The 72,089-nt window shown below is 39.4% G+C and overlaps 3 protein-coding genes across 4 annotated transcripts in view; 1 reads left to right on the top strand and 2 right to left on the bottom strand.

The window, feature by feature from the left end:
• si:dkey-234i14.2 (heterogeneous nuclear ribonucleoprotein C) overlaps positions 1 to 32,012 on the bottom strand; it is a 39,572-nt gene extending 7,560 nt beyond the window's left edge. The window contains exons 1-3 of one of the 2 annotated variants that reach the window (XM_063476653.1): positions 31,815 to 32,012; positions 27,292 to 27,367; positions 4,540 to 4,590 (exon numbers count right to left, since the gene is read on the bottom strand). In XM_063476653.1, coding sequence (XP_063332723.1) covers positions 4,540 to 4,590; positions 27,292 to 27,367; positions 31,815 to 31,836 — 149 coding nt within the window. In that variant the 5' untranslated portion in view covers positions 31,837 to 32,012. The remainder of the gene's footprint in view (positions 1 to 4,539; positions 4,591 to 27,291; positions 27,368 to 31,814) is intronic. The other variant, XM_063476661.1, reaches the window with a different exon arrangement.
• An 18,510-nt stretch (positions 32,013 to 50,522) lies between these two features.
• LOC134629358 (C-type lectin domain family 18 member A-like) lies at positions 50,523 to 61,651 on the bottom strand. Its single transcript, XM_063476639.1, has 12 exons — positions 61,547 to 61,651; positions 60,601 to 60,692; positions 56,613 to 56,846; positions 56,403 to 56,500; positions 56,194 to 56,315; positions 55,953 to 56,060; positions 55,740 to 55,832; positions 53,331 to 53,437; positions 53,110 to 53,239; positions 52,846 to 52,942; positions 52,317 to 52,408; positions 50,523 to 50,665 (listed from the first exon to the last, which is right to left on the bottom strand). The coding sequence occupies exons 1-12, from the start codon at positions 61,584 to 61,586 to the stop codon at positions 50,628 to 50,630; spliced, it is 1,251 nt and encodes a 416-aa protein (XP_063332709.1). The 5' UTR covers positions 61,587 to 61,651; the 3' UTR covers positions 50,523 to 50,627.
• A 2,321-nt stretch (positions 61,652 to 63,972) lies between these two features.
• Positions 63,973 to 70,102, top strand: LOC134645579 (fibulin-7-like). Its single transcript, XM_063499108.1, has 8 exons — positions 63,973 to 64,125; positions 65,963 to 66,122; positions 66,204 to 66,374; positions 66,982 to 67,107; positions 68,573 to 68,761; positions 68,863 to 69,000; positions 69,278 to 69,413; positions 69,507 to 70,102. The coding sequence occupies exons 1-8, from the start codon at positions 64,057 to 64,059 to the stop codon at positions 69,868 to 69,870; spliced, it is 1,353 nt and encodes a 450-aa protein (XP_063355178.1). The 5' UTR covers positions 63,973 to 64,056; the 3' UTR covers positions 69,871 to 70,102.
• Positions 70,103 to 72,089: the final 1,987 nt, after the last annotated feature.

The raw sequence follows: 72,089 nt of genomic DNA, 5'->3' as shown, positions 1-72,089 counted from the left end.
ATCCGGCAGAAGGTTCTGCACCATCCGGGCAAGGACAGAGAGACTCAAGAGGAGCTTCTATCCCCAAGCCATCCGGGCCCTAAACTGATTGGCCACTCTACCATACAGGTCTGATGGTGGAGTGCTACAGAAATGGTTCTCCTTCTTCTCCTCTCTCCACAGAGCAATGCTCGAACTCTGTCAGAGTGTCCATCAGGTTTTTGGTCACCTGCCTCACGAAGGACCTTCCACAATCACTCATACTGGTCGGGAAGCCAAATCTAGGAAGAGCCCTGGTGTTTTAAACTTCTTCCATTTACAGATGACCGGATGACAGGACCTTCAGTGCTGGAGAAATGTTACTGTACCATTCTCCAGATCTGTGACTTGATACAATCCTGTCTCGAAGGTCTGCAGAGAATACCTTGGTCTTACTGGGTTGGTTTGAGGTCTGACATGCACTGTCAACTATGGGACTTTATACATATAAATGTGTGCCTTTCCAAATCATGTCCAGTCAACTGAATTTACCACAGGTGGACTCCAATCAAGTTGTAGAAAAATCTGATAGCTCAAAACAGGATGTACCTGAGCTCATTTTTGAGTGTTATGGCAAATGACGAATACACGCACATGCTGTATGTTTGTTTCTTTTTAAAATAAATGTGCAAGAATTCCAATCACTTTGTTATTATGTTCAATATTTTTCAAATCAGGCATAACGAGACAGGAGAAGCGAAATGAGGGACTGTCAAAAATAAAACAGGAAGTAGCACGCAAACCAAGATTCAGACAAGGACACACAGGCTTGACACGAAGATGGGGATAAACAAACATGGAAACACATGACAGACTGGGGGAGACAAAGGAGGAAACACAGGGAGAAGAACATGGAGACAGCACAGAGATATGACAGGGATGAGAGAGAGAGAGAGAGAGAGAGAGAGAGAGAGAGAGAGAGAGGGCAAGAAACATGACAGACAGGAGGGGAAGCCAAACAACAAAACAGAAATACCAGACCAAAGAAGCGGGAACATAAACTGATAACCCTAAATTAACTTAAAACTAAACTAGAGACCTCTAATAATATAGCAGGAAAATTACCAGGGATTACCAAACGCTACCATTTCTAGTCACACGAACTAAACAAGAAAACCCAGCTTAATAAAATCCAGAAAAAAGGTTCACTTCTCAAAATCAAAAAATGAATTTAACATGATGCAAAAGGTCACAAAACAGAGAACACTGGCTCAACGATCCGGTACCATGACACTACTATAATAGTGTCAGTGACTTAAAAAAATAATGTGTTAGATATTTCAGGATAAAAGACAGTCTGAAAACAAATGAAAATATTTCTGCAAAGCCTGCGAGTGAAGTGTTCCTCTGTTGTATATAACAAGCCAACAACAGGAAGAGAAGCTGTCATCTGCAAGGACTTTGATTTTGGATGGCAATTTAGATTTACCGATTGAGCCGTTAGCTAGTCAGTCAGACACAGTCTGGCTTCCTGAAGAGTTTTCTATATTGTTTCCTGATCTGTCATATTATGTGAAGCCTGTCTACTTGATATAGTGATTTCTGAACAGACTGTGTTCTTAGCACATCCACAATACACACTCAGACACATATGCATCATAATGTCACATAAGTATGAAGTGTATTAGGCCACCGTAAGTGTGTGAGATTAGAGGCTTTGAGCATTGTCCGTGCGGGGAGACATAGAAACCAAAGACTTAAGGGAGTTTAAAGTCTTTTAGAGTTCTGTGCAGGGGCAGATAGACAATGTGTTGTTACACCAGCTTTGAAGTGTCATCTCAGAGAATAGAAGCTTAGACAATGAGAGACGGTAGAGGAGTGAGGATTACAGAAAAGTGTGTGAGTGTGTGTGAGAGTGTTTGTCTCCATGGATTAGACCCCACATGGAAAGCAGCTTTGTCAGCCTGAGCTGTTATCTGTGTTGAAAGACACTTTACTGTTGTGTTTGCTCAAGAGGACAGCGGGCAAAAACAGTCATTTCTCCCTTTCCCACATATTGACGTACACAAACAACAAACACAGATGCAAACATGCGCGCACGTGTACACACGCATAGCTCCCACTCACTCAAACCCAGAGGAATACACGCACATGCACTCAAACACGCACAGCTGTCAAAAGCGCAAGCCAACAGTGTGGGGAATAATCACGCACTGTGTTAAAAACAAATTGAAAATCAGCAGTGAGTGTTCCCCCCTGAACAAAGACAAAAAAATGCGACGCGAGAAAAACCACATGAAAATATGAAACAATGAAAAAAAAATGACAGGTAACACTGAACTCAGCAATAATACTCAACTAGGTGCGAGAGAAGCTACAGGATGAGGTGTTATTCTCCTGTGCATGTGTGTGTTTCAGCAAGTTGACTGCCTTCTTTTATTCAGATATGCTTAGCGGAGCAATTATAAGTGAAGCCTGAGGGGAGGCAGGTTGGTCCCAGAGCAGTTTCAGTGCTGCTACCCTAAATGAAGCTCAGCTAACTACACCATCTACCTAAAAGCTGCGCTACAAATGCACGCTGTGCAAAAGACAGATTTTGGTGTTTATGAGATGCCACTTAATTTAAGAGTATGGCTGTTGTCAACCTTTTTCAGAAACTAGTATGAAGTGCAAATTTAAAAGAGAAAACTTAAATAAAACCTGTCACATTTCCACAAAAAGAGCTGTCATGTTTGACACTTTTTTCTACAACCAATTTAAAGTGAAGCGTTATGGCACTTTTAGTTTTTCAGTCATCTCCCAGTACAAGTTGTTTCTTAAGACCTCATTTTAGTTGAAAGTGAAGGTGTGAGGGAAATCAAATCAGTTATTAGTTTTCCTGCTTAATAAAGCTTGGAGATTTGAAATCAGCAACTTGAAAGCAGAAAATAAATAAGAGGAGAACAAAAAAATATTTTAATAATGGGCACAAGGGGCCACTAAAAGACTTTTTTGAGTATAAAAAGGATATCAATATTATGCTAGAAATGTCACAGTCACTTCATCTTGGTGACTGTTTTCGAGGAATGGTTTTCATTCCTGTAAAAGAGATCTAAAACTTAAAAAAAATGAGCTCAGCAGTTCTGTTAAACTGGTTTTGGCCAAACACTTTACAAAGACACAACAGACAAGAAGTTTCTAATCTCACTGGGATATTCAAGAAAAGATTAAGATACAATATACAGTACTGAGTAAAAGTATTAAAGCATGTGGTATTTCTTATTACATGTTATTATATTATATTATATTTTTCTTCCTAGGAGAGGAATTTTCTTGCATTTTTCAGTGGGCTGAGTATTTTTGTTACTAACAGCCTGTTGCAAAAACACATAATTTGTTTCACTTTCCTCAGGTAAATATATGAAATATTCCAAAGATAACACAGTTTGATGTCATTAAACAGTTTTTTGCAACAAGGTCTAAAGCAGATGAACAGTATCTGGGGTCGTGTTCTTAAGAAATAAAAAAATACGCAAAGACCTGGCACAAGAGAGATGCATCTAGTCCTTCAGTGAATCCATCTACTGTTTGCTGAAGCTTCATCAGAAATGGCCTCAATAGATAGGTTGCTGTCAAGAAGCCATTCATCACTCAATATTCAAATCATTATCAATATGTATGTGAGAAAAGGTCAGTGACTGTCTACAGCCATCTGTTAAACACGGTGGAGGCTTCATCACGGTTTGGGGTTGCATTTCAGTCAGTGGTGTTGGGCAGTGTTGGGGGTATCATCAGATTTTGAGCCAACAAGCGATACCATCTGTAAAGCAAATTACTTCATATTACTGCCAACTGGATAGAAAAACAGACAGCAGAACACTATCAGTGATGGATTGGCCTCCCCAGAGCCCAGACCTCAACATTATTGAATCAGATCATCCAAAGAAGACCTTTGAATGCCCTTCAAAGAAGCCTGGAGAACTATTCATGAACACTACTTAAAGAAATTAAACTAAAGTTTGACTTAGAGCGTTCAGGCTGTGTTGAAGAATACTGAAACATACAAACATTGCAGTTTATGTTTGCATGTTAGAATAAATCACAGAACATATTTTCCCATTTTCCAAGAAAAATATAAACAAAGGAGGGGTGACTTTTGCACAGTACTGTATATAATGCATAGTGCCTCTTAAATTCAGCAAGACTTCTTTATCTTTGTGCAAATGTGTCTTCATGGACACCCTTGATGCACATCAAAACCCACCGTTTTAGTGTCTGTAAATAGTGTGTAAAGATATAGTTTGTGTCATGTTTGGATGTGTGTGTGTGTGTGTGTGTGTGTGTGTGTGTGTGTGTGTGTGTGTGTGTGTGTGTGTGTGTGTGTGTGTGTGTGTGTGTGGCTAGTGAGGTTGTGTAGTAAATGGGTACACTGTAAGCAAAGACAGAATGACTGACAGCTGTGTGGGAGACAGCAACAGGGAGCAGACACTACCAGCGGCTGTCAGGATGACGAATCCACTTTAGCCTCTGCCTTTAGCCACCTGTGACACACAGACAAGCAATAAGGTGTATAGGCTGCCATGCATAGCTTTCTGGCAGTACCTGTCATAGTAGTCCTCGTGATAGCTGTCATACTCCAGGTCGAACTCAGATCTGCAGGAGAGGTGGAGAAAAAGTCAGAGGAGAGATGAGGTGAATGGTCAAGAATTTGTCAAAACTACATGATGGGCTTTTACCAAAGCTATCACATTTTTCACATAACTGACAGCATGCTTGGTTGGTGTGTCAGTCTGTAAATGTAAGTCTTAACAGAGTTATACAGTACAAACACTTCATCTGGAAAGAATACAATGTTCATGATCTCCAGCCAGCCAGAAAAAAAAACATCAAATTTGCTCTGCTGCATCATCCAAGCTGGATAATCCATAGAAATTGGATCGTGCTCCAACTGTACCACCCACTGAACACCTCTATGTGTAAGCTTGGTGAGGTAAGCAGTGATGCATATGTGTCAGAATGAGAGAGAGAGAGAGAGAGAGAGAGAGAGAGAGAGAGAGAGGAGAGAGAGAATCAGAGGCAGGTGAGTGATGTGACTGGAGTGAATGGTCCGTACCTGCGGAAAAGAGCAGAGGAAGTGGAGGGGAGAAAAGTGACACTAAGCCACTGCAATTTCACATTCTAGTGTGTCAGACCTCAGCATTCCTCCCTAATCCCTTCACAGAGTCACTAATAATCCTTCCATGTTGCTCATCCTCCCTCTGTCTCATTGTGTCTCTCGCTGACTCACTCTGCTATGTCTGTCTGTCATTTGTTTATTTATTTGTCATGTTTTCTCTCTGTTTAAAATGACCTCAGTCTCTCTATTTGTCTCTTAGTCAGCCTTATGGTTCAATTCAATTCAATTCAATTCAAATCAAATCAATTCAATTTATTTAGCGCCAAATCACAAAAGTTGAAAGGTAAATGCCCTACAAGAATATTATTAGTATTATTAACTAATTTATTTTATTTTATTTTGCTCTGCAAGATTTATTCCCAATATTACATACCGTCAATCTATAAATATAGTATTAGCAACTAATGTCATGGCCCTAGAGTTTTTAATTTTTGACTTCATGATCCATTTTTGTTTGGAGATGAGATTTGTGTTTGATTTCTATTCTTTGTTTCTTTCGAAACAAAAAATAACTCCTATATATTTAACCAATTATATAAGACTTGCATTTTAAGTTGTCCTTGCATTGGATTTCTGTGAGTTATGTTTCTCTTTAATATTTACCGTTCTATTCATACAGTTTTCAAGTATTATTTTTCATGAGTTGTATGGGTTCATAATTATGTCCATTTATATTTTATTTTTTTTAAACTCCTGTTTTTAGTTAGAGGTAACTTTGAAGTTTGTATTTAGTTAGTTCCCTTTTGTGTTTCCAATCTGTTCCTTTAGTCTTGTCTCTGTGTTTGTCTTATCTCTTTGAATGTTCTCCTGCCTTCTTCTGTTTTCCGAGTCAAGTTAATCTTGTTTTCCTGCTTATCTGACTCATTTACTTCCTGTTTTATTTTGGTAGTAGTTTGATCTTCTGTATCTTGTCTAATTTTGTTTCTTCTGCTTGTCGTCTTAATTGTTTTCTTGATTGCTTGATTGAGCTGTGTGTGGGTTTCTACCGCTTTTCTCTATCCTCATTATCTGTTGTATACATTGTTTCAGTCTTCCCTTGTCCTTTGTTGTGTCATCTGTGTAATTGTGTATTCCTTAGATCTGTAAAACCAGAATTCCCTGGTTTCATACGTTGTGTTCTTTGGATCTTGGACTTTCAAATTCTCTAAACTAATCAGCATAAAAAGCTAACCTTATGTTCTACACCTGTGTCTTGCATCCTGCCCTTGGTTGTGCAATATAAATCTACAATACATGCAGCTGAATATGACTAACTAATTACTAATAACTAATTACTCCACTGTGATGACTACAGTGTGTACGGTAGATTTATCAGAGCCCTTTTGCTAGAAATAACATACTGTTGCAGCCAAAATCTACACTGTATGAAAACCAAGGCTATGATGCTGCTAGCCAGAAACCCAAAACAATGAGCTGAGAGAGAATAAACCAAGTGTAAAAAGTTCTTTAGAGCTTAGCTGATTTATATTTCCGCATGGGTTTGACACCAAGATGGGTTTCTCTTATGTAGCAGGAGTTTTGTGGTCCATTGTTAATATAAGAATACTCTTTATTGAAATGGGTGCAAGAAAACGTGGTGCATATGAAGATGGGGTATGAAATTGTATTAATTCATTCATTTGTGCTGTTGACTTTTGCCATTTATGTATACCTTCGATTCGTATATCACATTTTTTTAGGAGACGTCAACATATTTTTGGACTCTACCAAAACCAAAGTCCCTGCCATCTGCCTATCTGTCGCTCACGGGGGGCTGTGGTTCTCTTGTTATGCAGCTCATCTCAAAGAGAGGTGTTTTTGTGTGTAAGGAGAAACATCAGGGGACTAAAGTGAGTGCCACACAGTCAGAATTACATACAAAGCAAGACAAACATAATAACGTCTCAGCCTTAGTACTGTGTGTTTGTGTTGATCTGAAGTGTAGGCTTATTTTGGAGTGAACCATAATCACATCTCCTCCAGTATCACTCTCACGGACTCTTTTCTGTCTCATACCAGCTGGTTTTCTGAGCTCAGGAGACAGGAAACCACAAAATAATTCATAACATGTACTCATGCCTGAGCTGTACCCTTGCCAAAAATGCAAAGCGCAATTTCAATCCAATTTAAAGATGGCCTTCTGTTAGCCTATTTGAAATGAACAAGGTCTACAAGTTGTTTTAGTTCATTTTCTTAGGTAATATGTAATTCTCTGACATTTGAAGGTATAAAATTAAGAAAGCAATTCCAGTGAATTTGCCTTTTATCCTTGTACCAGTTAAGGACACACTGAGGACAGAGAAGGACAAAGGAAAGCAGCAACTCCACAGCTTCTTACCCGAACAGGGCTTTCTGTTCTCCAAGTGATTCAACTAGACGAGAGAAAATAACAGCTATTCACCATAATCCCCACTGAGGGGGAACTAAGCTGCTGTTCACGTTCTGTTCGTTTCTTTTGCTGTGAGATTCTCTGGTTTACCTTTGGCTGTTTGCAAGGCTATATGGCAAAGTATTTTTTATTTGTTAAATCATGTAAATTGCAAATATTGAAGGCTTAATTCAAAATGATTTCTTTGTTTTTGTTGATTAAAGCTTTTATAGTGTTTCAATTCCACTTGGTCACTTTATTTTGATCAATAAAAATTATCCTTATGTTGGGTGTTAGCTTTTGTATTGAATTACTGCTATTGTATGTACAAAATTCACAGTAACAACCTTACAATGTAAACAGTACGAGTCATATAGAGTGATTAGCTGTCACCTAACCCATAAATGTTGGATAACAAACTCTTTATTTATCTTGTAATAGTGTTTGGCCCATTAAAATCTCACCATACTGCAGTAATGATACACCTAGGTATTTTTTATGTGATTTAGCGAAGATGAATCTGTGACAGGTAAGCACAGCCCATTTAACCTGTAATTACATGCAAAGTGATCAGCCAAGCGCCTCTGCCAGGAGAGAGAGAGGCAGATGGACAGCAGGGTCACTAAAGGCTAATTAATTCTTTTTCATAATTTCTCAAGTGCCAAAGCAATCCATTAGACATGGCTGGCTATAAATCATTTTAGCCTCAACAAGCCTGCCTGGCTGCACGCACGCGTGCGTGTACGTGTGTGTGCGCGTGTGTGAATGTGGAGATCAGGCATCTGTAATCTGTTTCTGTAAACAAAGCATCCCAGGGATTTCCGCCAACATAAACTCCCACCAAAGGCAAAACACCGTCAGAACTTAATAGATTCAGTGGAAATTGTATGTGAGTATATTTTTGTGTATATTGTTTGTGTGTACTGTGTTTAATTACTAGTTATGTAGTTCAATTAATTTAGAACCAAATTAGGCAATTTTTACATTTTACTGACAATGAATTCTTGACAGTGGTGAGTGACAGTGACAGTGAAAAGAAAAACTACAACAACTTTGTTTAAGCCTTAAAAATAAGTCAAACTTCTATTTTACACGAAATTTTATGCTTCATATTAACAGTTTTGATCACGATCTAGGTGTTAAAACATGTCTATATGTTTAGAATGAATAAAAAATGCATATTTGAATGCTTAACTTCATTTTGCTTCAGACTAATGTGTTTTCCATTTTGTTTGTTTAATACAGTTTAATGTCCCCCCCCCCCCCCCCCCCAAAAAAAAAGCCTTTGTACTTACTTGCATGTATACTAATTAATTAATGACTGCACTGGATTCCCCATCAGAACCTCCTTAATTTTCCATGATGCAGATTCAGGAGACATCTCTCATATTGACATCATTTAATTGCAAAGCTCCTGTTTTACCACATGCTAAAGGCTCTCTGTTGGAGAGAGATCTGGTGACTGTGGAGGCCATTTTACTACAGTGAATGCATTCTCATGCTCAAGAAACAAGACAAAATGAGCTTTGAGACACGGTGCCACGTTCTGCTGATTAGCAATTTGCAGTCATAAAGGGCTGGACATGTTCAGCAACAATACTCAGGTAGACTGTGGGATTTAAATGATGCTCAGCTGGTACTAAGGGGCTCAAACACCCCCAACACAATTACATGACCACCATTAGTGCGAGTTGTTGATACAAAAGTGGATGAATCAAAGCTTTTAAAGTCATGAAGACTCATTAAATCAGACAACATTTTTCAAGTTTTGATGCACCGTTGTTATTAAAGCCTCAGTTTTCTTTTCTTAGTGGACAGAAGTATCATCCCACGTGGTCCTCTGTTGTTCTGGCCCACCTGCTAAAATAGTTCGTATTGACTTCATCGTACGCTTTTCTCCCTATAGAAATCATTATCAGAGTAACTCTGGCCATTTATTCTGGACCAGTCTGGTTATTCAAGATCATTAGTTTTTGAAATACTCAAACCATCCTGTCTTTTCCATTTACAAACTTCTTACTTGTAATCTATATTAGTATGTGATGGAGAAATAAGACATCCTGATTAGAGATACACAAACTGACCAGCCAGGGACTGGAATTGGTTGATTCCAACATTTTGACCTTAGATCGGTCAATCAGCCTCGTGCATGTCTGACTAGAAGCAAGTCCATTTTATGCATGCACATCACGCACACAGTGGCACAGGCAAACAGTCACACTCATAGTGACACACTAACATGTTGTTAGCATGGAAGGTCTTCACTGTCAATGAAGACACAAAGTTCGCCAAAGCAAACCACAGGAGGAGCACCACAAAAATGTCCATAGCAACAAACCTTTATCACACTTAAATCATTACCCAGCTGAACATGGACAGTGAAAGAAGCCACAAGTTGGCTAAATGTAATACCATCCCAAGCTCAGAATCAGCCATAAGCCAGCAGCCATCATAAGAGCCTCAGTACGAGCAAAGGTCAATGTCCTGTTATCTGGTGAAGTTATTAAATTATACTAGAAAATTATGTACACGACTTTTGTTTTGTTATATAAATCTACTGCATCATCTTTTGTTTGGTATAGTAAAATATGTCAGGTAAAGGTGGGTGTACAGCAACTCCTTTTCAGTTAATTGTTTCTACCTCTTTATTTTTACTTGTTTCAGTGAGAGACCAAGCAACTTACTGCAGTTTGAAAGAAACTGTCAAGTATAATTGTTCATTTTGCCATGAAAACAATATTTTGTAATGGAGAAAAGACGACTTTCCTTGCATGTGTTCAGTTATAGTTAGAAAGAAAACTGGAATCAATTTAGAAAAAAATCTCTAATTCTGGTGTGTCGAAAAGTTTAAATAATGATGAAAAAACTTCTTTCAAGTGAGGATTTAAATGAATGGAAGACAAGACACTTTTTATTAGCCTGTCTCTGATGCTTGTAGGTGTCGTTTCCCCCTAATGGCTCAGCACTGACTCCCAGAGCTCCATATCATTTCTGATGGAAAGGCAAAGGTCAAGCGAGGTTATTATTGTACACTGGGTATGTCAATGTGTAGCGCAGTGAAACATGACAAAAACGTAGCTCAAGGAACCCGAGGATAGACTGCTAAACTGTAGAGTGGTAAACATCCCAGACAAGCTCACGTTAATGTAAATAACAATTCTTAAGAATACTTTTTTGCAGTGTAATTGCAATTTTTTTGTTAGTACAGGACTCCAGTTAACATTACAATTACAAAACATGTAGAATATGGAAAAACTAAGTCTTATTTATTTGTCTTGTTGACATTTTGCAAAATAAGAATTGCTAGTTCAGTAGTCACCATGCCCCCCTACTCAGTTACAGTGAAAAATATGGAAAACAAAACACAGCTGAATAATCAAGAGGGAACACATTGCACAGCCCACACCAACTCAAGACTGGAAACAGCAAGCAGTGAAGAAGAAATGAGATTACTCTGTGTAAAAACTATCACATAGGAGTTTTCATTATGCCCTGCCACAAAAAAAACGGGGAGGGGGGGGGGGGGGGGGGGGGGAGAGACGGACTACAATCATGCTCATGGACTGACAATGAGAGGAGACACAAAGAGAGGAAGAAAAGAAAGAGAAACCATGATATATTAAGGGTGAGCGTGATGAAGATAAGAGCAGAGAAGCTTTGACGGGGGAGGAGGGGAAGATGAAGGGAGTGCTGGCAGCTTGTTCACCCTATCAGGCACTCTCTAAGGATGGACTCTGAGCTAATCTACTCCCTCTTTCGCTTTCATTTAATCACTGTCACTTGTATTCTCTCCATTCCACTCACATTTTTAATTTATTTCCCTAAGTCCTTTTTATTTTGCAAAATGCATCTAAGATACTTCAATATAATGGCTTGCTTTCAACATACAGAGCCACATCTACTTATACTGTATATATCCATGAACTATAGAGCAATTTTATTTGATTTCTGATGGATTTATATAATGTGGTCAGTTTAAGCCTGTGCGGAGATGACAATCATTACCAATTATTCTGCATAAACTACAAACATCTGTCTGTTTGATAGATGCAGCATGCACAGTTAATTATGCTTCCAACTGTTATCAGTGTTGTGGCTTTTGCACTTGGGAAAAAAATGAATAACTGCCAAGAAAATTGCCATTGGTGCATCTCTATAAAATAGCACTCAAGCTCTTTTTATTACTGAGCAACATTGTTGTCACATTTGCTGAAAGTAGTTTGGCAGTGTCTTGATGAAATAGGCAAGGCAGCTACAAAACCTGCATATAGCGTCAGCATTAATTAAAGTACAACTGGATGGTTCCTCTCCTTGTTAGCCTGGGGAATATCATTTAAAAATTATCTGAAATTTTGCGTTGTCAGACTGCAGGACAGTTTTTCAATTTGCCTCATCTATCATCTTTGTACATCTTAAATGTGCTTGAGACTAGAATTAATGCCTTGCTGCATGATGGCCTCACACAGCCATTAAATACTAGTTTTTGTTTTGTGTTCTAACATTTTACTAAGCATAAATTTCCAGAGAACCTATTTCAACATGCAGCAATCACACACCTTGCTGGTTCAATCAATGACATGCATTCGACAGTAGCTAATCAATAGCACATCACTGTGCAATCTACTTATGGACATCCCTTACTGCTTGGCCCACTGGTCTGCATTACTTGAATATACTGCCCATACTCCAGGATGGTGTTATACAGCTACAACCCAATGGTAACTCATTGAGCTCATAAATTTTTATCATGCATGCATCAAGGTTAAATTATGGCCTGAGTGTATTTCATTCAGTTTTAGAAGTACAGGTAAACAGGCAAGGGTTATGTGTCAGATTGCACTCATCCTTCTTGCCCTTATTTTTAATAGCCCTGTATGGTTAGCAGTTCCTTAGGTTTGATTGGCAGCATCACCATCAAAAGGAGGTGTCAGAAGAGTAGTAAATTAATAGATAGGAGCTGGGGAGTGCTGCTGCATCAATAAGGCATTGGAAAGGAAGCAGGAGCAGAGGTGGAGCATAACAGGCAGTTCATATAGACGACTGGCACGCATCGCTGAAGAGGAGACTCAATGAAGAGTGTCGTACAGGAGAAAGGTGCTTTCCCTATTTGGTCTTCCAGCCCAAATGTCCATCAGAAGTAATCTCTTATGTCCTCTTATAAGAGTAATCATCAGCGGTAAATTAACACTCACATCACAGAACGGAGCAATGCCACCTTTCCAGAGCACTTAAACCAGAGTGGATAGAATGAAGGATACAGAGACAGTGAGAAAGGGTGAGTGGAGCATTTGTTAAAGACAGGAGGATGCGGACATTGGGCAGAATGAGTCAGATTCTCCCACAGCTGTCAGGGTGTGGACATTCCTGGCTGATACAATGGGCTTGTAGGATCAACCATGGCAGGGGTAGGGCCTGGTATGGTTATTGTTTGATCGGTCATCCAGCTACAGAATATGAGCTGGAAGTTATTCTCATCCATTTTGGGACTTTAGACATATTACCAGTGAACAGCGATGGAAAGCTGACGATCAGACTCTTACATTTTGTGTTTTCCCACAAAGGAAAATGCATATATACATACACAACTGCAGATAGGTTTTGATCGCACAGTTGAAGACACTGAAATTAAAATGTCTGAAAGCTATAAAACACTAAAGAGTGGATACAGTAGACTGAAACAAGAGAACTAGCAGGCCTGTGAATATGCCTAAAGAAAAAACAAAAAACATAATCTGCCTTTTAAATCAGATGGTTTTACAGAGCAGGTGTTTATTGTGATTAGATGCCCAAACAGCTTTTATACTAATTGCTCATTTAGCATTCAGTAGTAGGACAGCACATGAATAAATAATACTGTACATGTTTTGTTCTTACAGACACTTCATATTCATATTCACTCTGATCAGGTGCTAGATTTGGCTGGCCTCTGTTTGACACAGAAATACAAAACAAGTTTAAGAACAAAAGATCAGAGACAAAAGCTTCATTTTTTTAAATGAGGGGAAGACACGCAGCGTACCCTGTGACTGGGATATTCTACAGTGGCTGTAGCGCGAGCGCGTATGCACCTTATGTGGGTATGCACTTCATAAATATGTGCATATGCAGATAAATGTGGCTTTAGTTCCACGTGTATGAGAGCTAGAAACAGTCTCTCCTCAGCAGTGTCGACAGCGTGGCCTGATCCTCCTGGAGGCAGGGTGTTTGGAGAGGAATAAGTCCAATTCTTCTGCATGACTTAAGACCATCTGCACACAGCTCAACATACAACAAAATAAGAGAATGAAGCTTCTGCTTTAAAAAAACAACAACAACAACAAAAAATAACTCTGAAAGGAGCTTTTGGATAACAGCTCATAAAGGAGTGTGAAGGAAATGGGGACAGGTCCTTGTTAACATGTCATCTGACTGTAAGTAATGTGGTGCATGTACCTCTTTGAAGACTTATATGTGTGGCTTCTCTCCAGGAGGGCCAACTGCTTTAGTATGGTGTTATTTATCAAAAGCTCAGGGTCTCACTGGGAGCAGTAATTGGAAATTTCAGAGATCAGGCTATTTAGTGCTAATTAGCAGCATTACACGGGAAGGTGACAAGTGACATGCACGGCACCCCTCCAATCAGCCATTACCCACAGGGGTGAAAGGAACAGAAATATCAAGACACTTCCACTAACAAGGTCCCCCATCAGAACCGACTTAAAGTGCTAACTTAAAAGGTTAACCAAAGCTGCCTGGAGTAATTAATCCTTCCAGCCCTTTCAACTCTGTCAAGCCCCTGCATCGTTTCGATGTTCTGAACTATGCTGCTGTCCTGATATTACTGAAGAATTAAAAGCTAAAAGTCAGTTTGGCTCAACTGCATAAAGGGCAAAGCAGCATGGTTACACCGAGCTAAAATTAACGTCTTTGCTCTCTATCAAAAGAAAAGCAATAAAGACAAGGCGCTGTCATAAAAATGCAACAAAAATACAACGGCTTTCAGCGTGTGTGAGCAGCTGTGTCTAGTCAGACTTTTCACATTTAGCCATGGAGAAAACGCAGTCAGCTTCCACATCACCTAGCAAGAGAGGACATGAACATTTAGAGGATATCTAGGACAAACAATAAGCTGCCATTCAGAAAGCCCCTCACGAGAGCCGTCTGTGGTTTTAACTGTGATCGACAGGACTGACATTTGCTGAGTCAACTTCAGACTGCAGTCCACGAACCTCACTGGACAAAATTTTAACCTCAGCTAACATGAGCAGTGCTCTGTCAACAACCTCCCTGTATCTGTCTGACTCTTGCTAACACAAAAACTGAAAGCGGCAGATGAATCAAGTGGCACATGTGTCTAAAAGGAGGGAGACAAGTGTAATACTTCAAGACATTGTGTTTGCACAGCTCAGAGGCAAACTACGCAGTATGGTGCTGTGGAAACCAAGTCGTTAGCAGAATTTTAAGGAAATCTAAGAGTAATGCAGCAGAACTAAATGGTTAAACAGATGCCGTCGAAAGTTTTTAACTAATGCACAACTAATGATTACTGCATGCTGTGTGATTTATGTGGCTTTGCATTTGTGAAAAACAATTACACATAAATTAAAAAAAATAAGGGAAATAACAAATTTATGTGACATAAGAGATTTTCTATAGCATTTTCTTTCATGTTAGCTTTCCCTTTAATATCTATTTTGCAGAAAATGTTGCAAAATAATGAACAGGACTGACTTATGGAAGAAATGGATTTGCCTTCCGATTTATTTTCTGTACTGTGCAGTCATCAAGTAATTTTAATAGCATATTGTTATTATCATGCAAATTAACATATGCACAGTCAAGAATTTTTAAACAGGGTATTCCAATAAATTTTAATATACTCAGACAGAACACGAGGTAATTTTAAAGGTGAAAATTCATGTTAAGTCTGTTCAGAAACGTGTGGTAGCCCACTGGTCTCAAAAATCCCAAAGAAGTGCCAAAAACTAGAGTTCATGAAATGACTATTTTTTAAAAACATTTTTCATTTCTGTAACTAATCCCCCACCCCATAACAAAAAGGCTTCAGAAGTCCAAATCAATAAACCACAAAGTGAAATCATGATAACTATGCCCATTTCTTATATACAGTCTATGATCTAGTCTTTTGAATCTTGCAACTGGAGCTTATGGTGAATCTGAGATGAACAAAAACACATGTAGTTGTACTGTTGTACTTAATACATACATGGCACACAGTGTAGTACTTTTGAGTTTTAGTGTTTCATCTGTCTACAGATAACCATGATGTTAGGTGTGTGTTATGAATAAAGGAATGTATTTAGTTGACCAATGACCCTTTTAAACTCTTTTGATGAAAACATCGATGTGGGGGAAGGTGTACGAGACTGACATTTGAGGGACTTTCATCTGCAGGTGAGATTGCAAGAATAAATGGAGTGTAAAGTTGCAAGGAGGAAACTTTGAAGTGTGTGCATGTGCATGAATTTGTTCCTCATGGGGCCCCAAGGTCAAAAAAAAGGTTTTGTCTGTTTTTGGTTCTCATGAAAAAAAGGATGTTATTTGGGAATTTTGGCAAAGAACAGGAAGCAACAAGATGTCCACTTAAAGATGTGATTAAGCTGGCTTTTCGGTTTCCACCTCTTACGGCATTTTACAGACTGAAAATAAATTATTTTGTGCAAAATCCTGCAACAAACTGACAAACAGTTTCGTATGCATTACGTACATTTCCATTGTTGTTCATCTGCAATCATGAGGGTCAGTGGGGTTACTAAAATACCGTAGTGCTCTTTGTACAAACTCACACTTGTTTATATACTCACACACACTCACTATTCACCTCCTCTGTTCACCCCGCTAACCCCCATTACCTCTCTGTGCTGACAGTGAGCTTTTCAGGTCCAGGCGACAGAAAAGGCGCTCCTGCCTCCCAAACGCTGACATGCTCAAACACACCCCTCCCATCATCACCCTTTCCACTGTACTCCCTGAGCCACTCACTGTTTGTATTGCTCACCTTTCCCTATCTGTGTGCCATTCTGCAGCTCTCATCAGAATAAACTTTGAGTAAGTTTTCTGTGTCTTCTGGTCCCTGGTAGCTACAGTCCTGCGATCCAAGAAGTAATTGGAAGTGAGACACAGCAATACAAGGGCTGTGAAACGTACACTGATCAGCCACAACATTAAAACTACTGACACTTATGTTCTCATTACAATGTAATATTCTGCTTGGTAATCTTGGATTCTGTTGTTTATGTCGATGGTACCCTGGCATGTACCACCTAACTAGCAATCTTTATAGATAAAAGAACCCCACCCAGTCGGTACACCACACTCTGACAGCAGCAGCCTCTCACACCCTGCCCCACCACAAAAAACTGCTCAGGAATGGGTCAATACTACCAAGAGCCCAAGCACTGACCCAGGAATGAAGGAATATCTGCAGGATGTGCAGAAGCCCACATGAGGGTTAATGAGCGGGACCTACAAAATATTAGGCAAATGGTTTTAATATTGATGTTGACATGTGAATACTGGTCACCGGACACGCACAGTTGAGTATAAAAACATTACCAATTCTGTGCTCTTAAGAAGCTGGACATGCTCCTGTGCTCCCGGACTGGATTTTCTAAGTGTTCCCAGTGATATTGACGAAAGTCACCTTTGAACAATTGTTTATATCGTTTTACTTTTTTACCAAGCCTGGAGAGGCAGCTTGCTCCCCTAAGCTGACTGACCGTCTAAATGCAATCCAGTATTGATCGTCCTTCCTCGGGCCATTCACACAGCCTTGCTGAGGACACATTAAATGTGTTATAAGTCATTAAGAGCTCCAGGTCTCAAATCTCACATGTCTAGGTTAAAATATATTGACACAGTGTGCGCTGACAAACTTTGTATTTTGTGAGGCAGCCTGTAGGTGTGTGTGCTGACACCTGGATCGCACGGGTGTGAGAGCTTGTGTGAGTGTGATGGTATATAAGCCCGTGTGAATGCACAGTATACCCTTTCTGTACTGTGCTGAACATTGGGGAGCATGTGTCAGTGTATGGGTGTGTTGGGTACATGCAGAGACATTGAATCTGTGCGTGATTGTGCTTGTGGTTTGCGTGTGTATAGGGAGCCGACTCGTCCTCTCGCTGCCCCGGGGGCTCAGAGCCCATTTCCTGTTGTGCAGTGTGATAAGTTTCCCTGTCAGATCCTCCCAGCACCACTATATTTCTGATAAGCTCCACTGCTAGTTTTCCCGACCTCTGGCACAGAGATCAATTTGAGATTGATTCAGAATGCCCTGCTGGGCCGAACTGGAAGATCAATTTGAGATGGATTGTTCATGCCAGGGGGCCAATGACACGCAGTGCAGTGCTCACTTGCTTTCTCTCCTTTGCTTTCTTCACCCCTCGCTCTCCCTGAATGCTGTTATTTCTTCCTCTCTCTGCATTTTTCTCTCTTACGTACCCGTCTCACAATTGTTTCACACTTGTCTTGTTACGGTATTACACCCTGCCTGTCTTTCAAGTTTCTGCATCAATCTTTATTCATGCCTCCTTTTTTCCACCTGCTTGCCTTACATTCTCCTCCCAGTGTGGAGAATGCTGTGGGGATAGAGATGACTTCATTAGCAAAGGGGCCAGCCCCGGTAGAGTGATAAGCCTGTAGGACAGGAAAGATAACTCATCTGGCCTGGTAATGCTCACAGCCACACAGTATATGGATATAAACCAACACAAACACACACGCACAGAAAGAGATAGATTTTTCTTCCTGGGGAATATGGCCCTTCCTGCCATTATGCCCTGAGCCACTGGTGTCACCACTGCTGGCTCATGACCTTATTTCCAAAGAACATTGTGTCTGCAGCCAGCCTGCCGCTCCGTTGCTCCTTCCTTCGAACCGCTCTCTCCATCCACCTATCTTCTATCATCTCTGTTGTTCTCTACTGTCTCAAAGGCTTTGTCAGTGGCCCTGAAACCAGCAGATGCACTTTCCTTCTGTCTCCATGGAAAGCGACCTTTTCCCCAACAGTACATCCACCTCTGACTGCACTGACCTTTACCCACAGTCCAGCCCTAGTCATCTCTCAGGAATGCACTGAAAACGGCACATCACACAGGTGCATTCATGCGGAGAGGAAGCTGACAAAGGACAGAGAGAAAAGCTGGACACAAAAATGAAAATGGCAGTTATGTTGTAAAATTGATGTTCTTGTGGAAAGGGGAGGGAACAGTAGGCTTTGATGAATAGTTAGTGGGCTGTTTTTGGCCGAGGTACAAGTGAAGGCTGCCACCATGGTCTCTCACTCACTCTCTCAGACAGTCAGACTCTCCTCCCTTGTCACTTTGTCGTACACACTAAAAGAAACGTGGTTGTGATGAGAATAAAAAGCTTCACAGAGAAGTTCACGCTACTTTTACTTGTCCTGGTTAGTCGCTGCTGGACACATGTCAGATTTTATGAAAAAATGCAACAAGTGCTTTGTTCAAAATCTGCTAATGTCTAAAGTGTCTAATCTGGGTTTATTTCTGTCAGTATTTTGTGTAATCTTTTCAATATAACAGATTTCCACTTTTTCACATGAGCGTAAATGAGTTGCACACAAGTCTTCAACACTTTAAATAATGCAGTGTTCAGGATTTGACACAATTAATACTCAAATCTTCTCGATCTGGGAATGAGCCATGATATTAAACATGGAGACACACTCAGCGAGCCTCGCACTCGACTGGCCTCATCGTCTGGCAGAACAACAACAACGCTGCTCACAAAGAAAACACGGATGCATTAGTCACACAGACAAAGAACTTCCTCCACACTTGATTTAACTTAATTTTTTTCCAAGGTGCAGACATAAGCAGAATATTTGTCCTATTTGTAAGGATAAATTAAATAGCGAGAAATCCATCACTGTAAACTGGAATACACAGCAAAGTACTTTTTAAACAAATGGACAACCCAAACCAAAGCAATAGGTGAGCTATTTTCTTTGTTAGATACTTTTTGAATGCAGATGAAAAACATCAAATATCATATCCCTTGCTCAGTTACTTTTTGCAAAGTTAGCAAGGACAGGGCAACTACTTTGAGTTTATGAAAGGAAATAAATGTTATTTTACCCCTACCATACATAAGTCACACAATCTCAGATATGAGCTCACACTAGTCTTGAGCATAGATCAGGAACAATGATATCATGTCAATTCTAAACCCAAAGCCCACGCTGGGAAGAACACAGGAGGCGGTGTAATCAGGTTTTGCATCTATTTTACATATTTATTTCTCTTTATATGTTACAAGTGACAGAAGTCTGTTTTTTGTATTTCTAATAAATGTGAGGCCTTTTTTAAATTTCTCATTCTGTGCAAACTGCACTCCTCTCTCTATAAATAATGTTTACAAATGTCATTTTTAAAAATGATTACAATGTGTTGTGCGCACATTTGGCTCTGGGTAGGGATCATAACAGCTGGTAGTCAGCTGCGTTGTGACAATTGAGAGACACAGAACTGTATCCAGCAGAAAGAGGTCATTCTTAAAATCGGCGAACATTGACAGTGCCTCAGTTTGCCCTTTGCTTTTGCACTGCTGGTGGATTTACAGATGTCAGCCAACCGAGCCTAAGGCAAGACCCTCATATACAAACCGTCAAAACAAGTGCCGCATGGAAACAAATGAGAAGGAGGAGGATATTTTTTTTTAAGATTCAAATGTAGGTTTATGGATTATTCCCAACACTGCCGTCTTGAATGACAGCTTAAGCTTTATGTCATCTGTCATTTTTAAAAGTTTTTTTCATGGTCTTTCATGCTGTAAAACTAATAGTGCACGCCATGCACAGTCAAGACAAGTATGTTTAATTGAAAGCTGTAATAGGACGTGGCTGTGTAGTGTGTTAACTGTGATGTGTATATATCCTACCGAATGTTTGGAATTTAATATTCATCTTTGTCTGTTTTCTTTAAAATAACTTGGTTTAAAGCTGTCTGCTCATTCTTCTTTCCCCATCATCGGAGGTGACAAAAGTACAGACATTCAGTATTTAAGTAGAAGTACAGATACTTCTGTTAAAAAATACTCAATTAGAAGTACTTATATTTACTTCAAATTGAGTACAGCTTATTTAAAAGGCTTTGAAATGTACTCAAAGCAAGAAAGTAAAAAGTAGCTCTTTTGAGGACATTTTTACAAGCTATTTTTGTGCGATGCCAACTGAACCTCGTACTATAATAATTTCACAAAATTATAATAGCACATGAGAAGACAAACTTTATTTTAGTCCAAATTTAAATTCTAATGAATGTACCCAGCTTGAATCAGTTATGTAGAACATGAGGCTAGAAGAAAAGGAGAATTAAAAATATATATATTTTCTGTTGCCTGTGAAATGAGCACAGTCAGGGTTAAAGGGGGAATCAGTTGGTGGAGGAACCTTAAGATCGACTGCAGTGGTTCCACGTAGGGAAAAGAATCACATCCCAGAATAACTTCTATTGTAAGATCCATTCGATTTTAGATGTAGAGGCTGTGATCAGCTGAGCTGAGGTTTACTGCTCTTTGTGGATCTACACAACTGAATTCAACGCGATGTCAGCAGATGTTTCATGAGTGGTCTTTGCTGATTTCCATCCTCTACACTGACAGTACAGTGTTTACACTGTATTTATACTTCGTTCAGTGAATGAATCTAAGCATCATCAGCTTAAATTCAAATTCATCTCTGCCACACTTAATCTAGCCTAACTCTGACCATGAACACCAAAGCCGCTGTGCACCAGTCACACACTGTTCTTTGCTTTCAATCCATCACAGTACATTAAACTGCACAGTACTTTCATGCAACCTTTAAATACCACACAGTTAGTATAACTTAGTTTGTTTTCCAGGATGTTTCACAACATAACTTCACATCAAATACAGATCCAAAATCTGGTTTAACAAATGAGGAGTTATATCAGATACAACTTATATCTCTTTGTAAGTGATAACCTTAGTGATTGATCTACCATTAGGATTGCTTTTCATGTGTTACTGTTGAGGGGGTGCTGTTAAAGGGTGCAGAGACTTGAAATAATAACTCCCCTCAAATGTCTTAAACCAAAGGTAACACGTCTGTTTTGAAAATGTACGTAGTAGGAAATATAGATATTTGCGTTAAAATGTAGGATGTAACAGTAAAAAGAAAAATAAGCACTCAAGTAAAGATACCTGAAAATTGTGTATAGTCACAAAGTATTTGTACTTGGTTACTCCCCAGCTCTCCCCATCTGTGACAACACATTCCCATTCACAGTGCCTAGCTTGGAGAGTACACTCAAAAGCCACTTTGATACATCTGTTCAAATGCTCCGTAACTCAAAAATCTAATCAGCCAATTACATGGCAGCAACTCAATGCATTTAGGCATGTAAACATGGTCAAGACAGCATGCTGAAGTTCAAATTGAGCATCATAATGGGGATTAAAGGTGATTTAGGTGACTTTGAAAATGGCAGTTGACGCAAAAAAGGGCTGGTCTGAGCATTTCAGAAATAGCTGATCTACTGGGATTTTCCTACACAGCCGTCTCTAAAGAGAACATATATTATTTTATGACACAATTTGGGCCCTTTATTTTGTAGACAGAATAAGAAAGGCTGAGATGGTTTTTACATGTGCAAAAGAGAAACAGTGAAAGGATTTTGAATATGGAGCTGCCAGGCAACAGGAAAAAAAAGGGTCCACAGAGAAGATTCATGGATGTAGTAAAGAAGGACATCCAGAGGGTTGGTGTGACAGAAGAGGAAGCTAGGGTTAAAGTGAGATGGAGGCAGATGATCTACTTACGTGACCACTAAAGCTATTATACTCTGTTGCGTACACGGACAGGGACCCAAAATTAAGTCACAGGTACCTAGCGGTCCCTAGTGGACTTGTGGATGTGGAAAGCATAAAACCTGTTTAAAGGGACCAGCCAAAGGAAGAAGAAGAAAACTTTGGGCTCCTTTGTACCAAATGAATATTGCTTAAATGTACCATCTTCTAATGGCTGCTTCCAGCACGATAGCACACCATGTCACAAAGCTCAGGTCATCTCAAACTGGTTTCTTGAACATCACAATGAGTTCACTGTACTCATAGCCTACAGTCACCTCAATCCAACAGAGCACCTCTGGGATGCGGTGGACTGGGAGATTTACATCACTGATGTCCGTTGATGTCGACATATCTGCAGCAACTGTGTGATGCTATCATGTCAATATGAAACAAAAACTTGAATTTATGCATTGATAAATTAGCCAAAAGTGTACCTAATGAGGTGGCTGGTGATTTTATAGTGTTACCATAACCAATAAAAAAAAGACCAACATTGAATTAAGTCAAAAATATGACCTAAAATATTTCCTGTTACTCTCTTATCCATCGCCGTGCTGTCAAATTAGCTTTTAAGTTCTGGTTCACTGCGTATAACATAGGACTTCATCATCTATTGCTTCTGGCCACTTCAGAGTTCATATTTGCCCCTTTTGCCCCCTTCAGCGTCTTTGAGCTGATCTAACAGATGGGTCGCACTGTTTCCATCCTAACACCGACTCCTCTATGAGTAGCCCTTCTCATAATTAAAACAGATGAAAGAATATTTAAAGAATGAAGTGCAAAAAGAAATCAGACGAAAATACCAGCGACCAGATGCTCAGCACATTGCCACTCGGTTTCAAGGCTACCCTCCTACCCCCCTCCTCTGTGCATCTCTCCTTCCCCTTACCACTGAGAAGCCAAATGGAGCAGCTAGTAAAATGAATACTGTAGTAACCTTAAGATAGACTGGACATACTTCGGGGAGAAAAAAAATTCCAACTACAGCCACAAAAGTCTTATCACACATAACAAGGGGAGAAGAAAATATTAGTTAACATGACTATGCCTGTGTGTTATTGTTCCATCTTAATTATGACAGCAAGTGCTTTGAGAGACAAAGGCCAAAAAAGACTAAAGCCTCCCTCCATCACCCAACCCAGTCTTCTAACCGAAGCCATGGGTTAACTATACATTGACCACACACACACACATTCAAACACACACACGCTCCTCTGAGACCCCTCGTATGGCACCTGAGCCTTCCTATATGGGCCACACAGTACAGTGCAGTGAGCTTTTGTAGTAATGCACTGGAGCACACAAGGGCCACGGCTACAGCATCAACAGCATCTGGGTTGTGGAACATTTGCCACTCGCTACAACCCATCACTGCTTCCACAGCTGTGGCTCACCAATAGAGAGGACCTGTGACAGTCAGAAAGCATGAACGATAAATGATGACAACACCCATATGTTGCCAGGGTCGCTCTAGAGGAAATAGCCTGGGGGTAGATATAGTGCATGAGAGAATGGCAGCGGGAAGAGACAGAAGAAGAAAAAAAAACAGTGCTTGATATCATGAGGCAAGAAATGACTTGCAGTGCATTAAGACATAAAATGAAAAGCTTTATTGGGTTTTACTATCAATAGAGTTTAAAATTTTTATTTTGAGCTTCATAATCCAGCTGTCAAGCCATAATAACAGTTTAGAAAGAGTGGTAGACTACATGGTTTTGGATGAGTAGATTACACTGCTTTAGCATCTTAGACATGACTTAGAAAGTTTGTTTGCAAAGTAATCTAGGCCACAGGCGAGCGTTTGTTGGCCAGCGCTGTGAGAATAGTAGGAGGGAGTAGTCAGGGCACGCTGCTGCTAGCAGCACAAAGCAAGATTACTGGAGCCTGGACAGAGAGATTTTTTGGTAGCTGCCTCACAACATTTTCATGTGTAACTGTAGCTGTATTGCTCACATTTTCTTTAGAAATCAAAATATATATGGTATGCAGAGGAATTGTAAACACTGCCTTCCAGTAAAGCCAAAAGAAAGCATTTTATTCCTTTTTATTTTGCAATTTACTGTCATGCATTTGATTTTGCCATCAGTGTAATGGTTGGTAATTTTGGTGTGTCTTGATAACTGTTGATGAATTACCTTTTAAAATGTATGGAGAAAATTGTCCATATGCACAAATCCTCATTGCATAAACTTTGTTGAATCTCCCTCTAGTGCCACTACGAGTTTGTGATTTGTCAGTTTTATTAAATTGTGTCCCTTTCAGGATGAACTGTAATAATGTAATCCTCTGACTTTCCCAGCGTGTCTCAACTCAGGTACTTCTGTTAGCAGGCTGCACTCATGCAGTGCATTTTGTGAACATCAGCAATTTGATGTGTCTCTGACCATAATGCTAAATTCATTTCCAGGGAAGAGAACAGTTGTGTTTAATAAAACCAAGATGACACAACACATGTGATGTTTGGTTTGAGTTGCAGGGCAACTTCCTTACATTCTGGTCACTCAGAGGCTGAGGATGTTGGACATTTAACCATCAACAAACCAGTTGCTCACCAAAACTACTTGTAACTAGTTGCCAAATACAAATAGAAAAATAAATAAATAAATGCAGTAACTGGCAGCCACTGATTTTTCCTACTCTCAAGGACACTGCTGTCCTATTTTTCCTTTAGTGTGACTGAGCCACTACACGCAATTAATCTTCTTCACGCTGGGTGAAAATTGTTTGGTGGTTTGTGCTATGTGGCTAGAAAAATGACCACATGACCACTAAGGGTGAGAAAAATGCAGTTTTTCACCCTCATGTTTTGGTGACAGTTAGTTAGTACACCATCATGCATTCATGTACCCTTAAATGTGAACAGACTCAAAATAGCAAGTTTGAGTTTCAGACATTACTGATTTTCAAATATGCATGGCAATACACAACAAAATATAATAGTTTATCTGACTAATTCTACTGTCAAAATGATTATTCTCCCTCATTTTCACCAGGTGGTGCTACAGCAAGATGGTGTTGGTCAAAAAAGCGTCAGATCTGTGAAGTGGAAAGACATGCAAAGCCAATGACTACGACAGAAAACCTACAGAACACCTTAAAAAACTATGCACGATCATTTGAGAGTCAAAGCTAAATGGGGCCTGGACATTATTCGAGGAAAAGCTGAATAGTTTGTGGTAAATATTGAAGAGGATTTTAGTTGAAATGCCCACTCCTGGTGTAAGTCTGTGAAGTATCGGATGTTCGAGTGATGATCAAAAATCTGCAAAAATAATTACATCCACAAGTCTGTGCTGTAAGTGATAAATGTCAGTATAGTAATCTAAAGTGGTTATCAAAACAATACCTGCTTATCATTAGAACAGCATTGTCCATAAATACGCTGACGTGAAGATTAACATCAGGCTTAGAGCACCACTGCACATGCGTCACAGAGCAACCCGCATGACTGTAATCATGTTTTTTGCATGTGTTAACAGGCTGGATGTGTCCCGTGCTTAGTTTAGCCTGCTGGATGTGTCTATAAGCCTCAAACGACCGCAGAAATCCAACGTCCTCTGCTTTAAGTCCATGTCATTTCTGCAAAATATCACGGAGGCTATATGAGGCTACATTGGGGTTGATACCGCAGGTGTTTTCCACTGGGTGTTAGTCATCGTGAGTATGTGTGTTGTATGACTAACCTCATTAATGCATGCAGTGCTGTTGAATAACTGCATGGTGGAATGGGTGAATAATGTTTGGGGGTTCAAGGTTTAGGCAGGGCTGGTTAGAGGGATTGGAGCAGGGAGCACAGGCAGAGAGCTGGATTAACTGTTTTCAAGGACATGCTTGCTACATAATACATAATGACCCATATTGCACTATTTTTACATTTATAGACCACTCTAATATATGATGAAACCAACAGAAGGACATGAATACAGCAGCCTTGAATTGAAAATCATCAGTGTGTATTGTGGAACTGGAAACACATGTGGAGGCCCTGTTGCACAGAAAATAGAATATTAATGAGATTTTCTGATTGAAACCGAGACAAACAAGTTGGCCTCAATATCATTACATGTGTTAATATTCATTTTCTATTCTTGTTCGCATTCCTAACCTAGTTTGCAGTATTTTTTTTTATCCTAGAGTGGACATCCGGCAACATATTTTAAAAATTCATGTTTTTCTCATCCTAGCTTCTTAAATGTTAAAAAAAAACAAAACACTTTTGTATGCTTTCAGAAACTATCATTTAATTTGGGAATTTGGTGATTTTTTCTAAATTTCTTGGACTTTTCTATTTTGTTCCCCTTTGTTTTTAATTCATTTTGAAGGACATACGTGGATTTACAGAGTACATACAATGAGCCATTAGCCAGTGAGTGCTACAAAATGAGGATCGACTCAAACGTAACAAAAAGACGGTACTCTCTGTGGTTTGTGCTAATAAAAGGAGCTTTGGCCTACAGAGCCGCAGCCAGAGAAAAATCTGCAGTTCAAAGAGAGAGTTCGAGTTGAGTAATGAAGGCATGAACGAATTCAAACAAGCCCACACACTGTCATCTCTTCTACTACCCCTCCAACTCCCTTCCCCAGCCATCTGAGCACAGAGTTTACGTTAGTGTAGCTGCACACCGCAGTATTGAACTGTCAGCAATAAACAGTAATCAGCTCCAATCATATGTGTGCACTACATCAACAGATGGATTCAAACATTGACTGATGGAGACAGCACCTCTGGCCAAAATCAATAGCAGCTTACATACACTGGTATGAAGCTAATAACGAATAATGCTGCATTGATTGGAAAGCTGAGGTGCAACCATTGAGTTACAGATAAAGGGCTGCAGCAAATAATAGAGCGCATGATTATCTCTGAGTGTGTGGGGGATAGGAGAGTGTTCCTGTGTGTGTGTGTGTGTGTGTGTGTGTGTGTGTGTGTGTGTGTGTGTGTGTGTGTGTGTGTGTGTGAGCTTTGTGGGTGTGGGGAGGTGGGCGGTGTCATACTCACCCATAAGTGGTGTTGCTGGCCCTCTTACTGGCTGCCCTAGAGCGGCTTGACTTCAACTCTCCACTCATGCTCATGTCTGCATGAAAGAGCAACCAATTAACTTTGTACTGATACAGTAAAGAGCGACATACTGCAACACAACAAAGAGAGAGTACCAAACACACACACACACACACACACACACACACAGGAACCTCCAGATGACTAAATGACATACACATGGTCAGGTTTATCCTACACTTGGGTCTTCTTTATTCTGGCAACATTTACATAATCTACAGCAGCTTGACATGATGCTGACTAAAGGGCCAGCTAAGACTGACAGAAGCCAGTATCTGTTTTCATGTCCACCACCCTCCAGCCACTTTGAGCTAGACTGTTCACTCCATTTTTATTTCCTGTCTGCAAGGATACATTGGAAACTTGGCACAGCCTCTAAAAAGCTCAACTGAGCTCTGATCTCACTCTTTCTCTTCTGCAAACACTTTTATATACATGTTTGTACTAGCCATTTAACCATAAACCATCTTGATTACAGGATACGCCAGCAGCTCACTGCTCTCACTGTGCTTGCTCTCTTGTCAATTTACCAAAGGTGAGTAAAAGACAAAAAAAAACAAAAAAACAGGCAGGAGGTAAGCAGCAAAGAGAAGGGGAGAGGAGAGGAGAGAAGTCCAGTCTGACATGGACAGATGGGTGGTGAATGGAGTGTGACTGGGCCAGCTGCACATACACTCGCACAGCATGATTGTCAAATGGCTGGAAGCGACAATTAATTAAGTATGGGTTTGAATGTGTGAAAAGAAATTTAGACATACGTATGCGCCTTTACCTCTCAAAGTAGACATAGTATTTTCATGAAAAAGTGACTACATCTCCTTACACTAAAAGGACAAAAGGCCTACACATTATCTTTTAAATATAATGGCTCGGCATTGTGTGGCAGGAAAACAAAACTGAGTTTTATAATGAGTTTGCTGAGCAACAGGATGACTGTATGATTGACTGCGTGATGAAGCCATTACACAGGAAGAGAGGGGAGGATGCTGCTGAGCACAGTTGTGTCGCTCAACAGGAGCAAAACCTCAGGAGGTAATCAGAGTGCTATCAGAGTAAACAAAATCCTATATACACCACGGTTAGCTCCTCCTTTGCAGACTTCACATCTATGCCCACGCATGTATGCACGTACATATATGTGTATTATACTTTGTTTTGTTTTGTTTTGGGGGGTTTCTGTTCAGAGGTATAGTTTCAAAAAACAAGGCAAACTGCGTTTTCCTTCTTTTACTGCAAACCGTCTTGCAAAGTTTACGACTGTTTTGAATTAAAGTGACTTCACATAAATGACGACTTGTTTTGGGTGAGCCACACACAGATTCTGCCCTATAGTTGGCTACACAAACATAGAGGCCTACGAAAAAGAAGTGAACTCACAGTGTTATAAAATACTCCACCCTGCTCTAACGCAAAGGAAACAGTGATTGATGGTTGTTGTTGTGATGCAATATGCATTTTTTCCCCTTGCAAATACCAAACAGTCTCACTTTAAGCAGCTACATTGTGCATTTATTAGAGCTATTAAAAAAATAATAACTCGTTTGAAACACACTACTATTGTAGGCCTTTGGATAAAATCATCTGCTAAATGAATATAATGCAGACTGAAGAGTTTTGAGGACATACATATAGTATTGTGGATTATATGTCAAAATTGTAGCTTTTATCATGAAAACATGTTGCAGATTACAACCACTATGTTTCACTACTGTCATTTATTATCCATTTATACCATCCATTTTATTGGAGGGCAATCACAAGTAGACTATTATTTTAGTTTTATTTCTATTTTTGCTTCTAGTTTAGATGATAGATTTAAGAAAATATATGGTTTAAATATAAACACATAATTGAAACATTACTACATCATCACCCTGTGGTTAGAAACTGTACAGACAGCAATTCTGCAATACATGCAAAATTGGATTATTTTCAACGAATACTAATATTTCAGCCATAACAAGATTGTATAGTGATTCAGGACTCATTTACAAATCCATGACCAGCCTAAGAGATTCCAGGTGCAAACTGGCAGGGAGATATAGAACTCAAACGGCAGTATAATCTGATAGACAGTTATTTCGTAAAACTGGCTCAAAGAGCATCAGAGGACACAGCAAGGTCACATGCGATCAGCTGTAATGGGTTATAAAGCCTCAGCCTCCGCCACAGTCCATCACTATGCTTTGTATCAGCGGATGTCAGGCTGACTGCCAGAGTGCCGCTTCATACCCAGCCAAAGTTAGAGCCAGCTTAATCACACTACCTGGAAACAAAATTACATAGACACAATGTGGAAAAGCTTTTCTTATTCTGAGTTTTCAAAGCTAGAAGGAGCCTAGATTTCCCCTGAAGATCCCAGTCAATCAGCACCCACCCTGCTCTAATGAAACCTTGGACCTGGATCAAAGTTAGGAAATATGAATCTGTTTATTCACCTCCTTGGAAAACACTGAAAGTTGCAGACTTTAAGATGTCTGCATGTTTTAAACTTCAGAATGAATCATCAAGACAAGGAGTCTGCAACACATGCATTAAGGGGAGTCTGTGCACTTACAGATTCCTTTTTAGCAAACAGTCTGAACACGCACGCACGCACACACACGCACACACACACACACACACACTTGAAGTCACGGGTGTGTGGGAGATTGGATAATGTGATCAGATAAAAAAAGCTAAATCTGCCGTCTTCTATCATCATTTTTATTTTCATCCCAATTCTTCAATTTATCACGCGTTGGGCTGAACCGCATCCCTAAATGTTTGATGTATTTTTCAGCGTAATTTGATTCAACATCTTAATCGAGTAACTAACTTCAGAGCAGAACACAAACGCTTGAGCTGCTGACTGACACTGAAATTTTCAGAGGCATTTAATTCAAATGGAATATTTGGTAATACCGTTCGCACACTCACTTTGCTTTTCTGAAGCGCTGCATCCTAAAAGTGAAAGAAAAGAGAGCACGTATGGCTGAATGCTTTTGCAACAATCATTTAAACCAGGACTGCAAAGCTGATTTCAATTTAGCAGATTGGTTAAATTACAAAAGAACCTTGGTAAAAGATTAAACTGCAGTAAGATATTTTCTGCTCTTGTATTATTCTTTGTCTGTCCTTACTGTCTTTTCTTTTGATCACTGGTTATTGGCTTTACTTAAGCCTACTACTTTTTTACTACTACTTATTCTGGACCAGAACAAATTTGTCAAGGCACAGTATATACAGTACTATCAAGCAGCACAACCAGAATAGCAGAAATTAATGTTTTATTAATCTAAATTTGATTTAGACTTACAGTTGACTAGATCATTGTGACTATAGGATCACATAAATCCCCCTCACTTGTCATAAAGCTTATTAATGAATTCACATCCTGGTACCCTGTATATTAAAGTGTTGACGATGTCTAGGTATAAGTGCAGCGTGTGCAGGTCTTGTCGATATGCCGAGTCTCTGCACGTTCCTGCAACTATGAACACTTAGTTTCCACTCACAGATAAAAACACGAAACTGTGTAACATAAATTATTACTTACAGATCTAAGGAACAAATAAAAAACAGGAAATATACTGTTTGTTGGCATGGATACATGGTAAGTTGAGAGAGATGCTAGTGTGCTAAAAACCACGTCTCAACAGTGAAGCAGAACGCACCAAAAAGAAAGCTCTTGCATTATAGTGAGGGAGACGGCAACAGTGACTTGACTTTATTTATGCACTGTGGAAGTATTCAACAGTTTAAGATGCGTTTTACTTTCACTGTGGAGTCTTTTAGCCTATACTGACCTTGTCTGAAGCTTCTGCTTCCCCACCAGACAAGTAGCTTTGAGAACAGACTGAGGTTTCCAAACTAGTGTAGAAGTTGTGAGAAGATGTTGGCACTGTGCCTGCATGGTAATGTAGTATTATTAGGAAATGTTCATGGATGCACTGTTCACTTTGCAGATGAAGAAGAAAACTATAAAGAAATCGCAATCCATATGGAGAGATGGGTATTACAACATAATTAAGCTTTAAGTCATTTCACTAGCAAAAGCCTTTGTATCCAGACTAGACCAGGTGCTGACCTTGCCAATATGAGAAACACACTTGGCTTTTGCTTAAAGGTAAATTTGCCTGAAACACCTCTTAATGCATCACAGTGTTTAACATCCTCAAGTCCAGTGTCTCCTATATTACCACAGCACCTTCTGATTGGACTAATGTTTAGGGACAGGGAAAAGCAAGAAAAACAGCTCTGAGGTACAAATGTAGAGAAACCTGAGCTTCAGGCTGAAGTGCACAGATGAGCACACACAAGCTGAAAAGCTTCCAGGATGGAGGGGTAAAATGGCAGTGGAGAGAAAAGGAATAAGAGGAACAGTGGCAAATACTGTCTTTTAGAAACACCGTGGTGCATGCAAACATCCACTAAAACAGGCATCATCACACATACACAAGGAAACACTTCGGTATACTCACATCTTGGACTGAACAGGGTCATATCAGGGATGCAGAACAACCAGAAGACTGTTGAGTGGAAGGACTAGCCGAGGATTTCTTTCCTTCTGTTTTATAACTCTCTCGTCTTATGTCCTCACTCTCAGACTATGTGCGCGGTGTTGTTTGTGTGTACGCGCGCCGGTAAGCGTGTGCTCAAAATACTGTTTGGCTGACTGCTGTGATACTACTGAGTCAGTAACAAACCAGCTAGAGAAGCACCAATGGGATGTACCAAATTTGTTATTGTGGCAGGGGTGTACGGGAGCACTGGAATGTTCCATTAGCTGGAAAACTGGAAGGAGGGTAGGATGAGTGCGCAGCTGCTTCTCCCCACAGCAACAGGAGCTTTGGCAGGAGCTTCGGGCTTACAAATTAAAACCAGGCGAAAAGGAAGCTGCTATAGTGCATGTAGTGCATGTGTGTGTGTGTTTGCACTTTAATGCATGTGTCAAAGAAGAGCAGAAGCCTGAAGGCACAGATGTGTATTTGTTTCACTTCACATGTGCACTATACAGAACTGTAGTCTGTACTGTATATAATAGCACGACTAAAAGTAATGCAATAGGGAAAGAAATTTTCCACAATCAAAGGACAAAAGTGACCTATTTCCCACAGTTTCCCATGTCATTAACATGCAGTTGTCTGCTAGGTTTCACCTCTTTTATGATTTTTCATGCTTTCAACTGTTTTTCAGGTCAATTTTGGAGCATTTTAATACAATTATCTGTCAAATAATATGCTTTGTGTTGCCATCAATTGTATTACTGGCTCACTCAAGAAGTCTGGCCTCCTGGTTTTGGCAAGTGAAATTCCATTTATTTTCCATTAATTTTCTGCTGCTTCTCCAGATTCAGGCCGAGGAGACAGCAGTCTGAGTTGAGAATCCCAGACTTCCTTCACCACAGCCACCTATTCCAGCTCATCCTTCTTATCTTATCTAATCTCTTCGTGGAATCCTGGTTCTGCCCCAGGGCCTCCTCCCTGAAGGACATGCCCACAGTAGCTCACCTAGGAGGAGGCATCCTAGTCAGTTGCCTGTACCACCTCAACTGGCTCTTTTCAATGTGGAGGAGCAGCGGCTGTATTCCAAGTCCCGCTCAAATGACCGAGCTCCTCACTCTATCTCTAAGGGAGAACCCAGCTACTCTTCAAAGGAAAATAAATGTAAAAAATAATAATAAAAAAGAAAAAAAGAATATGATTCACTTTGGATCTCGCCCCAGTCCATCTGTCAATCTAATGTTCCACTCTCCCTCTACTCGTGAACAATGTTGAATCCTGTCTCCAAATCCACAAAACACATGTAGACTGGTTGGACAAGTGCAGCCTTGAATATCATCGAGATTATAGTGAGCTGCTCCAATGTTCCAGGCAAGTGAAATTCCAGTATTTTATTGTATGCTATTAGTGTGGTAATTGGCAAATATGATATGTTTGAAGTCTATGGAGCCAGCTTGCTAACCAGAGTAACTTAGCATGCCACCCTCTTATTAAAATGTTGCCACTTTGTCTTAAAGAAAAACGAAATCATCCGTAGCTAACATGCTAATACAGCTTCAAAACAGGGCTCCCTCAACCAATAAAATTAAATCACTGCAGTCATGCCCATCTTTTATATACAGTTTATGGTACACACACATTATGTGAGTAAACAGAAAATAAAACAGGAAACGCTCATATAAGTAGTGACTTTATCTCTACACAAAACCTATACTGCACTGGAGTCAAGTTCCATGTAAGCCAGCTGAAAAAGTAACTGAAGATTTCATTGCAATCCTAGTAATGTCCCATTTCTCAGCATTATTTCCATCTCTGGGATCTTGATTATAATTAATACTGTATCGCAAAACACACCCAGCAGAATCCTGTTTTGCGTGGTGAAAACTGTGCATGCTGTCTAATCGCTGTTTCACTTTTGTTGCGCGGTAGTTAGAGAGCGAATACACCTGAGGGCGTTTAATCTTTCTAGCTCCCGAGGAGGGGGCTTTCATGTGGGGTTTAATTAGCTCCTTTAACTACCAACACAGAGTGAGACTGGCTGCAAGCCAAACTTTAATCTTAGGCAACTCTAAAATGATTATTAGCTCTTTTCACACTACACTTAACCCAGACAAAATTGCTTTATTAAACTGTTAACTCTTGGATAACTGTGTTGTTAAGTGACAAGGAGCTGAAACCCTATAACTTATCACTCAGTAAGGTAGAACAGCACAGTGTATCTTGTATCTTTAGCCACTTTTTTATTAGCTGCCCAGTACAAAAACACATAACAGGGTGATTCTAAAAGAGCTTTTATTTGAAAACCTGAAAGGTTTAGGAAAATGGAAAGTGGAAAAGAAGAAGTAGCAGACCTAAGAAAAGGGATTTACAACAGGTGAACAGTATGAGAAAATCATGTCCCTGAAAAATAGGAAAAAAAAATCCAGCAAAGACCTGACACTGGACCTGAGATGAATCTGGCCCTTCAGTTGATCTGGCTACTGTTCACTGAAGCCTCATCAGAAATGGTTTTAGTGGAAGGATGGCTGTCAATGCCGTTTCCCTTCCTTAAGAATGGCTAAGAATGGCATTCTTAAGGAAGGGAACAATCATCATTCCATAAAACCTGTTGGCACTGATTATGAGTGTTGGTTCAAATCCTGACATATATACATATGTAAGAGGTCAGGAGAAAGCTGGAACCGTGGGTGTCAGCAGACGTCTGTAAAACACAGTGGAGGTTCTGTTATGGTTTAGGTCTCCAGTTCAGTTAGTGGTGTTTGGGATCTTGTCAAAACTGATGGAATTATGACCGTAGTACCATGATGGTGAATTGTGATCCATCATGTAACATCATCTGGAAAGCATCTGACTTGAAACACCTTCCTTTTTCAGCATGACAGTGATCCCGAACACCCTGCTAATGCAGTAAAAGCATACCTGGTCTGAAAGCCAGGATTTCATCATTTTTGAAGTAGTGTAGGGTTGTGTTGAACAGAACAAAAAATATACAGAAAAAAGTACTACACAGTACTGTGCTTCAGCCCTGCCAAGCGAGCTACTCCATGGATTTGTTTGTCATAATTATAAAATGCATTTATTTATTTTTAAATGTGCCTGGTTTAGTTAGCATTTCGCAGCTCTTTCTTTTGTGTGAGAGTCAATATCACAAGTACAGTTCAGAATACTGACCACTTCTCAAAATCCAGCGCAATTACAATACAGAAAAGAGGTAGAGATGATATACAGGAAGCCTGTTAGGGATGGGATACTGCTGTTTTTTCAGGTTGAAGGTACTTATGGTGGAAGTGGAACTTTATTTGTGTAGTGGTATTTAAAAAAAAAGTAGTGTGTGAATAATAAAGTGTTACGGTGATACACCTACGCAGTTAAGTCGAAACTCAGCTATAGGCCTGCAGAAAGAAATTTGTTTTAGCTGACATACTCAAGCTGTGCTTAGCCATCTGAAAAATTGACCACATAGCAAAGCATATGCTGTGGGCTATATACTCTTGATAAACTCTCATGAGGAGGCAGGCACCCATGCTGAGGTTTAGCATGAAGTAGTGACTGAGGTCAAGAAATAAAATAAAATAAAATAAAATAAACTTTTCCTACATGAAAACTTGTAAAAACACTGTATTTTTGTTGGTTAGTGATGCATCTTGAAAATTTAGTAATAGACTCAAGATTCTTAAATCCTTATTCACATTCATACTGTCATGGTCCCTCTGCCCTCTCAGTCCTAGACCTGCTTTCTCTTTTACATCTGAAGTAGCCACTCACACATCTGATATAGATGATTGGTTGTGTATCTTAGACTGTCTAGCTTTGATGCTCTGTTTCCTGGTTAATCCATACTTACCTGATTTAGCCATCCCAGATCTTTTGCTGGTGTATCCACCTTTTGGAGAAACCTACCTGTTCAACTTTTGTCCACTAAAGCATACTTACCTGAGTGCAAATTTGTGGATTTTGAGAATACTTGTCTGTACACATCGTTGTGGAGAAACTGCAAAGTCCTACATCCATGCCTCTGAATGCCAAAGAAGATTAATCTAAAGCCTTCCTTGTAAAGACAGTTACTACTATCCTGAACTGGCAACCTGTGTGAACAAAACACTCTTACCTGCCAAATCATCTGGTTGTAATTGGACTTAACTCGGCAAAAAAGACCCCCTGAAACTCATTGCTTGAACTATTGTCAGTACTTAGTCACTGTCTGAAAGTGTTCATTAACACCATTGCACTGCGTCCTGCCATCGAGTCTTTTGCACAAACTGTGACACATACATAAACTACGAAACTCTTTTGTGTTTAAAACATGAATTTACAGCTGGAGTCTCAGTTTTCATTCAATTCTCTGCATTCAAACGCAGATCCTAAAAATATATGAAAAGAGTTATTTTTTGTACAGACACCTGGATATCGACAAATCATACCATGTACTCCAGCACAGTTATGAAGCAATTAAAAGAACAGAATTGTACCTTTCAATATCAGTACGTTACAGCTGATGTGGATAACAATAGAGCATAAGTGAACACATAGTGCATTCTCTATCTCCCTCTTAAGGTCTCAAAGTCTAAACCTGCATATCACCTGCTTGCTTTCAAATGAAACAGGTCTTCATTTATTTCAGCTAAAGCTTCATTTCTTTTCTTCATTTTTTTCTATTGGGTAGAATAATACATAGAACCTACTTTGTTAGCTGTTTCAGAAAACATATACATGCAACAATACTAGCAAATACTTTGCACTGTTTAAAAAATGGGAACAATAATAATAATCTGGTCCTTTGCAAGTCTTACCTCAGTTGGATAAAAAAAACATAGCATCTTACACCAAATCAATTTATTTATGCAACAAGAATTAAGTCAGAATGCAGAAGCAGTTCTGTGAAAAACTAAGTATAGCTTTGATAAGTTTAGCTTCCATACGAATTAAGAGGCGTAGTAGCAGCCAGGTGCTGATAATCAAATGCATTTAATTAATTCATCATAACCAAGTGTGAGCATCTCTGTAACAGCAGAAGTTTGCTGGCTTGGAGGAATCACATGTGTGTTAGCATAGAGCCAAGGAGAACATCAGGGGTAAATGTAAAGAATCAACAATTTTATGCCTATCAGTATTGGAAGGTAAATGGCCATTTACAAAGAACCGACATGTGGACTGACAAGTGGAAAGCAAGAGTTTCCAATCTTCCTAGAGGAAGTAGCAACAAATGGCAAGGTCAGACTGTGCAACACTCAGAGAAACTGCAAAACAATCCAAGAGCCAAAGGCCTCAGTTAGCATGTTAAATATTAAAGTTCATGACACTGGAAAGGTTGAACAACTATGTCTCGTTTGGAAGGATTTCCAGGAAAAAAAAGTCTCTTCTCTGTAAAAAAAACAAAATAATGGCAGCAGAGCTCAAGTTTGCAAAAGTGCATCTGAGCAAAACACCCTGTCCCGTTTAGACAGGACAAGAACAAAATGGAAATGTTTGGCTGGACAGCACCAAATTTATTGAAAATCAGACACATCGTATCACCACAAAAAGCTGTCAAGTACTGAGGTGGAGGGTTGATGATTTAGGCCATAAGACCAAATTGGGATCTAGATACCTTGCAGTCCTGGAGTCGACCATGAACGCCTCTGTATACCAAAGAATTCTAGAGTCAAATGTGAGGCCATCTGTCCAAAAGCTGAAGCTTGACACAAATTGTGTGATGCAACAAGACAGTGGTCACAAACACAGCAACAGATCTACAACAGAGACCGAAAAGAAAAGAGTCGAGGTGTTCCACATGGCTCAAAGTCCAGACTTTAATCCAAGTGAACCTTAAGAAATGAACAAATTAATAAAATAAAAATAAATAAAAAAATAAGACAGCTGTGCATAAACAAATGCCTAAATGAATTAAAGCAACATAGAATAGTGGTCCACCTTTCCTCTACAACAATGTGAGAGATTAATAAAGTCATTTAGAAAACGAATGCTTCAAATTACTTTAAATTATTGTGAGATTCTGCAAGCAACTGAATTATCCAATTATTTACTTTTTCACACTGCTTCTGCGCTTTCGCTTAATTTTTGTTAAATAATCACTCTTGTCGTTTATATTTATATTTACCAAGTTTAAGTACTTACTATGGACCACATTATTTTTATGATGACCTGAAACTTTAGATTAGAAAGTTTATAGAAGTACCCTCTATTTGACTGAACGTGCCTGTAAAAGAGGATTATATGAGCTGGTCCATCTGTAATAAATACAGGATGAATTAAAATGTTCTCATTTTAATTTACTTTATTCTGTTATGGGATGACTCGGCGCCAACATGTCCTACACACACTCTCCTCTCCTGATTAGCCTCTTTTTGTGTTCACACCCAGACAGACAGCAGCGACCAATACCCAATGAAAATCAGTGTTCAGCGAGGTATTACTGTATCTTGACATGATAATCTTCTTTTTAAATGCACCACTGCACTCTTTCCTCCACCATGGAGCACTGCAGACAGCTCATACATTATCATTGAGTGCCTTTTCTCTTTCCTTACCCCTTCCTTCTCCATGTCACACCCACTGAATCCCCCACCCCCACCTTCCCCCTGCCACTCTCTCCAGCTTGAGTGTCTCAGTGTGAAAACCTCATTATGTTCTGCTACTGGACCTGCAAACTCAATTGGACAGCAAGTTATAGTTCAGGTCTGAGCTAGTGTGTCTGCTATTGTGTTTCTGTTTGAGTGTGGATGCACATGCATTCATTTCTGTTTTGTGTGCGTGCATGTACCTGTATGTGATCTGTGGTGAATGAATCCAAAGGGCTCCATCACTGTGACAGTCCTCAGGTGGGGCAGTTTTTTTAAGCATTTAATAACTGTGGCAGCCGTGTAATTTGGCTGATGATAATGGCTATGCATTTCAAGACAGCTTTATACTGGCACTATTCACTTAGCTTTAATGCTAACCTTGAGCAATCGGGCTAAACATATTCTTTTGTGCAGTACAAACATTTTATTTATGACCAAACACTGACCAGTGCTTCCAGAATACCTATAAATTATTATGAGTTATACTTTAAGATGTTAAAGTGTAAAAGATGGTATACAAAAATTGACAACCTTGGACTGTAGTCTTTTCCTGAAAATATAGCCCAGTGTTGTGAGGTTGTAAAACATGAATTTGGACTTTGTCTTTGTTGTGAGGAGCTTGAATGTGAGATAACAGTGTCCTCTGTGCAGTTTGATCTCAGTTTTGGATGAGGCCGTTTCTCCCTGGAGCATCTCTCGGACAGAGACCACACACAAGACTGTATGCCGTTTCCAGACTTGTGATGTAGTGAACAAAGAAAAATTGGCTTGACAAAGAGCACAGTAGGTTCCTCAGAGGATGAGCCAACCTATATTGGGCATTCTCTGATGAGTAATTAGTAGGAGGATTCAATTATGTTCAGAGATAGTGAGAACCCGAAACTCAGTTAACTTTGCATTACCGCCTCCTTCCCTGCCTCCTACCGTGAAACACACACAGCGGAGAGTGTGGCTGAACTGAGTCGCATTCTCAAACAACCCCATTCATCATCCTCCAGAGCCCTATCTTTTTGTGTCAGGGATAGTCTTGTTCACTTGGACTGCCCAGCTGTGACGAAAGAAAAAAAATCTCTTAACTAACCAGAAACTTCTGTGTCATCTTGAGAGCCTGACAGAAATCAGAAAAGACAGAAAAACAAAAACCACACAACAAGGAAAATATGAAAAAGACTAAAACTATTAAACACACTTAATAAAAATAAATATAATCATATACAAACAAACAAGAAAAAACTACCTTAAGAATTAAGGGAAATTTTATGTAGAGCTTGAGCACCAGCAAAAAAGAGCCGATTAAATTTGGTGCTGATATGGATAAATATGAGGAAACTGAAATTTGTTTCATATTTGCTCACAGGGGTTCATACGATTGTTGGTGTTTTCTATGTTTTCTCTGTATTGCTGCAGGGTCTTTAGCTTACAATGTAAAATGCCTTGAGGCAACTGTTTTTGTGATTTGGTGCTATATAAATACATTTCAATTGAAATTGAATTGAATATTCCCATCAGACCAGCACCTTGTGACCAGGTGTCCCCTCAACTAGTCAAACAATTTGCATTGATCTCTTGCTATACAGGGAGGTGTGCACAGCATGCCAGCTGTTCTAAAATTCAGTTCAGTTCAGTTCAGTTCATTTTTATTTCAAACATTTCAAACATGTGCCTTCACAATCATTACAAAATATCATTTCATTATTTGTTTGAAAAGGAGTCATTTGTCATTCAAGTACTCAGGCATGTGCACATGTGGTCATATTAATTGTTTTTCTAATAAGCAGTTATGAAGTTTGGGTACTGTAGTTATGATATAAGAGTACTCTCTAAGTATCCTTCTGTTTTGGTCTTCTTTGCTTCAACTGGACACAAATTATTGTGTTGTAGAGGACAAAACATTTGTTTTTAAAAAAAACCTTTCTTAATAAAACTGAGGGTGGCATAGTGAGGATATCATTTTTTTCACCAATATGACATGTTGCCTGTTTACTGCACAAACTTTATGCATTTTTCTGGATTAATTTATCTTTAGTAGACCTTTCAGATATAAAGGATAAACTAACTCGTGTAAGTATGCAGTACAGATCTACTCAAGCGCTGTAGATTTTCACTTCAATGGAGTTTTATATTTATGTATCAACAAATCACAACAACAGTTGCCTTTATTTTTTTAAGGTAAAGACCCTACAATAATACAAAAAAAAACCTTTCACAATCAGAGTAACGAGCAAGCACTCTGTGACAGTAGGAAGGAAAAACTCTCTTTTAACAAGCAGACACCTCCAGCAGAACCAGACTTAGGGAGCGGCAGTATTATGCTATAACATGTTAGGGTTGAGAAGGAGATGGGACAAAAACTGAAGGTAAACAGCTGACTTTAAACTTATATACATGCCAGAAATTACCTGTTTAAATATTTTGTTTCTATTGATTTTTATCTGGCAAGAGGCTCTCGAAATACAATTTTCTCTAAATATATTTATTTTCCATTTTCCTAATGTAACAACAAAATAAGATAGCTGTGTATATATACTGTTCCTGTTTTGGTGGTTACAAATAAACTCTGGGTTGAATTTCATTGTGTTTGAACGTTGTAACAGTTTGTAACAGTAACTATTTTTGAGCTGGTTCAGCATAGTACTCCATGTATGAACTTTATGTAAAGAAAAAGGAATGATGCTGAATGAAGGAGTAAGTTCTTGAAAGTCCTTGAACTGCTTTCAGCTTTTTAATCAAAGAGCTATATCTGTATACATACATCTTAACATATATCTATATATGTATGTGTATGTACATAGCCAAGCACAACTTGTTTACACAGGTACACAAGTTCACACATAGATCACTAAAAGAACACATATTGCTAACTAAATGCATAGTTATTTATAGAATTTTAGTTTTTCTTCCTAGGAAGGAGTAATAAGACATATGGAGAGAATATTATGTCAGTGCACTCTGGTATATTGCTTGTGTATATTAGAACTCATTTATTCATGATTTTAAGACTTATTTTGTCTGATTTGTCAAAATAGTTCCATAAGAATCAATGTGCTGCAGAAAAAATCATCACAAAACCTGGGTGAAGAAGAATGTTATCATTATTGCAAGATTGTTTATTCAGCCAACTTCTCTCCTCTGGGTGTCAAATAGAACAGCTCATTGTCCAATACTAGAGTTACCAAGCCATGTGTGAATAAACATTTGTACTGATGTCTAAATAGTTTAAATGATCTAGCGCTAATCCAATTTTGCATGTCAATTTGTTGAAAAAGTAAACTAAAAATTAGGTTGCACTAAAGAGGGCCATAGTGTAGTTAGTGTGCACTGTTCATTCTTGGTTTTTGGCCTTGACCCTGTGTACAGACTTTTGTCTAAAACCTCTAAATAATTCAATGAAGTGATGTACACTAGATGATGAAACTTGTTCTTTCCCCCATAATTTTAGGCTAAAATGTTATGTTACACTAACAGTGCAGTTAGACTATCTGTCTGTGTAGTCTCTCACAAGGCGGTAAAATCCTTTATTTAACTTCAGAAAGACTCAGTCCCTGTGATGTTCTTTTGTAATCTGTATGTAACCATGTTACTAATTAAGGCCATTAGTTGTGAAATGTTCAGCCAGGTGGTTTTTAAACAGTACATAACCAATCACGTATTTCATTGGGCCAACATTTTGAAACATGTTGCAGGAATCAAATTCAAAGTCAGCGTATATTTTATTCATTTCGTTTATCCATTTTGGGATTTTAACCCGACACTGCTTCAAAAATATTGAGGTCGAGACTTGGGGCAGCTGACAGGGTTCCTCGGTTTCTCTATCTAGGTATGCTTTTACTGCATTGGCTCTGTGTTTAGGATCTCTGGCATGCTGAAAAATGAAGCCAATCTAACACTTTCCAAATTGCATTGCATGGTAGATCAAAATACTTTTGTGGCATTCTTAATACAACCAATTTTGACAAAGCTAAATTGCAGCCCAAACTATGACAGAGCCTCCACCTGTTTTTTTACTGATGGCTGTAGACATTCATGGTTGTACTTCTCTCCTTAGCCAGTTATAGAGAAGCACAAAATCAGAATAAATACTGTTATTGCTCCAAACGTGTTGTAGGTAACTAGATAGCTACATATTTGCCTAATCAGACTGAGAAAGTGACAAAATGTTCATGTTGACTTTGCACTGGCTATTATTGAGTCTAACTACCAGTTTGGACAGTTAAAGCTGCCAAAAAAATCATGATATACATGTTGTATTTGGTGTGCTGTTGTTTTTATCCAGTGGCAATGTCAGAATATTTTGTTCTTCAAATGTCAGTCATTTTCGTAGGCAGCAACCAGGCCAACAAAAGACCTTAAATGGCGTACTCATGGAGCGAGAACTATATGTGACTCCAGTAATAGGTGTGTGCGTGTGTGCATGTGTGTGTGTTGTCTTGTCTTGTTATATTAAAAAACTTTGTATCCATGTCAGCTGTGTTAGTTCAGAAAAGCAGTAATGAGGAAGCGGCTACTCGTTTTAAAACAGAATAATTGCCACTTACTGCTGTTACTTTTTGTCAGGACTAACTGCCTCTTTGACAGAATAGCATCTCTTTGCTTCCTGGTTATTATCATTTAAGCCTTCATTCTTTGACCAAGACCCGTGTCTCTGTAATAGAAAGTCATTGCAGCAGATTATCCTTTACCCTATGCATCAGTCTCCTTCATCCTTTGCACCACTCCTCATCATCGGCTCCCCTCTGTACCATTCAGAAAATAATATACTTTTCCCAGTTTGCCAGGCTGCATCACTCTTTGAAGTTAATGAGTCAAAACTATCAGTCGTTTCGCTTTTAATTAGAAAACGGACAGAATGATTACAATTTTAATTGAAGTTGTCATTTTCAATTAAGATATGACATCCTTGAGAAGCCCTCTCGTCTCACAGCCCTTTATTTATTCATTTATCAAGAGCCTCCTGGAGATGTTTCACTCCAGATCTCATTTCTCTTCTTCTCCTCCTCTTTTCCTGTTTGGGACTATTCTCATCACGCCACCACTCTATGTCTTAATGTCTGTTTAATGTCTTATTTTTACCCTCATCTTACACTCTACTATGGCCATTATTCTTAATCACTATTCCTACTCAGTTCCTCACACAACAGCTGCTCGTCTACGTTTCTTTTTACTCCACTGCATCACATTTTATATTTGTCTGTCAACATCCCTCTTCATTAAAATGTGTAAAGAAATGTGAATGTATCTCATTTATTTGCTTTTATTTGCTTTACAAAATATGTTAAGAAATGTGTTTGGTAACTTCCACAATTAACACAAATTACAATAATGCATCACATCTCTTGGATGTTGAAAACGCCACCTCATGTGGGTCAGTTATAAGGAGATTAATGTGTTAAAAGACACTTTAAGTGAGATTCAGGGCTTGATGTATGACAAAGTTAAAAGAGTCGGGGTACAGAGCACAGTGTGCGTTAATCTAAAATCTGTAAATTCTGAACCAAAGTTGTTTATATCTTTTACCCGGAGGCTGTTTCCTCAAAAGCTGAAGCTTTAGGAGGGAGTTTTCTCTTCCAGCAAAAACAAGTTTCACGGATAAATGAGAAAGACAACCACTGAATTTTAGATGGCATTTTAAATATTCCCTCAGATTCTTTTGTGATAGAGTTTACAGTTTTCAAGATTCAGCTAGCACATGAAATATAAATATCGGTGAGGGATGTTTCTGATTTCTGAAGATGGCTTTGTTGTTTAAGATTATGAAAACACAAAATACTGTGTGTTCAAGCCAGGACTCTTTGATCTTGAAAAAGAGAATGTTATAGATGACTGGATTTCAAACAGTGCTATAATCTGCTGGTCAACTCGCCAATAGTTTAGTCAAAAAGTCTTTGTGTGTATGTTTTATGAGGCGACTTCATCCATTTGTCCATGGACTGATTATTAGTTTTGCCTAAGGAAAAAATATACTACCTTTAAAAAAACACTCATTGTACTCAGATATTTCCAGGGACACTGTGTTAAAGACGATGCTTGTGTAACTGCATTTTGTTAAAACAGCTGGTCAGAAAGTTAAGTGTAACAGACTGTGTTTCACTATTTTATAGAGGAATTAAAATCATTTAAAATTTTGTGACAGACTGGCAGGACGAGAGGTCTACCCCAGCTCTCGTCCTGTGGCATCTGTGATGGGCTCCGGACCCCATGTGACCCTGAATTGGATAAGGAGAAGAAAATGTATTGGTGTATAAATGACTATTTAACTAAATGCAAACACTCATTTATTAATTATTCACTGAGGCTCAGAAGGCTAGCAGGTAAAAACGGGTATGATTTTTTGTTGACCATAATTTTTTGTGGTTGATCACAGCACTGATATTTGCAGACAGTGTGAGCTTGTTTTATAAAGCTTGACTTGTGTCTTTGTGGATTCTGTAATTTTCCCTGAAATATGAACCACAATTCTTTTATCGTATTCGACTAGCTAAAGAACATGACCTTTATAATAACAGATTAGGAGAACTCTACATGGACAGAAATGCAAATGTGCACGACTCCGTAGTTATTGCATTTTTAACAAAGGGCTATTCACACACAACTAAAAAAGTGCATGCACAGCACTGCTCCCAAACAAATACATACAGGAATTCTGTTGTGGACGGTTAGGCTGCACAGACAATTTTAAGGCAGAAGTTGCAGTCGTTGAACATTGTTTTCTTTTGTACTGGTTATTTGTTGTCAATTGCAAGAAGAGCTTGTTCATTCCTAAAAGAACATCATGTCTGATAGAGTGCTGGAACAGGTGCCAGCCAATGAAGGCTGTGCTTTTCTTTTTTTTTTCTTTGATTAATGAAAAAAAGGTAACAATAAGTCCTTGCACACAAACAACTGTGTTCATTGCTAACTATGGGATTCCATCAAAACTGCTGTTTAAATTTAAATATCTATTTGTTATTATTATTAGATTATTATTATTGGCTTAGGTGAAATGTATTAATACAGCAAGACATACAGAGATGTTGTGTTTTTGGGCTAAGTACAATTATGTTGGTTATATAAATGTGGTAATTATGTGTAATTATGTTTGTACCCTGGACTTCTTGTGCTGTTCTACATTTCTGCTTCTCAGTCATATATTTAGTTTTCCTCCATTCTTTTTTTTTCTGCTTCTTCCTTCGGTTCTTCTTGTCCTCTCCTCTTCCAAACTGGAGGGGTGGGTGGCTACAGCTCTTTGCAGTCCATTTCCTAGTGAGGAGGCTCTTGAGTGCAGCCCGAGCCATTCTTTGCCTGCACAATGCTGTATTCACATTAACTCTTATCAAAGTTCATCTTGCATCCAAATGCTGTGGGCTGCTCAATACCGACTGCACTGAAAGGAGAAAATGAAAAAGACAAAGCAAGCAGCCGAGAACGAGAGCGAGGGAGAGAGCAGTGTGTAGATAAAGGACAGAGAAATAATAGTTTAATGGTGATTGGAGATGGGTGGAATAATCATGGCAAGTCGTCTGACTGGACTGAATATTGGTTTGATGTAAAATTAAACTCTGTTCATATCTGAAACTCTGATAGGTCTGTTTTTAATATAAACTAACACTTGATTTTTACAGAGCTAGGAAAGAAGTTAGGGAAGAACAAATGGCCGGCACAAATAATTAAATAGAATTCGAATGCTCTCATGGCATTTGTTCTCAGTTTAGTATCATATGAGAAACGCTGATGTCAGGATTCAAAAACTGATGCAAGGGACATTAAAAAAGGAAAGAAAACATTGTCCTACTTCTGGTAAACAGAGACCCTCATCAGGTGAAGACGAGAAGGGAGTGTTTAGTGCAGCTCTTATGATTTGTTCAGATGATTAGAAACCCCCTTCGTAATTCTCTCTCTAAGTATCATCAGCCTCTTCACATAAAAATACATGGTTACTCCTCCGCCTGTATCATCATCGACTAAAGTGCAGCTGGATTTCCTCATTGAGATGTAAAGAGCGATAATTGCAGACTGATTGCAGCTGTATGAGAGCTTTCATCTAAGTCCTGGTCTTGAAATATTATGTGATGGAAAGATATTTTGTACCTCGTACCTTGAAATGCGGATTATGCCTACTGCTAGCACATCTGCTGCAAAAGAGCCAACATTTCATGAAATTGCTGCATTTTAATAAAGTTCCTGCTAAAGACTGTTGTTTTATCTTAGCGGCCTCCAGCTCCCTCGAGACACTCTAATAAAGTCAGGATACATTATCTTCCAGGAATGAATGAAATGATGTTTTCTACCTCAACATAAATGAGAACCAGCACATTACAAAGAATAGTTATAATGACTTAAATTCTGATTCAGTTCATATTACAAGCTCATACTGTATGACAAATGCTGTTTTCTTGAACACCTGGGATTTGCTGCTTTTTGGTACTCACTTTTTACACCAACAGTAAAAGTGCCTTTCATTGGCTAATATTTTCAGCTGCAAATAAAAATCATTTGAACTAATCTTGGTAAAGCTAAAGCTGGTTATGAGGTCAGAGCTAATACTGCAAAAAAACAAAACCAAAAAAAACCCCCAAAGGCTGCTTGTTTGATAGTTTAGACTTGAGCTTATATTTATGGACTGACTAGTCTGATCAGACACAGGTTTTATATGAGAACTGGCAATATATGAGTCACACAAGGTTTAAGTTGGCAGGGGCTCCGCTAACAACAAAAGCAATGGACTGTGCAAAATTTGGACACCGCACTGTGCATTTAAAACCTAATAATTAATAAGGCTGGAGTAACTATAAGCAGTATATGAGGATTGATTTCATATTAACAGTTATTACAAAAAGTTTTCAGATGGCTAAACACGTATAACTTTAGATGGGGACAAGATGTTTATGCAGTAGCAGTTCAAATGAGCAGAGAAACAGTTTGGGGCTAAAGGTGGCCGTAGAATAAATGAAACTTTCAAGTTCATTGTTTTCTCTGGGAGACTCTTTGAGTAATTGTCAGAGGTGTGATGGGCATTATTAGTTGTAGTGTATTAAAAGAAATGTATCTGGCCCAGCGGGCTTTTGATGAGCTCAAGGCTCATAGATCCCAACAGCACACATGCACTTAACTCACCGCTCACACTTTTGAAACTCTTCGCACTCCATCGTGACTCAGCCTGAGCTGCCAGAGGAGACTGTCTGATACCGTAAGCACTCCCGAACAATTTAACGGTGATGGATGGTGTTGGGAGAGTGTCTCCACTTTGCTCTGGAACTCTGTCCCACAATTTCCCAACTTCAATATTGAGGCACTTTCAAATCAGTAACGCGTGTTCCTGAGTCTGTGTACACACTGTGCTCAATAAACCTCTTGAGTTATTTAGTGCAAACTGTCTGTACCCCAGAAAGAATCAGGTTTGTGAGGAAAAAATGGGGATTAGATGTTCTTTGTCAAAAAGAAAATACAGAATCTAATGTGTGTGTCTCAGTATTGCTTAATGTGTGTGTTTAGAGAGCCTCAGGTCTTCGGGATGGCACTGTTCTTCTGCTCCCACTTTAATTGGCTGCTGGCCCCTTAGCCTCGCCTGAATGGAGAGTCATTTAGGGACCTTTCACTCTCATAGAGGATTGTCGGTTGCCGCTGCCGGAGAAATTGCATTCCTGTTTCCATACAATGGCTGGTCTGAGTTGGAAGGGGCACGAGTATCACTGTCATTATCATAACAATGGAAGCTAATTCCACTGCCACTAGCACCATTCTGAAACCCTCTGCAGCACCAGCTTATCAGGGGGCACCATGAGACCAGCAGGAAGCTGCGCGAGCAACGAGTATGAGGCAAAGATTCACACATACTGAGCACGCTCTCAGACAGACGCAGGCACATTCAGGACTCACACTCTGCTTAGACAGACTGTCAGAGATGTAAACCAACACATCAGCAAAAAAAAAAAAAGTTTATTGGACAGCACGTCTCACTTATGGCACACAGTGTGGCCTAATATTTCTCTGCATTCATGTTATCTTTTCAGAGGCAAGGACTTTTTTCATGTCATCACTGAAACAATGACACTTTAAATACCAAATTTAACCGCTACAGCTAAACACTTCTTTAACCCTTAAATGTCTCTGTTGGAGCATTAGCTATAGGTACAGGTATACTAGCAGGATTAGGGCTGTGATTGTCTGTATGTGTATGTAAAACTGGATGTGCTGCATACTTGCAGAGAGAATATATAAAATATATAAAGTAGAAATTGAAAGCTTAAGGACATTTGTAACTATTTAACCCTGTGTGCTTATTCGCATTAATTCACTGCAGGTTGATTTGACCCAGTTATATTGCAGCACTTATCCCATTCTTCCGTCTGAGTGTATTATTTACCATCCAGCAGTATCTTCCTCTGCTAATTCAAAGGCCATCGTGATGTCAGACCTTAGAGTCACCATTAAAAGCTCACTGACCTGATCCACATTTAAATCGTACACACTCATTTGCATGGTTATGCCTGTGAGGCCGTTCATTTCCCAAATGCAATCTTTCTCCTAAACCTTTGTCTTTCCTTCGAGTGTCTAAACTTCCATCGTACTTTAAGCTAAAGTTGAGGTGGGGCATGTTTAACCTGAACCATAAAAAGCAAGTCTCAACTTCAAACAAGTCTTTGAATGGCCAAAAGGTCCTCATATTTCCTAAACATCTTCATTCTGATGGTGATGAGTTTGACAGGTGCTTACATACACAGCTGGCCACATATATGAGGATATACGTACCCCATGTTGGTGCTCTAGAAGAGATCATTTGAATTCACTATCTGAAACCATTATAACTGTGTCTATCTATATATATTTTTTCTAAAAGTGACAACATTTTAAAATTATTATTGTTTTTTTTTTAACATTTAGCACCAAAGTGGCCCAAGATACAGACAGCGTGAAGTCACATTAAAATCCAATAGAAAGAAGAAAAAAAACATGAAGAATAAAAATAATTTAAAAAACACACCCAGAGAAATAATTAGAAGAGACACGCCGAAGCAGGCAGGGGAAAAGACTACACACACACACGTGCACACACACACACAGGACCGATTAATCACAGGTGGGAAGAATTAAGACACAGCAAACAGAGGTAAGAGCAACAAAAACAAACAAGTAAAGAAATCCTTTCAAAATACAACAGGTAACAAAGAAACAAAGAGTAACCAAGAATTAAACTCTAAATTAAATCAAACTATGGCAAGAAATGTCAACCGCATGGTTATGTTTAGAATTTAGGGGATGACCAAAAGCTGTGAAGGTCTTCCTCTGGAGATAGTGAATCATTGATGTTTGCTTAAAAACAATCCATGCAGAGCCAAAACGTACCGAGATGCTGTAGCTTGGATCAAAGTGACCACCTAAATAAATATGCCTGATTTCTGTAAATGAGATGAACAGAACTCAAACTCAAATTTGCTTTAATGTTGGCTGAACACATGAGTTTCCAGGACAGGTGAGGAAGAAGATATTTTAAAAAGTGCACTGATGTAATGCATGTGAGACTTTTCGTTCCAGCTGTGGCATAAAGCCATTTCATTGTAAAATACTTGTAAATTATTTAAAGCACATCTAAACCTAACCGAATCCATGTACAGTATTGTGCAAAAGTCTTAAGCACCCCCTTATTTCTTTTATTTTGCTTCAAAGGAGCCAGTGGTTTTGAGCATAAGCTCTCCAGTTTTTTTTTGTTTTGTTTTGTTTTTTTGAAGGTTTGAAAGTGCGTGAACACTGGTGCCTTTTTCAGTCATTTTCAGTTCTGTCCGATCATGTATTATCCTCCCCAGGACCTCCCCTGGACCTCAACATTATTGAAGCAGTGTGGGATCATCTTGACAGAGAACTGAACAAAAGGCAGCCAAGATCCAAAAAAGAACTTTAAATGTCCTTTAAGAGCCTGGAGAACAATTCCTGAACACTACATAAAGAAATTACAAGGAAGCCTACCCAAGAGAGTTCAGGCTGTGTTGAAGAATTAAGGTGTTCACAGCAAATGTTGACTTTCATTAACAAATTCTGCCTTACATACTCTATTTTCATGCATTTTTACGCATATGTCAATCAGTCACTGCATCACACGTATTTCCTGTTCTCCCAGTAAAAATGGTAGTTAAAGAGATTTGCACAGTACAGTACTACAGCAAAAGCAAAACATTCACCAACACTGGTGGCTATTGTCCCAGCATACATGTGTCTTAAAATAATCACACCTGCAGTATTTCACCCCTTTGAAAAATCCAGGTCACCTGCTGTCCTCCCACTGAGCAATATGCTCTGCATCTGTAAAAAGAAAAACATGAAATATAAAAGGGATTCTGCTTGTTGGGCACACAAAAAATGTTGCATTTGTGTTATAATTCTCAAGGTATCCTTCGGTTCTCTTCAGAAATGATTGTAAGGTCATAAATGTCAAAGTCATGAAAGAGTTTCACACTGTGGATAAGTTTTCATACATAAAAAAAACACATAGACACAAGTACAAGCGGTACTGTGGAGAAACACAACTTCGTGTCTGCTCCAGGCTGTGTGATATCCACTTATCATTTTATTACCAATTAAAACAACACAGCAATAATGTCTGGAAATTAGTCTGATGGGCTGCAGGGCTCTGTGCACTTATAATCAGCTTAATTTATGCTTGTAGTTCTTTGTTGCTTTAGTGAAATTTTGCTTTTATTTTGAGAGGAAGTGTGACAACGTTATTGATTGAGGAAGAATATTTCCATAAATTTAGCTTTGTTAAAAACACATAGGACTATCTGCTACAGACACAGTTCAGCAGCAAGCTCCCCTTTGATCACAATTTACTAATCATGTTTTACACATTGTACACAAAGGAAAAAAGAAAGGCGGTTTGTAAAAATCACATCCCTGCAACGAGGACCAGATTCAGAGCAGATCCATCATTCAGCTACGAGTAATCAATAGATTACACAGCAAACACTTGCAAAGACACACTCAAGTGGGCAAAACTAAACATCTGCCACCATCTCATTTCTCATGATCAATGTAAGTGTGTGTGTGTGTGTGTGTGTGTGTGTGTGTGTGTGTTTTCAGACACTGCAGGCTTTTGTGGAGCTGAGGTATATTGATTACTCAGAGCTTCTTGATGGTGAGTACTGAGTGCCATTGATTTAGACTGAGAGGCAGGTGTGAGCGGGATCACATGGAGATTTCTGTGTTTTCACATCATTACTGGACACACTGGATTAATATTTTACACTTCACTGAACATCAGTGACAGAGGCAGTGAAGTAAGAAAACTAATTGCCTCGACACAGTGGAGCACAGCATGTACAAGAAGCAGAAACCAAAATTGTAAAGAAGAGGCCATTTTTAAAATGGAAAAATGAGAGGATGTCCATTCTGCTACCTAAACAAACAGAAACTATTATTGAGCTCTCTTTATATAGATTTTTTTTATATTAAAATCTATTTATTTTTTGTTATGTGAAAGGATCACTTATACCATGTGGCTTTGAAGATAAAACACTGTCCTTGAACTGCAACGTAGTGTTAATCTTATTACAGTAATCTCTCTTAAATGTATTAAAATGTCAAAAGTATAAATTACAAAGTAGTCAGTGTAGTAAATCCTTTTCTAATAGCACTATAGGCACTGGGGTCTTCGGACACACAGATCTCTTTCAAAAGGAAGACTGCCATGTTTGGGTAGATATAGAAGGACAGTACATTCTCATTTGCAAATCATCTGTGGACAAAACAGCGGTTGCTTTTGAGTAAAATTAATGTGCAAAGATTTCATAGTGAAGAAAAAAAGAAGTGTTCCTCTCAGGTTAAGCTTTATCTCTGAATAAAAAATGTCAACAGTTTTAGTTTTTCTGAAATTCTGTTACAATATTTTTAGGCAGCCAGTTGTGCAAAAACTTAATCTAGGTTTTTATCCACTTTCTCCCAGAAGGAGCCATACCGTGCTGGCAAATGTATCTGTTCAGTGTTTTACAGCGCTGGTCATTCCAGTTGAAACCACTCGATGCCTGCAACTCGACACAGTTTCCAAAACTGTAAAGAAAAAGAGAAGCTGTGAGTGGACTAATGTGAAGGGTTTGTGATAGATACCAGAAATGGTTAGCATTATGCACTGCTACTGAGAGCATGGACAAAAGAAGTGATTATAATTACAAAGGTTAAGGAAACACAGAGGGAAACAGAGACATCTAGTGGTATTAATGAGGGATGCATGTCAACTAAGATCACTGTCTTTTCTATTGGTTAAAAACTGGGTTAATTAATTAATTTGAAATAAAAATAAAGAACTAAAGTAAACAGAGGGGAAAATGGCTAAATTAAAAGAAAACAAACGTCCAAACCCACCCCCCAAAAAACAAAACAGAGAAGCAGATTTTTCCACCTTTCAGGAGAATTGCTTTGTTTGTTTTGGTCCATTTCCCTCGGCCGTCTGTCAGTAGCTAATGTCTCATTCTAAATGGGTCTCTTACCCTTGGTTGTCAGGCTGCCCAAAGGCAAAGCTGAAGTATTTGGGAATCTCTCCTGTGTCCCAGCGAAATGAGTCTTTTGGAGGTTTATATGTCAGGCCTGTGGAGTAAAAACATGCTGTTTTATCTATGCACCATTTCAACTACATCCATACCCATAGCATGTCTATATAAAAAAAACCAGCAAGTTAAAGTGTCAGTGTTTTTCAGTGTTAAAGATATAACTGATATATTTCATTTATATTAATTTATAATACAAAAGAGTACCTATCCAGAAGTTTTCAGTTTCAAAGTCATTCCTGGTGAGCTCGTTGCTCATCTCCAGCTGACTAAGATAAAAAGCCAGAATGTCCTGAACCTTCTGATTGTGGATTTGAGCCAAAATGCCTCCTTGTTCCTGATGGTTTACATAAGAAAAATTTTAAACTTGGTCTCTGTATGTTGTTTTATAGAAAACTCGATGAGGCTCCTTAGTGAGGCACACACACCTGACAGTGACTTTTAGCCCCATAGTAGGTCTCAACATCAGAAGACACCATAAAGCAATTTCCATCTATGATGAGATCACAGCTTTGAAATGGGAATTCCACTTTCTCTGTTGGGACACAAGCACATAAACTAAAAATGAAGAGTAGTAACACTGACCACCAACCTCAAAGCAGACAGAACAGACTTACACATGCTTGGGAACAAGCACAAATTTCCTTACTCAGTGGCTGCCAGTTTCTCAGAAATAAAGTGATGTACACTAAGGTATTAAAGTGTCTACCAGTCTACCTGATGAGATCACAGAAAATCCCCTCATATCTCCTCTAAAGGTCAATGATGAAACCATCAATAAACTACTATAGTATCCTTTACCATGTCATTAGCAGATGGCATTTCTCATTATGTGTGTGGACTATGTGGACGAAAAAAAGCATTTCTTGGTCTCAGAGTAAAACTTGATTAGATATATAAAAACATAAAGAACCGTTAGTCAGTGACAATATTAAAACCACTAACTGGTGAAGTACGATTTTCTTGTCTGATTCCACTGGCAAATGTCAAATTGTTGGCTCTATAATGCAGTAGGACAAATGGAAAAAAGAGTGAGCATCTCAGTAACTTTGACAAGGGTAAAACATTCATGGCTTTCAGGCTGTAGTACACGCTGACTGTCCACCATCTAAAAGCACCTAAAATGTGAATGTAAGTCACATTTTTTAAAAAAAAAAGCTGTTGCTTTTGATAAAAATGATTAATTGCATTTTCATTTATATCAGTGAACAGTGTGTGTGTGTGTGTGTGTGTGTGTGTGTGTGTGTGTGTGTGTGTGTGTGTGTGTGTGTGTGTGTGTATGTGTGTACGGGTTCGTACTATCCTGGTGGGGACCAAAATCTGACTTTTACTATCCTGGTGGGGACTTTCTGCACCGTGGGGACCAAAATCCAGGTCCCCTCGGGGTTGAAAGCAATTTTCACACTCAAAATGCGGTTTTACTGTCAGGGTTACAATTAGGTTATGGTTAGGTTTAGGGTAAGGGTTAGGGTTAGGCATTCATTTTTAATGGTTAGGGTTAGGGTAAGGGGCTAGGGAAAGCATTATGTCAATGGGATGTCCCCACGAGGATAGCAAACCAGACATGTGTGTGTGTGTGTGTGTGTACTGCAGGCATTAATTGTCCTCTGAATGTTCATTAACACATACAACCAGCCTAAACTTTGTTGCACATTATGTCGAGGTGTGATTAAAGAAAAAAAACTTTGGTTTGATCGACTTTTCTCTCGGCTGCTTTCAGTGTAGTTGCTATTATGGGATCTCTCAGTGAAAGCCTTCTTTTTCACGGGCCTTTGTGCTCTAACTCATCTAATGTGTCAGATAGGTTATACTTTCCTTGTCAGGAAGTGCAAGGAACCAAATCTAGTAACTAGGGAGGGCACTGAGGGCATACTGTGTTTGTGTGGCCATAAAGCACACTCTGTACTTCAGGTCTTAACTGAGTGTACTCTGTCAGACACCACACAACAATAAAGTGGAACTCCGTGACGACAGTCTCACCCTGGGGGACAAATTCCTATTAAACCTACCAACGCTATTAGCCTTTAACCCACTAACGTGTTTCTAATGTTGCTCATCACTTGAGATGCTGCATGTGGACTCGTAAACTGAAAACTCCTTGCAAATCCAATCAAGCTCTCATTAACAGCAATGACTGTCCACATAAAATCAGATAAAATGAGATCAGTCGTAAACAGAAGATAATGTTTGCTGACTATACACATCTGAGGTCTGTGATGAAACTGCAAAGTGGACAGTGCACATGCTCAGAATGGGACTTCCAGGAAGTGATCAAAGAATAGCAGCATCTTTGGAAGCTGTCTTAAAAAGATAAAAAGAGGAAATTAAACTAGTAGATCAAATTTAATTTTCATTATCATTATCATTATCATTATTATTATTATTATTATTATTATTATCATTATTAGTTTTGCCTTTGTTTTATTTTTATGGTGCTGTTCCTACCTTAGACAGCCCTTTGTGCCAGCGATCACTTTTAGTACAGTAACCTTGCAACACTGTAACAAACATGTTCAGGAACAGATGGAGAAACATTACAGGAATCTGAGGTGTAGACTCAATCCCCAAATTCTCCAGATCTCATTTTGATCAGGCACATGTGAGGTGGACATACTAATTTTAACTACAGAGACCACAACTCACAATTCACAAGACTTAAAAGATGTGTTGCTAACATCTTGCTGACTGATACCACAAGTCAGCATCTGACATCCAGTGAAATCCATCACTTGACAGCTTAGAGATTATAAGTCAGTAAAAGTGAGACCTGCACAATATCAGGCAGGAGGCCTTACTCTTGTGGCAGACTGTTGCATACTAAAGCACACTTCACTTACCTGCACACTCAGCACCACCATAGCCAACAGCACACAAGCAAGAGCATTCCTCTTCTTTGAAATGCCCGTGCACACATTGCACATTGCACCGAACTGAAAAACACACAATAAAACAGCAGCATTTTTGCCTTTGCTTTCTCTTTGTACATTAAGATAAACAAGGACAGCAGACTGAGAATGATTTTTATGACATCAGCTGTTGATAATTGGTACCCTGGCAGAAGCGTCCAGTGAACCCGAGGTCACACTTGCATTTGCAAGAGGAGATATTAAGATGGCCATGTTCGCCACAGTTCATTCGACATGGGTTCTTTGGAATCTCTGATTAGAAAAACAAAAACATGTAGGCTGCAAAATGAACAACTGGGAACTGATCATATTAAATATTAAAGAAAGTTTGCTGTCACTGAAAAAATACAACTATAAATACATTTTGTGTGTGTGTTTGTCTTACCACATAGTCCGCCTACATGGTCCCACAGTCTCAAACAGCCAGACATTGAGGAGGTGCAGAGAGAGCAGTACAGCCCTGATTTATACGGCATCACCAGTTGACCATTTACCTCCCAGTTACCCCTGAAACATGAAAATATATGCAGCAAAAAAATTGTGTTTTCTAATAATACTTTTAATATGTAGCTTTTTGGGAAAGCAAACTGTTACCCAGGATAGTATGCACAGACAAATATCTCCCAGAGTTCTCCATTTCTCCAGCACTGTTGGTTGGCACAGCCCACCTGGCTTGAAGTAGCCCAGACCAGCTACAAGACAAGAGAGGATTTGGACACACAAAACAGCATTTTTATAGGCAACTGTATGCAGCTGTTGGACTTCATATAAACATGTGTATGGTTTGTATATGCTGGTGAATACCTGGGTATAGTGTTGACAGGTGGCATTTTCCTTACATCGGCCGCTGGAGTAGAGAAAATCTTTTCCTTCGTCGAACCAGAAGTCAATGATGTCAGAAAATGAAGCAGCACCAACAACAGAAAGATGTGTGTTCCAGCCAATATGGCTGAAAGACAAGGAGTGTTGAAGGAAAGGCTCTTTGTGACACAATGTGGCTCTCTCCTTTGCAAGTGTAGCCAACTTCTCATTCCAGTCCTATAGAAAATAAACATCCCCATTATTCTGCAGTACAGTGACATGGGTTTCAATTTCAACAGTAAACAAAGAGACACACAGATAAAAGGCTAATGCTTCCAATCTCGTCTCTGTTTTTATGGTCCTATGGTCCTAGGCAACTGGCTAACATAGGAGGTTCATCAGAAAATGCAGCTCAAACAGGCTCTTTGTCTTGTTTACATTGTGTTTCTCTGTGCTTTTGTTTAAAAGCTGCTTTAGATCATAATATTTATAATTTATTTATATTTATGTCAGACTTGATCAGTATTGTCAGTCTTTCCTACCAAAAGTTCCAAATAAATGACTTTGTCTTTTAAAAAGTGATGTATATCAAGGCAATCTGAAGTAGGTTAATTATACTCAGTGATTAGCCAGTGTCAGCTATCAAAATTATATATAAATAATATATAGCATATATATATAGTTCTACTCTCCTGGAGTACTCTTTACAACACGCCACATTTACTATCTTCTATGCGCTTACTAACTACCATTCACACACCAACGGAGGCATTGCAGAGCAACTTGGGGTCATTATCTTACCCAAGGATATTTGGCTTGCAGACTAGGGGGAGCCAGGGATCAAACCACCGAAGTTCCGACTAGTAGAGGGCCTGCTCTGCCTCCTGAGCTACAGCCACCCCACTCCTAAATGTAGGAGAATGCATACTGCAAAATACATAAAGGCCCCAGCTAGCTGGTGAGTTCAAACCAATAACGTTCTCGCTGTAAGGAGACTTTTATTACTATCACTAGCATCGCTGCTCTGTCCTTTTCCTTTTTGTAATTTTGGAAGCAGAGGAATGGGACAAAAGTTGTCTTTTTGCACATTAAGCATGATGCAGCAAACAGTACCAGAAATCCTCAGTGGGGTTTCAGTGAATACTGCCTTTATAGTGTGACTCTGTTCTCATACGGTTAGGCATCACACAGACTTCATTCCAGAGACCTGGCAAGTTAAAGATCGGCTAATATAGAGAATATGTGTCAGAAATGTGCCCCTCATATACCCCTTTTTAGCACCTAGAACAGTTAAGAGCTAAAGTGCATGTGTGAAAGCCATTATGATGTACTTTGTAACTATATCGGGGTGGCTGTTGTTCAGGAGATAGAGCAGGTTGTCTGGTGTTTAATACCTGGCTTGCACGTCAAAGTATCTTTGGCCAAGATGCAAATTGTCCCAGATGCATCTATTGGAGTGTGAATGCTAAATTTGATAAAAGCGCTTATGTGAATGAGTAAATGAGTGCAGTAAGAAAGCACTTTGGGTGTGCAAATAAAGTGCTGTATAACAGTCCACTGATATACATAAAACTCTTTGTTATTCTGGTGCAAAACCATTAGTTTGCAGTAGTAGTGTGCAATATGTCTACCAGAACAGGAGTGAGGGATCTTATATCGATGTGTCTGCTTGGCTGGCTCTCTGATGTCATGCACTGCTAAGACTGCACTACCCAAATCAATCACAGGGCTTTGTTAAGAGTTGAGGCGTGAACTCAGTGAGCACAGTCCATGGTTAGCTACAATCCTGACGAACTTTAGGTCAAAGAAGAATGATTCAAATGTACTAAACTCATTTTTTTAGCCTAAATGACAGAGATTCCTGCTTCTGCTTGTATTTCTGTCCCTCTGTTCTGTTCATAATTAGTACAGATGGAAAATCCAAATCTGTCTGAAATGTCAGTCAAACAACTGACAGGATTTTCAAGACAGGTTTTCCTGGTGTAACTCTGCTGTGTAGTGTCAAAACGCTGAGGCTTCTTGAGTTCATCATTCACTCTGCTCTCTGATGTCAGCCAGCCAAAGCCTTTGATGACAGAGGGCTATTAGATCACTGGGTAATATCTTTCATTTTGAAGTGTGCCATTATGTATCAGCGCCTAACAGCATGAACAATTTATGCATTTCAGCCTTCTTTGTGGCACCAACAACTGTTATATTCAGGTGTTTAGTAGCAGTAAAAATACAGGAAAAAAAATGGAATGCATCTAAAGTTCAGGAAAATGGCTCCCTCTGAAGCTAACTACATTAAAATAACACGTTGGACCCTTGGGTATAGTTCTCAGAGAGATTAGTAAGATAAAATCTCACAAACAGAGGTCATGATTTCCATATCAAAAGAGACCACTAAACTTCAATATCGGCCTCTTTGAGTGGTGGTATGACCTCAATACTTCTTAGCCTAAAGAGCTCAAAGAAAACCCGCCGACAGGGCACTGGGTGAGAAAAGGAGGAGCATCATTCATTCTTGGAATATTGGTATTTTATCTCATCCTGAAAGCAAAGCCTAAAGGACCATATAATAATCACTTCAACACAATCTCACCATAATACTTGCTGGTTCATTCTTGTGCGGGAGAGGGGGAAGAAAAAAAGCATATTAAGATATTCGCAAACACAGGCGAAGCCTTGAGCCTTTTAACGTTTATCAGTAAAGCTCTTTAATAATGCCTCTTCAGCTTGGCAAAGCCTTCTCTGAGGGTTTTCATGGGGAAATTACCTGTAAAACCAGAGTTGTGAATGCAAAGTGATTATCCACATCCTCTTTTTCTCATTACTGCCTTATCAGTTGCGAACAGTTCTCTGAGGCTGAAGAGCAGTCGAAGAAAAGGGGCTCAGTCTGTACGACTGGCTTTGAGGATGTAATCTATGAAAAAGTGACAGTTTGCCCTGGCACAAATCTCATATTGGGCCCAAAGGGTATCTAGTACACAGTGAGTTTCATAATCCTTCATTACCTCTCATAATCAGATACATGCAAGAGAGTTGTGCAGATAAGCACTGTATAGCAGAGCAACTGATGGAGTAAGACAGGGAAACAATTTAGCACTGCTGTTTAGAATTTGCTGCACATTCAGAAACATTACTCATTGTTTCTCTCGAAACATGCTGTTATTGTCATGTTTATAATAGACCTATTTGTTGATCATTAGAATAAAGAGACAAGTGAAAAATGTTGCTTAGTTACTTAACTTTAGTTGTCTAAAAAATAAACTTAATGACCCTGACAAACTTGCACACACCCAGTTGATATTGCCCTCATTCTCATTTCTGACACTATCAGTGAGCCTGCAGCAGAGCAGAACAAATTGTGCACTAACGCTACTATTTCACACCGCCGAGACTATCAGCACTACAAAGGAAGACAGCTCGACCCCAAACCCTGCTGTTTGTGTGGTCATTTGGTGAGTTTACTTTTAAAAATTGAAATTATTTTCAGTGAAACAACTGTGGCCACTGATCAAAGCTGCCTTTTCTGCACTTCAGCTTGTCCTTTAAATGCACAGGGACCTCAGTAACCTCAAGAGTCCTCCTAAGTTATAGATGCTGTCATGGGAGAGTCACACTTAGCTGATTGAGCGCTCAGCTCGGACGTGCTACCTCATATCTTCACACATTCCCGATCAGTGTGACTGACACTTATGACAATTACTGTTTTTCTGGGCCTTGGAACTGAAGCTGCAGGTTTACTTAATGTTAGAAGCATAACAATTAAGTTTACAACCTGCAGCTAAGTGTTTTTCACACAGGAATGGGAAGAGAAACAACAACAAATAACTAATGTTCCTTATTAGGAGAAAAACATGAGCTGCATAGGAAGACCAGACAGTCTACCCACACTGATTAGTTTACGTGAGCCCACACTGTTAACAAAAGCGTGATGTTAAACTCAGTGACAGCAAAGGCACTATTCAAAAACACACAGAGGAGACAGACAATAGGTGCCACAAACCATTTTTTGCATGTTAGCTGCCATGGGTTTGACCCGGCTGCGCAGTCTATTGTGGTGAGCAACAATCTGTGAGTGCTCCTTCACCCCGAGCCCTGGAAGAAGATACAGATGGTCATTAACTATACTTCTACTGCTGTCGCTGTGGCAACTAAATGCAAATACACTGGAGAGAGACAGAGAGTAAAAGTTTGGACTGTAAAGTCTATCACATCTACACCCGGGAGTTTGTAGGTTAAACACAAAATCAATCACAACACATTTTAAAACTTTTTAACATTTATTGAGAGAATTCTTTGTCATATGAACGATCTAAAACTGTTTTAATAATATAAACCTGCTGGCAGTGTCTTTAAACAACATATGTATGTCTGCTGATCATAGTGTATGTAGTTATGCTATAAATAAACACTAAAGATTTGTCTTTTTTTATGTGAACTCAAGTAAAGCAGTTAACTGAACATATTCCCAATTCTCCTTACTTTTAACTCTTAGACAAGCTAAAATAAATCCTGTATAATAATCTAAATTGGGGCTGACCACCTTAAATCTTTGTTTGTTAGGCTGTATCATGAGAAAATGTTACCACACTGCTGACTTTGATCTGCTGATCATCAACTTCACATCTTATGGACTTAACTTACTGATATTAGATTATAATAAAAAGTTAAAGAGAAGCCTGTTTAATTCAATTCAATTTAAGCTAATGCCACACATTTAATATGGAGTTTAGTGCTTAGCCAGAAGAATTTAGTCAACAGAAAATTACATTTTACTTCTAACTAACTACTAGATAAAAATTTGAACCTTTATAACTGAACCTGTCCTTTCAAACATCCACTTCACAGCTTCACTTAACCAATCTAAAATGTGTGTAAATTGATCACCCTCTACTGGAAACTGTCCCTTGTGGCCACCTGACTTCTCTCACAACGCTAATTGTGTTTACCGGTGGTGGGGAAAATCCGGAGCTCCGGTGTCTCTGCCATGATCCAGTTTGCTGAGTTAAACGGGGGCAGAAGAAAGCAAACGACAAAAACATCCAAACGCCCGGACGCTGTTACCGACCCCATTGTGAACTCCTGCAGTGTCTGCACCAACAGTGGCCACTTGCTCTGCTATCCTATCCTGCCTCCCTGCCCCTCTCCTCCCTCTTTTATCCTCACTGGCTCAAGTGCTTTCACCTCAGGCTGCAGCACATGCCACTGACTATTCAAAGAGGAATTTACTAATCCTACAGGGACTGTAGACACAGTGTAGAGTTTCTATGTCGTTTCAATATATCACTAAGTAAATATTCAAATTATCTCAATTTTAATTTGTGTTTAAAGCATACTGATCTTTCAACAGGTTATAAAAGAGAGTAAAAGGAGTCATCTTTTCAAATCCATTAACTGAGCTGTCTTTCCACAGAACTTAAAATGAAATGATTATATTGCAGTTTTCCTAATGCTGTTTTCTTCTCAATATAATGCACTTAAAAATAAATACACTTTTTTTCCATATTTTATAAATTGCTCTAGTTTGTAGTACAAGCATCATGGCAGAGGCACTTAGCGCTCCAAGCTGAGTGCCATAGCAATATGACATCTACCGATTAGTAATGTAATCTACAATATTTCAAGAATTCTTTAAGCTTGTAGTGTGACACATATGATGAGTCTAGCAAAATTATAACAACAGTTTTAAAATAAATGTGGTAGGCAGTGGAATACCATAATAAAGTATAGCACTTGAAAATAAATGCTTTGTTTGCATACTTTCCAAAACTGACAGCAGGTGTGTTGCCACTTACTGTCAGATGCTGGAAGGAAAACATATGGCTTAATGATTTCTGTCATTCTTATTGATGGATTGCTGCTACTGAATCACTGATATCTGTTTTTCAAATGAGCCAGTTGAAATCTGTCTTCATTTCTAAGCCATATGAAGCTGTAGGAGAACATGATGTGTGGTAGTACAAAAAGCCTAGAAATATCTGTGTAAAGGTACAGTATGGTGCTCTCTCTGGGTGCCTGTTTAGACTTGGTGACAATGTTTTTAAGGACCCAGTACGGGAAGCATGAATCATGAATCTGCAAACTGTGAGGTGATTCAGTGTCTGGAGATGACTGCAGCACAGTACAATACAATCCCACTCATTTCTCTCCATTGTGGTCTGTAGGTATTTTGCACTGAGGATTCGGTCCCTCGGCTGTCCACTTATTTCCCATCCTTTTGATTTTGCTGCATCAGTGAGGAACAGTCTGACTCCGCTGAGCCAAATGACAGCTGTGCACTCAGTCTGTTAAAGGCTCAGACAAACACAGACCCACAAAGATGATTTCTCAGGTAAAACCAACAATCAAAGGAAGAACCAAAACATTCTTCATGCTTGAGTTCAAAGCAGTAGTCAAGGTCTCAGTGTCTTCGGTACATTTTACACATCGAAATGTAGCGCTGCTGGCTGCTCACAGGGGTGTGATGACAATAGTCCATCTACACAATAAATGTTTTCTTTAGCATATCTCTACATTTTTATTTAAATGATGAGATTTCCCTCAAAAAAAGTGCAACTTCATTCCACATCACTCATGCACCATACAGACAGGTTTAAAAATTATAATTTATCACTTACCTCAACAACCAGTCATGCTGCCAAAACTTTCATAAGTCAATGCACTGATTCCAAAAAGTGTGTAAAGGTGTCCTGAGGTATTAGGTGTCAAATTGTTTGCAAGCATATACAGTAAGCTGAAAGTTTGGTCCTCCATAGTATAATATTCAGAATATTAAGTCTTGTTTTCCCTTACATCTCACGTATGATACTCTATCTCGCATTATATTCAGGTAATCAGTGTTATTCACACCAAGTCCGCAGTTGTAATATTCTGGCTGATAGGTGTACATGTAGTCTGCTTACTCTTGCTGCGTATAGCTCATTTAAGAAGAGCATCTGAGATTAAAGAGATGAATTTAGCAAAGTAAAAGTGAACTGGGGGCACTTTTTGATTTGGATCCAGATGTTATACAGCTGCCCGCAATCCACTGCTACAATAATAGCCACGGCAGGTATGGACATTATGCTCGAAAGCTGAAACCAGTCTTTATTTCAATCTAATTAATCAGTCTAATTACAGAACAGGAAAGCACCTTTATTCCAGCAGAAGTTACAGCTTCACTGTACCTTTTCTCCAAGACCAAGCTGCTTTAAACAGAGAGGAAGTGCACTCCAAATTAAGTAAAAAGGGATCATAATGTGGTCACATTTTTCTCCTTTGCTGATTGGCTACTGAAGAGTAAACAACATTCCACAATGTTTAGCTGCGGCAGCTTTCCCACTGCCAACTGTGGTCCTTCTCTCACCTGGAGTTCCTACACACTCTGGGAGCCGGCGGCACAAAGTTCACACTGCACGCAAGTTCTAACACATTTGAGAAGCGATTAGTGAGTGCACACTGGACTGGTTTTAGTGGAAACATGTTTGCATCACCCGTGACTGCCATCACCTTACTGTGTTTCTGTTTGCTTCATCCTACTTTGGGGCAGGTAAGCAAGTATGCAACTAAAATTGTTAACTATTGAGTGAATGAATGAATGAATTAGTCACAGCAGGGTACCTGAACTTATATCACGTCATTCCACTTAAAGTTCTTATGTCAAAAGGAATTGGTTAAAATGTGCTTCATGAATTATGTATGGCTTAAATAGAATTGCATGCATAACTTCTTCTGAAGTCCAGAGCAGATCTTAATGTGAATGTACTTCTTGGCATCACAAAAAAATTTTCACAGAGCAAACCTTGAGTCACCCTTACTTTGCACGCAAGCCTCAAGAGCAACATCCCAGAGGCTCTGGTGGCTGAATTCACTCACTATATCTATGCTGTGCTTCACTGCAAACCAGCTAAACATTTCCAAAACGCTGCATCTGGCTGTGAAAGGCTCTCTTTAGCTTCTACCATGCATGTCTGTGCCTGTATATATTTGTTTGTTTGTTTTCTGCTGAAAAATGGCCAGCCAATAATGTGTTTGTAGAAGTGCATAATAATGTGAGTGTGATGCTGTAGACTCTTGTATATGTGCGTGAGAGCATATTGTTATTTAGGCTCTAAATCTATTAAATAGGACTGTGCTGCAATTTTGTGCTCCAGCACCACATGCCTCCTACAGACTGTGCTAACATCACCCAGTTAACATGAACACCATGTGAAATATCTCCCAGCACAGGCAGAAAGGGGCCTTTGACAACTACCCGATAAACACCAGCCATCAGCACCAAAAATGACTGAAGCCATTCCAAACCTCAGTTCAGTCTAAATAAGAAAGGCGTTTTCAACAAATATTGACTCTTCTTACATAACTGCTGATGGATGAAAACACTAATTGGTTGTCTGAAAACATGTGAGAGAGCAGAGGCCAGGTGGGTACTGATGCTGTTGAATCAACGGGTGTAATGAGGGAACGGTTATGGGTTGAAAATAGGTGTGTACAACTCACTTGAGCTCACACCCTGTTAAATGAAAGCAAGGCGCTGGAAGGAGATGACTGGCTGAGTCAAAAATCAGCAAGTAATTACCCTCTAATGAAAGCTTTTACCTCCATTTCTATAATGACTCGTGTAGTTAAAACTTCAAACCTAAGCAGAACATCACACCTGGAACCACATAAGAAAGTGTTACACACAGAGCCTTTCTTGTCAGCATGACTGAGTTACAGTATGGAGCTAGCTGGGGGCGAGGTTCCTGCTGGCAAATATAGTGACAAAACATTCTCTGATTCCCACAAGATTTACTCCTTTATATGAGCACCTCAGCCTCTGTAGTGCACTGGGTAAAATAGCGCAGTAGGTATAGCAGATTCATTTGTCTATTCATTTAGATGAAGAGATTTTTTCCTCATTGCGACAGCATTCACACAGAAATATGTGCCGGTGCAATTTATATGACTTAACATGACAGAAATGCACTAGAAGTTTGATTTTCTTTTTTCATTTGACACAAAAAAGAAAACCAAATCCTTTGTTGAAGACTTTTGAATGAATTCGTGTCCTTGAATGAACAGGAAGATAAATAAACTGCTAATAGAGGCAGCATCACTGGCTTGTGGTGCTTTAATCTCTCAACAAATCATTATTTTAACTGTCCTGAGTCAAATAAATTGCTTTTCCATTTTCAGATATTTAGCAAGGATGGTGTTTTTTTTGTTTTTTTAATATAAGAAACTGTCATTTTCAATGTAATATTATATAGCATGCCTAACCTTCTCACAAGGTTTTTTAGATGGTTGCAACTGTTTTTCTGATCCTCTTTGTGAATTAGAAGATCAGTATTGACTTAAAATATTCAACATTTATGAATTTATTCAGTAGCTCTCTTTTATTCTAGGACTGTCCAAGCAGGCAAGAAATTCAAGGGTCCTTGAAGCAGGTCCAGAAGCTTCTGTCAGCCCATGAAGCCTCCTACATGCAGAGTCTGCGCAACCTAAAGAAGAAAATAAATTTACTGCTGAGCAGTGCTGCAAGGCAGAACACAAAAGCCATCAACAGTAAGTAAATATCTTAGAAAGACTTTATTCAAAATCTTAGATATCAGAATATTTCTGCTGTTATGTTCTTATAATTTCTAGGTACCTGCCCAAAACTGGAGTCCCTCATTAATGGGAGGAAACTTGGCAAATCGCAGAGCATTGGCCATGAGGTTCACTTCCTGTGTGACCCTGGTTATGAACTCGTGGGATCAGAGAGCAGGGTTTGTCAGGAAAGTCTGACCTGGAGTGGCCAGCAACCAACCTGCCGAGGTGAGAGAGGAGCCTTCTGCTGCCTGGCCTTGCTGTGATGGTCATTTTCTCCATTGTGTCCTCCTAATCCTCCTCCCACCAGTGTTTCTCCACTTCATTACTCTGACCATCACTCATCATGCTATCTAACCCACTGATCACTTTTACAATCTTGTCAGCATCCTCTGTGTAACCTCTCCTCTCCTTGCCCCCTTTTATTTGCACCATTCTGCTTTCTGGGCATCAAACATGCCGACAACATTTTTCTATAGGTTGATACATTTCATATGTGACCCATGATCATATTTCTTTATGTACTTTGGTCATTGTCCAGAGAGCTTTTTGAATGCTGTGACATGCGATATTCCAGCCTCCTTGTCCTTTGACAGCTTGCTGACTTTGAGATAACAACTCAAAGGGTGTTTGATCAGGATGTGGCATCCCCTACACTTTGGCTGCCCCTCCTGTTAACTCATTTGCTCCCGTATTTTCTCATATGTCTCCACACACATGCATATGTCATTATGTAATGTTCCGTGATGTTCAAGCATCAAAGCTATTGAGTTGCATACATATGTGTATCTCTGGACAGAGTTCAAACATAACCTTAATATCTTTTTTCCCTCAGACATCAATGAGTGTGCATTCTCCCCCTGTCTGAATGGTGGGACATGTGTTGATGAGGTGAACCAGTTTTCCTGTGTCTGTGCCAAAGGCTGGGCTGGAGTTACCTGTCAAAGCCCTGTGCCAACATGTAAGTATAATACATTGCATACTCAGACCACACACATGAATGAAATGTGGTGATACTTTACCATTTGAAAGAGATTGCATTGGGCATTTGCTTGTGTAGGCACTAAAATTCAGTAGATACCAACAGTTTGACTAAATTCATCTCCTTTTTCACACTATCTAAATATTTCTACAGTTACAGATGGTTTGATAGTTTACTGAGAGATTTGAAAGTCTGGTAATGTTTTTGATATTCATCCAATCGTTACGTTAAAACATCCACCAACTTTACCCAAGAGAGTGGAGTGGTACATGTGGACAGATTTCCAGGGCTAAGAGAGAGAGGGAGACAGCTGTGAACACGCAGGTTCAATTTAGACGCTTACTTAAAACACATGTGTTTGGACTGTGGGATGAAGCACAGGGAGAACATGCAAACTCCACTCAGAAAAGTCTGGCTGACAAACAGATTTAAAGCCAGAGTGTTTCTGCTGTGAGGCCACAGCACTAACCACTATACCATTTATACATCGGGGGATGGGGGTGGGGAGTTAGACTCCATCCCAGCTGTCACTGGGTGAGAGGCCATGTATGCCACCTAGACAGGTTGCCAGCCCATCACAGGGCCAACACACAGACACAGTCAACCACTAAGGCTTATATTTAGAATCACCAATAAACCAAACAACCATGTTTTTGGACATGTTTTTGAAGAAAGCCAGAGTATTGGGAAAGAACACCGGCACAGGTGGAACATGCAGACACCACACAGGAAGCCTAGATTTGAAGAGCAGATTTGAACCCAGCTAACCACTATACCTCCCACTATTTAAAACATATACTGCAACATATTCCTCCCCACCCACAACCCCCATTTAACATAGTGTGGGCAACTGCAGTGTTTTTGTAAAAAAAACCCAAAAAAGACCTTTACAGTTAATAATAATAATAATAATAATAATAATAATAATAATAATAATAATAATAATAATAATAATAATAGTAATAATAATGATGATGATGATGATAATAATAATAATAATCTAAATTACATTTCACCAGAATTTCTACACAAACATTTTCTTCTTTTTATTCCTTACTAGCAAAATAAACAAATCCAAATATATTAACACTCGGATATCTTCACTAAGCTCATGCTGCTGTCTTGTTCTTGTAGAAGAACAGAGCTTATTAAATATTACCTATCAAACTCGTATCTGTGAGGGCTTTATGTTGTTGCCACCGATACAACCCAGTGACTCTCCTCTTGGATTCCATTTGACACGAGCAGGCGTGACTGACACTGTCTCATATCACCATCGGCACACCAACATCAGTGCCTGACATATATTGTCAGCTGACTAAATAAATAACTCGTATCCCTGGGGCAGATACAAAGCTATAGCAAAGAAAATATGAAAACAGGTTATGAAAACTTTTTCTACAACACACCAGCATTGCTTACCTGTCTTCTCTTCCTTATTCAGTCTTTGTCACCATGACAAACACCTCTGCCGCCACCTCCCCATCCACAGCTGCTGCTGCATCCACTTTACCAGCTGCCACCACCGGGCCTCATGTTCGTCCATCACAGTGCAATATAGTGCAGGGGACCACCCACTGCACCTGTGAGCCAGGATACACCATCTCTGGCAGAGACAGCTACACCTGCACTGGTACACCTAACAGCTTTAGTATAACGCAGACTATACATTTTTCATATTATGATGTTTCCATATGGGTTGTTAGCCATGTCTGTGTGTGTTATGCATTTTAGATATTGATGAATGTGAGCTGTTTCATAACGGGCAGGCTGGGAGGTTGTGTTTACACGCTTGTGTTAACACCCCTGGAGGCTATCGCTGTTCCTGTCCTGCAGGATACAACGTGACCCGTGACGGACGCAGTTGCAAAGGTGAGCAGTCCTTCTTCCTGCTTTGTATTTTGCTATCACTTTTGTTTTGATTTTTTCTTTTGCTAAATTTGCACTCAGAAGTACTCAAAGCATTCCTCCGAAAGGCAGATTCTGAACACTGTGGAATGTAATACAAAAATGTAGAGTCTAAAAGTACACTTAATAAAATTTTATTCATTTTGACTCTTTTTCTTTTCAGTAATGGCAAATCAAAGAGCTGCAGTCTAAATGATGTCCCAACTAAATTTGGGGATTTTGTGTTTCTCTTTTGTGACAGATATTGATGAGTGTGCCACGAGGCAAAACAACTGCACGAAGGACCAGATGTGCATTAATACATATGGTGGTTTCCAGTGTGTTCGTGTGGACTGCCCCAAAATTCCTAATGCTACATATGTCAAAACGTCACCTATGTGAGCATTATCCTTATTTTTGTGTGAGATGCATAGTAACAACTAATTCTTTAAAATCACTCTTTCAGTAACATCTTTCTCATTATTTTCCAGGCGCTGTGAACGTAACCCCTGCCCTGTGGACAACAAGGCGTGCTCTCAGGCCCCAAACTCCTTCTCCTACCATTACTTGGCTGTTGTTTCCAACCTGTCAGCTCCCCGCGTCATGTTCAGAGTGTCAGCACTGCGCCCGATAGGTGACACCCTTCGTTTCTCCCTGCTAGGCGGAAGGCCAGTTCGCCGCCACTTCACAGTGCAGCGCTCAGACCGCCTCACGGGCGAGCTGATGCTGGTGAGCCCTGTGCAGGGCCCTGCCACTCTGGAGGCAGAGGTGGAGATGAGTGAGCTGGAGAGGCGAGTGCAGCTGGGGAAATACATCACCAAAGTCACTATGTTTGTTTCCCAGTATGAATTCTAAGAAAAATCTATTTATTGTGCAAAAAAATAGAAATGCATGTAGAAAATTGGTACATGTAGCAAAGAGTAACAGCACTTGACTTGAGGATACTTGCAATAAGCTGGAAAGACTAAAGAATGACAGCCCGTCCTGAAATAAAGCATTATTTTTGTAATAGTGCCTTAAAATTCATATGCACGTAATCATTATGCCTACGGATGTTTTGGTTTATAATTATGTTTTATTGATTCTAGTTTTGGTACTCTTTCTGTGATAAAACTATAATACCTGTATTGCCTCCAGTACACCCATTAAACATCATATAAAACATTAACAGTTCAGTCTTTTCCTTACTAATTCTTTAAGGCTTTTCTACACTCTATTCCTTGTGAAATGTGTTTTAAGAACTGCCCGATAGACTGTGAGCAGGGACATATGCGAGCAGAGGTTGTTTAACACTTCAGTTCCTGCAGCACAGAGCAACACTGTTCGCCTGACAGCCAAGGAAGGCTTGCTGAAAAGAGCCTCTGTGTTCCTACAGTGCACGAATAACTTTAACTTTTGCATTTGCAAAACAAGTACACACAGAAAAAAGCTGTGTCATGCGCTCTAAAAGTAAAGTCTGTGCAATCTTTTTCCTTTCATTTGGGGGGGTTTATATCTGAGGAGTTTCCAAGGAGCGTGATGAAATGTGTCGCCACTGTGCTGCACCAGCCATCTATCTTCTCCTTGATGTTACACAGCTTTCTGAGAAATAAGGAATCACATAGTGGATAGTGTGCCAGGATGTAGTTACACTGGAGGGAAACAGGAAGTCTTTAGTTGCAGAGAGGGCTCCATACTCTGGCTGAGACGCAGCAGTGGCTCCATGAGGGAGCAGGGATACTTTAGACACAGAATTCTAAAACAAGATTGAGTGTTGAGTGAAGAAAAAGATGCCCAGAGATAGAGAGGGAGGCAGACAGAGAATGACAGATGAATAGAGATGACTGAACAGAAGACAATTCACACCAGCCAGTCAGTCACTGACTTAGCTGCAGAGTGAATTAAAAACAGTAGTGTTTATTACCACCACAAAAAAGACCTCCCTCTGTTCTTCAGTTCTCCCCTCTACAGTCTTAATAAAAGACTGTAGGCTGGAGGGTGGCTTTTGTCTGTCCCCCAGGGATCCACAAGAGGTAATGATTCAGTAATAAAGCCCCCGATCCTCTGCATTTTACCTCTCCATTGTCTGCCTAGGTTGATACACAACAAAGTTGGTCTGTGAGAGCACCTGGCCTGAAATCTGATGTTTTGCCCATTCTCTTCACCTCACCATCCTGTTTTCCCCTGCTCCTTAACCTTATCACATTACATCCACTTTCTTGTCATTCCATCCCTTTTCCTCTGACTCCACTGTCCTTCTCTACAGCTTTTTCCAGTGTGGATGAGTCACACCTCTGTGCAGATAAAAAAAAAACTAAATAGTCCCCCTAATGAGTGCTTGCAAAGTGAGACTGCAGTGAGTATTCTGATCTCAGTCTGGTTGTTGGGGCATTATTATCAGAAACAAGCATGCTCACTTTGACAGCCACTTGGGTTATCAGTGGTACTTACTTTTGACTGCGTGTATCTTGGTCTCATGTTGCTTTTAATGGAAAAAGGAGAGAGTGATGGTGTCTGCTGAATCTCCAGATTGTGCATGTGTAGTAGAGAACTCTTAGTGAAAAATGTTCCTCACCTGAGTAGTGTTTTTGAATGCACCATCAACCCTCACTCCTCTAATGCTTACATTGTCCTATGCACCTATCGCCCATTATTCAGCCTGTTCTTGCCTTTTTGGCCTTATTCCAGTTAAGGATGGTACCAGAATGAGCACATTAGTGACTTTCTTTATGTCATTGTCTGATCCTGGTGTTTTTTCTTCTTTATACTGACAGTTCTTAATGACTTTGGCTGTATGTTTGGGGTCCTTGCGCTGCTGCAGAATACATTTGGGGCCAATAAACAATCATTTATATTTCTGAAAGCATTCTTTGTATACAGCATTTTTTCACACCTGCCTAACTTTTGCACAGTACCGCATATTATAATGTTATAGTAAAGTAATATTTTAATAATGGAATTCTACGAGTTTTGGGGGGTTTTAGTTGAGTTTTTCTTCTTTATTTGCAGATCTAACCTTATTCAAGGTTTATTGCTTTGTCAAATAAACTAGTTAAATTAATCTGCCATGCCCCTTTCTTTGCCAGCAACTCTGC

This window comes from Pelmatolapia mariae, linkage group LG1 (assembly GCF_036321145.2).
Source record: "Pelmatolapia mariae isolate MD_Pm_ZW linkage group LG1, Pm_UMD_F_2, whole genome shotgun sequence".
Classification (NCBI taxonomy): Eukaryota; Metazoa; Chordata; class Actinopteri; order Cichliformes; family Cichlidae; genus Pelmatolapia; species Pelmatolapia mariae.
This window is presented reverse-complemented; position numbering and strand designations above follow the sequence as displayed.

Bases quoted from the DNA above. Each gene is read 5' to 3' on its own strand.
- LOC134645579 (XM_063499108.1), top strand. From the start codon at position 64,057: ATGTTTGCATCACCCGTGACTGCCATCACCTTACTGTGTTTCTGTTTG. The intron at 67,108-68,572 runs GTAAGTATAATA...TTCCTTATTCAG, and splicing joins TCAAAGCCCTGTGCCAACAT to TCTTTGTCACCATGACAAAC. The intron at 69,414-69,506 runs GTGAGCATTATC...ATTATTTTCCAG, and splicing joins TATGTCAAAACGTCACCTAT to GCGCTGTGAACGTAACCCCT.
- LOC134629358 (XM_063476639.1), bottom strand. From the start codon at position 61,586: ATGGCAGAGACACCGGAGCTCCGGATTTTCCCCACCACCG. The intron at 56,501-56,612 runs GTATTCACCAGC...CTTGTCTTGTAG, and splicing joins CCTGTCAACACTATACCCAG to CTGGTCTGGGCTACTTCAAG. The intron at 53,438-55,739 runs GTAAGTGAAGTG...GTGTCCCAACAG, and splicing joins TGGTGGTGCTGAGTGTGCAG to AGAAAGTGGAATTCCCATTT.